Here is a 58020-nt window from a genome sequence, read left to right as displayed (position 1 = left end):
TGACATCAGCTTGAGTAACAATGACAAAATCTTAAAGGATTAGTCCACTTCCAAATAAATAATTCCTGATCATTTACACGCCCCATGTCAACTAAGATGTTCATGTTTTTCTTTCTTGAGTCGCAAAGACATTAAGGTTTTTAAGAAAACATTCCAGGATTTTTCTCCATATAGTGGACTTCAGTGGGGATCAGTGGGTTGAAGGTGCAAATTGCAGTTTTAATGCAGCTTCAAAGGGCTTTACATGATCTCAGCTGAGGAATAAGGGTCTTGTCTAGCAAAACGATTGGTTATTTTCTTTTTAAAAAATTACATTTATATACTTTTTAACCTTAAATGCTCCTCTTGTGCTAGCTCTGCAATGCATATGCACATGGACTCCAGTTCAAAATGGGTAGGTTGAAAATCTCCCATCTAATTTTCTCCTCCAAAATCACCCAACATCAATGTTTTACAATTTTTTTGTAAAGGGTGTTTGACCTTCTTTGGAGAAAATGAAATGGGAGGGTATCAACTATTTTGAACCAGAGTGCACAGAGTGTGCATGCGCATTGGAGAGCTGTATCAAAACAACCATTTGAGGTTAAAAAGTGTGTGTATATATATATATATATATATATATATATATATATATATATATATATATATATATATATATATATATATATATAATTTTTTTTGAAAATAACTGATCGTTTCACTAGATGAGACCCTTATTCATTGGCTGGGATCATGTAGAGCCCTTTAAAAGCTGCATTGAAACTGCATTTTTAACCTTCAATCCATTGCGCACCATTGAAGTCCACTATTTGGAGAAAAATCCTGGAATGTTTTCTTCAAAAATCGTAATTTCTTTGCGACTGATGAAAGAAAGACATGAACATCTTGGATGACATGGGGGTGAGTAAATTGTTATTCCGGAAGTGGACTGATCCTTTAACTTTTCATTTAAGCAGTCAAAAAGTTGTTTTTAAACCAGACAGTGGTGGAAAAATCACAAAGGCCAGTCGTGATTCTCCTAGTGCTGACCCTGAGAAAACAGCTGTCAAGTCTTATATGCTCACGATTTTCTCCTAGGCAAGATCTTCCCTGTTTTGAAGCCCTATTTCGTTCTCTCATTACAGCCCTTGTCTCTTCGCAGAGCATGGCTGTCCGCAGGAGGGTAGGTATCTTTAATTTAGTCATTTGTGCTGCCTGCTTTCTCAGGGCAAGAGGAAATGATCTAATTCATCACAAATGTTTAGAAAGGCCAGACCACTGCACTAGAGGCCCCCTCGCTCCCTAGAGCACCTAACTCACTCTCATAAACAAGCTCAAGGGATCTGCGGGACACAAGCTGGAACACTTACATGAAACCTTATGTTTTTACCCACTATTTTTGAAAAAAGACCTTCAACTTGATGCTATCGAAAACACTAAATTGGGCTTTGTTGTGCTTGCTAAGGCAAGTTTCAGTATAAATACATGCTTATGAAACTTGGGTGCTTAACTAGTCAGTTGTTTGTGCTACGGATGTGAGCCATACCTCAAATGATACCACACTGAAAGAGAGACATACAGTTTAAGTCAAAAAATTTACATACACCTTGCTGAATCTGCAAAATGTTAACAATTTGACAAAATAAGAGGGATCATACAAAATGCATGTTATTTTTTTTTTAGTACTGACCTGAATAAGATATTTCACATACATGCCATTTACATATAGTCCACAAGAGACTATAGTTCTTGAGTCTCTTGTTTGTCATGAACAGTTAAATCACCAATTCTATTTTTCTGCATTTTTGTGTATATAAACCCTTTCCAACAATGACTGTATGATATTGAGATCCATCTTTTCACACTGAGGACAACTGAACTTGATGTCACTGAAGGAAACACAAGGCATTAAGAGCTGGGGGTGAAAACTTTTTGAATTTTAAGATCAGGGTAAATGTAACTTACTTTGTCTTCTGGGAAACATGTAAGTATCTTCCGTAGCTTTTGAAGGGCAGTACTAAATCATAAAAATATATATAGGCAAAATAAGAAAAATGTACACATCTTCATTCTGTTCAAAAGTTTTCACCCCCAGCTCTTAACTTTCTGAAGATCAGGGTAAATGAATTTAACTTATTTTGTCTTTTTGGGAAACATATATCTTCTGTAGCTTCTGAATGCCAGTACTAAATGAAAAAAAATAAATAAATAATTCTATTTAGGCAAAATACGAAAAATGTACACATCTTCATTCTGTTCAAAAGTTTTCACCCCCGGCTCTTAATGCCTTGTTTTTCCTTCTGGAGCATCAGCGAGCATTTGAACCTTTTGTAATAGCTGCATGAGAGTCCCTCAGTTTTCCATATTGTGAAAAGATGGATCTCAAAATCATACAGTCATTGTTGGAAAGGGTTCAAATACACAAAAATGCTGAAAAAACAAAGAATTTGGTGGACCTGAAGGACATTTCTTGAAGAACAGCAGGCAGTTTAACTGTTCAGGGACTCATGAAGAGCTATCACTAAACAAAAAAAAAAACAAAAAAAACAGGTTATACTGAACAGCTATTATACATTACTGTTCATTTTGGTAACTAGTATACGGTGTGTCTTATTTAAGCCACAACATGGCTGCCAAGTCTTGTTGTTTTGAAATTGAATGTTGTGTTAGAGTAATTATAAATTACTTGTAATAGCATTTAAGTGCCTGTTAAACAATATTTAAACAAAGCACGCCCGCTTCGCTACTCTCCTTCCCCCCCAGAAAAAGTGTGTAACGTAGGATTAGCGAATCCTCCCTCTGGCTTTGTATGACATGAAAATAATTTCTCAGTAGATCTAATGACTAATGAAGGTTTATCTGTTCATGGAGCGAAGCACAAGACTGTTGAACTGTGACGGCAAAAAAAAAAAGCTTCACTTTCCCCGTCAGGAGCTGGATTGAAACAAAATGGCAACCCAGGCAAATCCAAGACTCTATAAAAATAAGGAGGTAAATTGAATTTTCCATTTTGTTTCCTTGAAGTTACACTAATAACATCAGACCCCCTCATGAACACCTTCATTAATTTCCATCTAGCATGCCTGACAAAAGAGGCATTGATGAATGCCCTTTCTATACACCCTCTCTCTCTCACTTTCCCTGGCAGGAGTGGAGCAGAACATTAGGCAATGAAAGCAAGTCATGTTTGAGCTCTGTCTCTCTCTCCGCTGGAGGGATGCTGCGACATGGTTGTTGGGGTTCATTGGCTGTCATCATTCCCCCTGCCTGCCTCTCTCAGCAACACAAAGCCTGCAAGTTTCTTCATCCCTTTGACTCATGCTTTTCTAATGCAGCAGTTTAAGCCCAGCGCTTACAGCTGTGAGCTAACATGACATTTACCACCGATTCCCGCTCAGCGGCTCGCTCAGGCCAGAGGCTCACAGATCATGTGGTGTCATAACAGGCTGAGTGCGGCGTCGTTGTCCCTGTGTTTTGTTTGTTTTGCTCGTGTTTCGTCTGTGACGCTGCAGCATTAAAGGAGAAGTTCACTTCCAAAGCAAAAATGTACAGATAATTTACCAACCCCTTTGTCATCCAAAACGTTCATGTCTTTCTTTCTTCAGTCGTAAGGAAATTATGTTTCTTGAGGAAAACATTTTAGGAAATCTCTTCATATAGTGGACTTCAATGGTGCCCCCAAGTTTGAACTTCCAAAATGCAGTTTAAATGCAGCTTTAAAGGACTCTAAATGATCCCAGCAGAAGAAGGCGGCCATATCTAGCGAAATCTTTGCATATTCAAGATGGGAGATTCAAAACAAGATGGGAGTTTTTCCGACATACCCTAACTGACTTAGACAAGACAAGCGTTTGAGGTAAAAAAGTATACAATTTGTCAATTTGTTTCTAAAATGACCAATCGTTTCACTAGATAAGACATTTCTTCCTCGACTAGGATTGTTTAGGGCCATTTGAAGCCGCATTTAAACTACATTTTGGACGTTCAAACTCGGGGGCACCATAGAAGTTCACTATATGGAGATAATTCCTGAAATGTTTTCCTCAGGAAACATCATTTTCTTATAGACTGAAAAAAGAAAGACATGAACATCTTGGATGACAACGGGTGAGTAAATAATCTGTAAATTTTTGTTCTGGAAGTGAACTTCTCTTTTAATAACCAGAGATTCTGTCAACTCTACATCTTGGACAGTATATATACTGAAATGAAGATGCCAATTTTACACAAGTTGGTATAATTTATTAGGGTCTTCATGAAATGTCTGCAATGTACTTTGGTTAAAATTCCTCAATGGACATGTAAAACAACCTTTTATCTTGTCAAAAAGAGTTGTTTAAAGCAACCTGTTTTAGTGCATGGCTCTTTAAATGCTAATGAGCTGCTGCTCACCCCGCCTCCCTCTTCCATTTTTGGTGACGCGATACCATCAAAAACTAAACTAATCCACTTGGGAGAAAATGAAGACTCATGTTTACTTTTATATCCAACTACAAAACACCTGCATTGCTTACAAAACATTGTTGTCGCTACAGCTGCTCAAGCTTGGAGAAAATGGCAGACAGCGTACAACTGGTTGAAAGCGGAAATATGCTAATACGGGACAGTCCGTCAGCGGTCGTGGGTGGGGCTTGCGGTTTGATTATTAAGACTTTAGGTTTGTTGGAGAATTTAAAAAAAGCAGTGAATGGATTTTTATCATTGTACGGTGGTTGCGTCCATACACTCCTAAGACAGATTTATATGCAAACACCATATAAAACTGACTTTTGCATCTGATGTCCCTTTTAAATGTTTGATTATGTTTAAATGTCACATTATGGTGGTTCAGGGCTCGTTTCTGTAGGCCTTCATGTTTCTGTTATTTTTTCAACAGTTTTTAGTCAGGTTATAGGCCTACCTTGTCACGTGATTGAACAATACAAGCAACCCATCAGAGCGAAATATCATTAGAAAGCATGTGGGGACACATCGTTAAAATTCCAGTAGCTTGGTAATAGCTTTGTCAACAACCTGCATTCACTTGTGTTCAGTCAGGAGAGTAAGAGGGCTCTGTGTGCAATGAATGCTCCTGAAATTGAAATTCAAATGGTAGCCCACAGCTAACCAGCATCAGCTGCTCTGAGATTCCTCTCTAGCCTCAAATTACTGAAGATGCCTAATGAAAGAAGGAAAAAACCTGATTTATGAAACACAAATTAGGCTTGTAACAGTGTAGATTCTCATATCTTTCAAATCAGTGTATTATAAGTATATTTTATTACATATTTGATTCAAAGAAACATCTATAGTAGATTGTTTTAATACGGTTCCCACAACTACACATATGACCAACAACCATCAACTGAAAGAAGTGTTATACATTTCTGAATATCTTTAATGGGTATTTTATACTAAGATTACATGCAGATGTTGCGAATAAAGGAGAAGTTCACTTCCAGAACAAAAAATGACAGATAATTTACTCAACCCTTTGTCATCCAAGATGTTCATGTCTTTCTTTCTTCAGTCGTAAAGAAATTGTTTTTTGAAGAAAACATTTCAGGATTTCTCTCCATATAGTGAACTTCTATGGTGTGAACTTCTGAAATGCAGTTTAAATGCAGCTTCAAAGGGCTCTAAACCAAAAATCCCAGCCGAGGAAGAAGGGTCTTATTTAGCGAAACGATTGGTTATTTTCTAAAAATAATTGACAGTTTATATACTTTTAACCTCAAAAGTTTGTCTTGTCTAGCTCTGCGTCAACTCTGTGTACTGTTCAAGACAGTTAGGGCATCATCCTACATCGCTACAGAAGTACCGACCTAGTGTTTACAAAGTGAACATGCAAAGAAGATCAAACGCTCTTTACAACAAAAAAAGATAAAACAGTGATAGGGCGATTTTGAAGCTGGAGGAGAAAATGAGATGGGAGTTTTTCGACATACCTTAAACTGTCTTGAACTGGAATACACAGAGTTCACGCAGAGCTAGACAAGACAAGCATTTGAAGCTAAAAAGTATATTGTTTCACTAGATAAGACCCTTTTTCTTTGGCTGGGATCGTTTAGAGACCTTCGAAGCTGCATTTAAACTGCATTTCGGAAGTTCAAACTCGGGGGCACCATTGAAGTCCACTATATGGAGAGAAATAATGAAATGTTTTCCTCAAAAAACATCAAGCAAGACATGAACATCTTGGATGACAAGGGGGTGAGTAAATTATCTGTAAATTTTATTTCTGGAAGTGAACTTCTCCGTTTAGGAAAGCTTTTACTTAGGCCGTGTGTTAAAGGAACACTCCACTTTTTTTGGAAATAGGCTCATTCTCCAACTCCCCCCAAGTTAGACCAATAGCATCGCATTCAAAAATAACCAATGAGTTTCGGTATTTGTCCTATTTAAAACTTGACTCTTCTACAGTTATATCGTGTACTAAGACCAGCGGAAAATGTAAAGCTGCGATTTTCTAGGCCGATAAGATTAGGAACTACACTTCCATTCCGGTGTAATAGTCAAGGAAGTTTGCTGCCGTAATATGGCCGAAGCAGGCGCAGTAATATCACGCAGCGCCTGAAATTAGTTCCCAGCTAGGTATCTTCCAATGAGGAACGCTCCCTGTGCATGCAGCTGGTCACGTTGTGCTGCGCCTGCTTCGGCCGTGTTACGGCAGCAAACTTCCTTGACTATTACGCCGGAATGGGAGTGTAGTTCCTAATCTTATCGGCCTAGAAAATGGCAGCTTTACATTTTCCGCCGGTCTTAGTATACGATATAACTACAGAAGAGTCAAGTTTTAAACAGGACAAATATCGAAACTCGTTGGTCATTTTTGAACGCGATGCTATTGGTCTAATAGGATTCAATGATCTATGCTAAGCTATGCTAAAAGTGATATCGCCAGAACAGGAGAACGGCTGAATGGATTTCAAAATGGTAAAACTCTACTTATTAACTCAGGGGGAGTTGGAGAATGAGCCTATTTCCAAAAAAGTGGAGTGTTCCTTTAAGGACAGTGTGTGTAACCCATTATATCTGGGGCAACTTTATTTGTTCAGGTTGTTCAGTGTTAAGAAGCACAATTTGTTTTCTGACACTGATAATAAGAAACATTTTCTGAATTCTGAAGGATCATGTGACATTGGAGTAATGGCTGCTGAAAATTCAGCTTTGTTATCACTGGAATAAATTACATTTGGAAAATTGGTTATTGTAAATAAATACAGCCTTGGTGAGCATAGCATGTGACAGTTCCATAGTAGATCTACTTTTTCTTTCTTATATCTATCTGTATGCCTGGTATTAGCCTGTTGTTCATCAAAAAAAGGTTTGCTATCTGTTTTTTTCAGTGACCTTCAGTGGAACAGAAACATTTAACAAAACTTCGAAATAAGTAATTTGTGCATATAAATTGAAGAGTTGCACATACACACTTGCCTTCTCAAGGACACAATGCACAAGTAGGTTTGTGGTTACAGCACCGAGGATGGAAGGTCAGTCACGCAGGACTATAATTGACCTAGAAAGCTTTCATTTCAGTTCCCAGTTCTGTATCAAACTCTTGGCCCCCAGAGAAGGAACAGAAATCATATCTGGATCCTTATTGGTTTGCAGTGAAGGTAAGTCATGGTGATATTCAAACAAGTTCCTCAAATTCAGATTTATTTTACTATAAACAACTGCATGTGTGGTGCAAAAGTCTATATTACTGTATACAGTCTGTATGGTAATTCATTCTAGGTTTTGGATGTCAGATGACAACAGTCATTCCAGACCAGCCTGGACAATAACTACATCATGACAAACAGAGACTGTCCCCTAGTGGTGATTTCCGCTTCCTACAAATAAGAATATACATAGAATTTTTTCTATTTTCACATTACTTAACAGCAATGTGAAATTACTGTGCTTAATATTTTAAAATGTGTTCACTTCTGAAACTAGAATAAAATGCCAAACCAGTTTAACAGTTTGACAGTCCGTTTAATTTTTTACACATAGAGCCTAAAGAGGGCAGCACACACACACTGATGATCCTAATGTAAAGACACATGCTGTAAATGTTTTGGCTGTTCACAAATACTAACTTACTTTAAACATACAGTACAGCAGACACTCTAACAGAGTAAATTATACAATGATAAATGCAGTCACATGACCTGAATATGTTTAATACAGCAAGCTGGATACAGCACAGCATTTGTTCTAATGTTTAGTGTGTTATAATGAATATGGCATATTTTAACAAATATGATATAGTAGGCTAGACAATTATTTGAAGCATACACTTATGTATGTTTAACAAATAAATAAATAAAAAGAAAACATACTATTTCACTGTTTTTTTTTTCCAAGTGATTTTTTAATGTATAGAATACACTTTAAAAAAGTTAACAGAAAATATATCTATAACAGCACTGCCTTTTAGCCCGAATAAGACTTCAGATAAACAGCATCACCCACATATGCTACTGACAATGAAAGTGGTAATTTTTTTATTTGCCATTCACCAAAATGGAAAACTTTATTACAGGTAAATTGTAATTGTTGTTTTCAACCTGAGTTTATAAACTACACTGAGAAAAAAAAAAGATTCAGATTGTATTTGTGATCTATGCAACAAAATTGTATTTCTCTTCTGAACTTGATTTCTTTGCTCTCAATTAAAGGCGTCATGAACTGAGAAATCAAAATTCTCTTTTTCTTTGACATATAAGAGGTCATTGTACTATAAAAACATCCTGTAACTTTCAGAACTCAAAACTTAAAACTATAGAAGCCTGTTTCCGCCATGATAATAAAAAAGGTAATTGTGACTTTTTATCTCACAATTCTGACTTCTTTTCTCAGAATTGCATGATATAAACGTGCAATTCTGACTCTTTTTTTTCTCTGAATCGTGAGATATAAATTTGCAATTCTGCAAATATATCAGTGTTTTTTTCCTCCTCAGAATTGGACTTTATAGCTCCAAATTCTGAGAAAAAAAGTTAGAACTGCGAGATAAAAACTAGCAATTCTGACTTTTTTTCTGCAAATGCGAGTTAGTATCTCGCAGTTTTGACTTTATAACTCAAAATTGCAAGTTAATATCTCATAACTCTGAGAAAAAAGTCAGAATTGCGAGAAAAAAGTCAGAACTGCGAGATTCTGAATTTTTTTGCAAATACAAGTTAGCATCTCGCAATTTTGACTTTATAACTCATAATTGCGAGTTTATATCCCACAATTCTGAGAAAAAAGTCAGCACTGTGAGATAAAACTTTTTTTCCCAAATGCAAGTATCTCGCAATTTTGACTTTATAACTCATAATTGCGAGTTTATATCTCATAATTCTGAGAAAAAAGTCAGAAATGCAAGAAAAAAGTCAGCACTGTGAAATAAAACCTTACAATTCTGACTTTTATTTCCCAAAAGAGTTTATATCTCACAATTCTGAGAAAAAAGTCAGAACTGCGAGATTCTGAATTTTTTTGCAAATACAAGTTAGCATCTCGCAATTTTGACTTTATAACTCATAATTGCGAGTTTATATCCCACAATTCTGAGAAAAAAGTCAGCACTGTGAGATAAAACTTTTTTTCCCAAATGCAAGTATCTCGCAATTTTGACTTTATAACTCACAATTGCGAGTTTGTATCTCACAATTCTGACTTTATAACTCACAATTGCAAATTTATATCTCACAATTCTGAGAAAAAAAGTCAAAGGTTTTCATGCATGTAGCGTAAATAACAAGAGAGGAAAACGCAGGTCTATGAAGAAACCCAACAAAATAGATGGCTCTGAAGACAACAAGATGCTGTGAAATGCCAAATTGTGAAAAAACAGTCTTTGCATTGTCTTTCTTCTGATCCCAACATTAGGAAACAGTGGATGAACTTTATTTTTTCACTTCAATTTACCGCAGGTTCATTTACAAACAAAGCACAATTCTACGCAGAATTTTCAGAAAGATTGAAAAGACGATGCTGTGCGACTATATTGGATCCGACAGTAATGTCGCACCACACAAGGCTGAATAACTTTTTTATTACGTGGGCAATATTGCTTTGTCTGTTTATGCATTTATGCATGTATTTATGCATCCGTCTACTGTATGAAGGATGTAGGCTATCAAACATGGCTATTAGCCAGTCATTTCCAGGTTTACAATCCACCATGCCAATTCAAACAGAGCGTTCTGATGAGGGGGGTCAAAACAGGACAGAAAATAACCTATTTCTAAATGATGATGTTTTTTTGTTGATAAAATTTTTGATAATAAACATTATAAGTGAACCTCAGATTATAAGTGGACCATATAAAATAAAGTTGTCTTTATTTAGTGCTTTATGCAATACAGATTGTATCAAAGCAGTCACTACTTACTAAACACTACTAAACAGTAAAGTAACAGAATCAATGAGGCAAACTTAAAAAGTAATACTACAAATAGTGGTTTTTTTTTTCAGCTCCAGTCAGTTCAGTTCAGTCTAGTCCGGTCCAGTCCAGTTTAGTTCAGTTCAATAACTGTGTAAAGTTCATTCATTATGAAACAAGTTCAGTTCAGCTCTAAGCTGCTCTACTGAAGACAGCAGTGTCTTTATTCAGTTCCAGTCAGTTCAGTGATGATTCAACTCAAAATTACTACTTGGGTTGCTTAAAAATAACTTATGTTCAAATTGCATGAACTTGATTTACATAGAACCGATGTACATTTCCAGTGTTGTGTTTGACCACAATTTCATGACTGAGAAAGTAGTTTAGCCACACACTAACTTACTGTGACAAAGACATTTATCATTTAGCAATCATTATGTTGACTTGAAAAACTGGAGTTAGTCCTTGACTCATAGAGCTTTCCGCATCCAACAAAGTTTGCACAGACATAATTGGACTATTTCCTAGAGCTTACAAACTATGGCCTACCAATCCAAACACCTAAACATCTGCCTAGCAACCACTCAGAGCACTGTAGCAATGCCAACACTTTGCTTATGTCTTCATATGGCCCAGGTATTCACAATACACAATGCTTATATAACCTTAAAACTTCAACTCTCTTTGCAAACTTCTGAAGTATTAAAAGTACACACAGTCTAAATAACCTTCACACTTCAAACTAACTTTCATGCAAGGCTTTGTCAAACCAGCATTCAAAGTTAGCCTTGACAGACTTTCTTTTTCTTGTTTATCCTGAAGATTGTTCTGCTAGGAGCAGATAAAATGGCACACTGTTCACACATTAGGCATGTTGGCTCCTACAACAGCACACACTGACATCTCATCCATTTAGCATGGAGGGCTCATCGAGTGCTACAGCAGACGTTGTGTTCTCCTGAGGGACCTGGCTTTTTTGAAAGGCAGGGTATTTGAAAATACATGAGGGACAGGTGGGTAGCAGTCAGCAAACTGTGTGGACAGATTGAGGAGAGTCTGAAAACTAATTACACTGAAAAGGAAGTCATTCAGAGACTCCTGTGTATCATAAAACCAGGTGAGTTCAGGACAAGACTCATCGTATAATGACAGTAGTCAGGGAAGAAAAGTGTCATAGAGTCACATCGGAATAAGGAAAGCAGCTGTGATATGCATCAGACACCTTAATAATTACTTTAAATAGGTCAACAGGACTGAAATAGGGCTGTCAATAGAGTTGTAAAAAGACTGGATATTTTTTTATATTAAGTTCAAAAAGGGATGTGTTGCTCTAGTTTATGTGTTTAGTTTTAACCTGAGAGCCATTTTCAACATGACCAGTATAACAACTTTTTTTTTTTCTTCTATATATATTAGGACTGTCAATTTAACACGTTAATTACTTAGCTGGAAAAATAATGTGATAAAAATATGTTGACTCAGACATCTTACATTTCAGACAGTTGACAAACATTATGAAGGGCAACAACTGACTGCGTGATGCAGTCCATAAATGCAGTTTAGCAAATTTAAGATATTGAGGCAAAAAATGCCCCATATGAGTTACATCTGTCACAAACAGAACAAGTGCAAATGCAATTTTTATTGTCTGTTTTCACTCAATTTTGCCAACGAAAATATTACCTATAAAGCCACAGCGGAACTGTTGTGTGCATCGCAACACAGCGGTGATTTGTTTCTGAATGAGTCCGATTCATAAAGAAAGCCATTTACATCATTCCTGAATGAATATGAATATGACAGTAAATGAATCAATCCTGTCAGGAAACCTTATAAAATCAAGTCGACTTGATTTTTATAGTGCTTTATGCAATAGAGGTTGTTTCAAAGCAGTATCAAAGTAGCAGAATCAATACAGTAAACATTGTGTAATTTATTCAGTTCTAGTCAGTTCAGTTTATTTCAGTTCTGTAACTGTGTAAAGTTCATTCATCATGAAGTTCATGAATTGTGTGAACCAATGATTCAGTGGCTGATTCATAAAGAAAAGCTATTTACATAATTCCTGAATAAATCAGGCGTTTGAACAAATCAATAACTGTGTAAAGTTCATTCATTATGAAACAAGTTCATGAATCCTGCGAACCTATGATTCAATTGCTGAATCATAAAGAAAGCCATTTACATTATTCCTGAACGAATCAGCCATTTTAACGAATCGAAAATATATGACAATAAGTGAATCAATCCTATCAGGAAACCGTATAAAATCAAGTCAACTTTATTTTTATAGTGCTTTATGCAATACAGATTGTTTTAAAGCAGTATTATTCACACTATTAAACAGTAAAGTGTCATGATTTGAGCCTCAGTCCCCCTGGGATCACAAACTCTTGCACCGTACATCATGGACTTCATCCCCCACAAGCCACTGCACCCATCACTGCTCACACCTGCAGCTCATTCTCACACACACACACACACACACACACACACACACACACACACACCTACCTGCAGTTAATCACACAGACACCATATAAGCCACTGTCACACTTAGCTCTGGGCGAAATCTTGTATTGCCCCGGCTGCATTTCTAAACGTTTCTTCCCGTGTTTGATTCCTGGACTCCCTCCCGTGTTTGATTCTCGCTGCCAGCCCCGACCTTTCTGCCTGTGTTTGACGACGATTTCTGCCTGCCCCTGTGTGTTTGTCTGTACGAATAAAATGCTGCAAATGGATCCGCTCGTCTCCGACCATCCTTGTGACATAAAGTAACAGAATCAATGATGCAAACTTAAAAAGTAAGACTAATAGTGTCATTTAATCAGCTCCAGTCAGTTCAGCTCAGCTCAATAACTGTGTAAAATTAAATCATTATGAAATAAGTTCTTTCATAATTACAGTAGCTTAACATTATATAAAACATAACAAAAGCAATAAATCACAGGGGTAATTAAACTGTGACATATAATTTTCATTCTTGGGTGAACTATTCTTTTATTTGTTTTTGTTTTTTTCTACAGTGTTGTTAATTTGATCATAAAAGGGTCGGTATCCCGCAGAGTTTAGCTCCAACCCCAATTAGACACACCTGAACAAGCTAATCAAGCTTTTACTAGGAATACTAGAAACTTCCCAGTAGGTGTGTTGAGGAAAGTTGGAGTATATAAATATATGATTACAGTAAATTACTAAATGTTAATTTGAACTGGTTGAACTGTATTCATGAGTAAATTGTTAAGCTTAATTTTAGTTTGTTCAGCGTGTTACAAGTTATTTATCCATTAAATCTAGTTAAGCTCAGTCATGAAACTTTTACCATCTTCCATTAATTTTTTGTTCTGACTTGTGTCGTAACTTGCATTATCTAATATTAATGTGGCTTGTTTGATAAACTTATCTTTCTTTCCTTCTTAAGATAAGGCAGAGGTGAAATAAAAGGCAAGCACGAGATGAGAGAGAAAGAACGAAAGACAGACAAAACTTACCTAGGTCTTCAAATATCAAGAGCAGCACACTACCCACTGTGCCACAACTCTGTTAACAAACTCTAGTGACTCTGCCTTCCTTTACCACCTTTCAATCATACAGAGCCCCATTTGTAGATTAGCTCTGTGTGAAGTAACATAAACATTGAATAGATTATACAGCTAATGGAGCTGTTGTGAATTCCCTTAGAATCATTTCTATCCTTCCCAACATTATAGTGACCGTCCTGCTGAAATGCAAGGGATGTTAGCATGAAACTATGCAAAGATTAGTAGAAACATCCAAAATGTCTATTGTATGCACAATTTATTAGGCCCTAGCCTTGACCTAAAGTGACAGAAGCACTAAAGTCTGTTAACTGATAATACTGTTGCTATAGGTAGCAATAAAAATAATACAACACAGAGCAGCTATTAAGCTGATTACCAGTGCTCTTTACATTGAAATCATCACTGTGAAGGACGCCATACCTGTGCATTTTTTTTTTTATTAAATAATTTTATTCTAATACTCCTCTATAGTGCTAATGCATTTATGATCATCTTGCCAATGGTTGGATTGTAAAATCAGAAACACTATCATGCATATCTTGGAAAATGAAGGTACACTCAAATTTTGATTAATAAATCAGAAAATTGCACCTGACAGATTTCAGTTCAAGATTGTGGAAAAGTGTGTCATCAGGGGTTAATTAATATAACTTGACAGTATTTATGCTGCTGGGTCTGAATAACTGGGATTTAGCAACTGTTGCATGATCGCAACTGTCAGGTAGAGTCATCTGTTGTATAATCACTCATGTTTTAGCTTGATCTAACCCACACATGAGTCAAGAAAACAAAAGATAAAAACTACAATCCAATATTTCCTGGCATGTGGCATGGGAAACACCAAAAATCTTGGCATGTTTGTAGGCCTATACTAGGCCAAATTGTCAGAATAGGACAAGAAACCTTTACATTTTGAGCTTTGAAGTTGAGTATTTTTTTTGAAAAGGTCAGGGTTTTCCTTTACCTATCTGCTTCATTTCATAGTTCAAACAGATAACAGTAGCCTGAAGTATTTACTTGATCATGAAATCAACATACAAACCGGCCAGGAAAAATCAATGCTCGGGCAGAAACTCAACTGTCACTGTAGACTAGCAGAGTGCACTGAAATAAAAGCTGACCTTAAACAGCTGCACATGACATGGTCCGTGCTGGTAAATAGAATTGTTTTTGAGGTGAAGTTTGTATTGGCCATGCAATAAAAGTATTTCTGTGCACGTGGAGACAGAGTGGAAAACAGACAAACAACGTATGGGCTTCCGGTGCGTGGCTAAACAGTCAAAAACACAAAAAATTTGTTAAAATGCCTTTGTTGGTAAATATTCATGCAAAGACTTGAACATAAACAGTTGAAAGAAAATCGTGTAGGAGTGTTAGATACAGCATTCTAATTTACCTGAAGCTGTCAGTGTCCTTGCTGCTGCTGTCTGTAAATTGTGAAATTTCACTAATATTTGAAATTACTCATATCGTTTGTGTTTAATAACCATTATTTCGTCAGTGCCAATAGCCTTTGTAGGCAACTCGCCGACAAACAGTGCTGTTATGCCACGGGCGTCCCGTGTTCGAATCCCGGCTTGAGGACATTTTCAGATACCGCCCATACTGTCTTATTGCAGGCAAAAAAAAAGCCAAAATAAGTCTTTTAATAAACATGATTTCAACATTTCAAAGTAATAGTGATTTTGATTTGACATTGAACTCTACAGGCTGCAAAAAAATTACAGTTTGCTGATGTATTATTATGAAGAACAATAAGAGTGTTGATGTTGAAAGTGGCTTTTGCCTGATTTTGTCGGAGTATTTTAATAGACTGCAGTAAACAGCTGTCCTTTCATCTCTACATTACCAGTCCAGCTTCAAGGTTAGTTAGAGTTTTGCTTTAATCTCATTATGTTTTCTTTTATGGCACCGTGAGGGTCATAGTGCATTTGTGGATGCATGCTGACAGATGCAAATGCCTAGTACATTTATGTTTATTCATATGCAAACTGGTATTGATATTCAAGTAAGGAAGAGTAGAAGCAATGTATAATAAGAGCCAATGCAAGTTTAAAGTGTAAGGTTACACAAGTTATAGCAGAACTTAAAAGTGAAAAAGAAGAGAAAGATATACAGTCAAGCCCGAAATTATTCATACCCCTGGCAAATTCTGACTTAAAGTTACTTTTATTCAACCAGCAATTTTTTTTTGGGACCGGAAATGACACAGGCTTCTCCCAAAATATAATAAGACGCTGTACACGAGGCATCATTGTGGAAAAAAATATTTCTCAGCTTTTATTTACATTTGAACAAAAAGTGGCATGTCCAAAATTATTCATACCCTTTGCAAACTGTCACAGTCTATGGGAAAATCCAAAGTTCTATACCATTCCGAATAGTCCAAGCTGTTCTAAAGCATCCTAATTACCCTGATTCATTGGGAACAGCTGTTTTAATCAACTCAACAGGTGAAAAACAGAAGCTCTCTGCTGTTGGTTTGTGGACAGTCATGGCTAAGACAAAGGAGCTCACTGAGGACCTGCGGCTGCGCATTGTAGCTGCTCACAAGTCAGGAAAGGGCTATAAGACCATATCTAAATGTTTTGTAGTTACAGTGGCTACAGTGCAAAGTGTTATTAAAAAATACAAGACGTTCTGCACTGTGCCAAAAGTGACAAGGATCACCACCAAGGCCATCCTAATAAATCTGGGCTCTGCTGGTGGCAACATTTCAAGGCAGACAGTCCAACGAACACACATCACTGGGTTCCACAGACGCAGACAGAGGAGGACACCACTTCTCCAGATAAGGCACACAAAAGCCCGCTTGGCCTTTGCAAATGCTCATCTGGACAAAGAAGAAGACTTCTGGTCTTCTGTTTTATGGTCAGATGAAACAAAAATGAATTGTTTGGCCACAATAATGTAGCCTTAATTTGGTGTAAAAAAGGAGAAGCCTTCAACCCTAAGAACACCATCCCCACTGTCAAACATGGTGGTGGGCACCTAATGTCTTGGTGGTGTTTTTCAGCCGATGGACCAGGGAACCTAATGACAGTAAACTGGCCCCATGAAAAAAGAGCAATAAATCAAAATTCTCAACAAAAACATCAGGCAGTCTGCAGAGAAACTTGGCCTTGGGCAGCAGTGGACATTTCAGCAGAACAATGACCCAAAACTCAGAGCAAAAGTGGTGAAGAAATGGTTAGCAGACAAAAACATTAATGTTTTGCGGTGGCCCAGCCAGAGTCCTGACTTAAATCCAGTTAAGCATCTGTGGAGGGAGCTAAAAATCAGGGTGATGGCAAGGAGACCCTCCAACCTGAAAGAGTTGGAGCTCATCACTAAAGATGAATGGGCAAAAATACCAGTGGAGACATGCAACAAGCTGGTCAGCAATTATAGGAAGCGTTTGATAGCCAATAAAGGCTTTTCTATTGATTATTGAGAAGGGTATGAATAATTTTGGACATGCCACTTTTTGTTCAAACCTAAATAAAAGATGAGTAATATTTTTTCCACAATGATGCCTCTTGTACCTCATCTTATTATCTTTTGGGAGAAGCCTGTGTCATTTCCGGTCAAAAAAAACAACAACAACAACTTGCTGGTTGAATAAAAGTAACTTTAAGTCAGAATTTGCTAGGGGTATGAATAATTTCGGGCTTGACTGTATATATATATATATATATTTTACAGTCAATTTATAGTTAGATTTTTTTATAATTATTATAAGAAGTGCTTTTATGGTTTATGGTTGAGGACTAGTTAAATGCTTGCAGTAAAATAGCCTTCCTGTACAGTATAGAGAATAATGCTAGCAATGGCAAGGTGATAGGTTTGATTTTCTAGAATTGAATGAATTGAGAAAAAAAATGCATAGCTGTGCACAGCATATGCTTTTAAATAAGTTCGATTTATAAATGTCTGATGAATTCTAAATAAAAAAGTAGGCAAAAGATAAGTATTTGATGACAGAATATTGTTTCTTTCCTATTCTGTTGATCTTGGAGACTTACAGATCATTTTTGTATTCATTCTTTTTCATAGTAATTTATATTTGGAGGTGCAAGAAATGCTAATCATTTAAACTTTTTTATGTGATTGGTTTATGACGTTTTCAGATTGGCAGCTTATTATCCATTCATCAAAACCGTTCTTCCTTTAATTTCACGACACTCCGTTCAAAGTGACTGTTGAACGCAATGCAGAGTTTGTCTTGATATCTTGATATTGGTAAACCAACTACAAAGTAAAACTGTTGTGGCCTTAGGTTGGATACTACAGAGATTTTGCTTTTTAGAAATATATTTTACATTATTTCTTGCCCTGTACATTCCACAAAGAACAATTACAGACCACACTCTGCATGTAACTTCATGTATATTAATAAACGTTAAGTAATAATGTCTTATGCTTGTACCAGCTTGCACCAACTTAAGTTTAACCCAGTGGAATGTGTTTTTCTACAGAAATTCAAAAGATGTTTCTTATGTATTATTTTATTCATTGTGATCTCAGCACTGGTTTCTAGTCAGTTGCGGATGTGGATAGACATAGACTTTATGTTTGGACTTGTATTTAAAAATACTACAATTGAATCAATGTTTTATTCAAATGAAAGCCTTTCCTCAGCCTTTGGGGTAATCCCGTATTTTCGAACTGGCACGGCATGGCCTATTATATGGATTTGACCCTTGTAGCTAATTTTTTAATTGGTTAAAATAATGTTAAAAAGTCATCCTGTTACAACACTACTTAGTCTCTGGTTCACTGTCCCATGTTGTATAATCTTTGTGTATCCAGTGAAACTGCTTCGGAAAATTGTTACAACCCTCCCTGTCTGATCAGCCATGAGATTTTGAGTCCTTTTTTTTAATATGTAGGCTAGGTGGAAAGCTATTAGATGTTATATAACAAATTAAAGGTGGAGTAGGTGATTGTCATTAAAGTTAAGTGGTCTAAATGCATAACGTGTGTCTGTAAGCTCTGGAAGGATGACTCGCTCTACCGGCATCTGTCTCTATTTATTGTATTCATAGGTGTTCTTCTTCCATTTCTTCCGCTCTTGAGTCTATGGCAGCCCATAGAACCGTTTGCGGGAAAGTTGTGAAATTTGGCACACTGATAGAGGATAGTCTCAACATTAACCATAGCAAGTTTGGAGTCTATGACTCAAACTCTCTAGCACCACCTCTTGTCCAAAATTTCACTTTCTTTATGCTAATAACTTTTGAACCGTAAGGCACAAAATCAAAATGATTTTTTTCTAAATCCTTGGCTCATACCAAAATTCAAACATCTTAAGGTTTCGTAAGGTTTTATTTGTTTGAAAAACCTACTTTTTCAAACTCGTCCTAGACGGTTTGCCTGTTTTTTTACTAAATTTGGCTCAGATTATCTTCAGACTATGATGACAAAAAGTTATGGAATTCCAAGTTAATTAGTCAAACCGCTTGCGAATAATGCGTGACCAAATTATACGAAAAGCACGCAAAAATGGATATGAGGCTATATCTCCGCAAAGGTTTGACGTATTAAGACCAAACTTGGTGTGCGTTATAACAAGCATGGCCTGGGCTACCTGCACAGTGGTCAGGCCCTGGTCTCTTTAGATTCGGAGGAGCATGCCGAGTCGGACCATATCCAATTTTCCAATGTCAGCCATTTTGGGTGTCAGCCATTTTGAATAAAATGCTATTTTTGAATAAAATGCTATATTTTCCGAACGCATTGACATATTGTTACGAAACTCGGTATGTGTCTTCGGCACAATGCCCTGACAGTCCTCAAAAGGTTTGAAATTTTGAGAAATGCTAATAACTTCTGATGAAAATGGCTTATTGTAATGAAAGTGATCTCAAATGCCGAGAACATTGATACCAAATATGCTAAACTTACTGTCCGCCAGAAAAACTTCCTGTTCCTTCCTGATTGTTGTAGAAAACATACTTTTTCAAACTCCTCCTAGACCGTTGGTCCAATTTTCACCAAATTTGACTCATCTTCAGACCATGCTGACAAAAAGTTACAGATTTTGTGTCGATATACAAAACTGTTTTCATTTAACGCATCAACGAATTTTCTGGAAAGATGCCAAGTGCATCTGAAGCTGTATCTCTGCAAAGCTTTGAGATATTTGCACCAATTTTTTGGATGTGGCATTGCCACCTCACACTGATCATTTGAGTGTGCGGTTAAAAACTAGATTAGAGTGCCATCTGCTGTTAAAAACAAAGGCCAAAATCGATTCCAGAGATAACTGTGACGCACTCAGTAACGATCCATGATTTGTCATCACAGCCCTAACTTAAACTCCAACTAAGCTAATCATCACCGGCAAGAAGCCCAAACTCCTGCAGGTGACAGAAAAGGTCACCTAAATGGTTAAGCCTGGGGGTTTTAAACATTCCCTTATTTAACACAATAGAGGATTTGCATTTACGTCACTTCCTCAGATGAAAGACTGTATTGTTCAGCTCATTTTTGCTGTCTAAACCACGGAAAATGTGTGGAAGCAGCTAAATCATATATAGAAGGACTTAGTTAGCAGAAAAGGGCGGAATATTTTGACAAAGTTAGGTGGTAAAGATACGTATATTAGCCCAAAACATGACAATAATTGTTAATTTTCAGTATAATCAGCGAAATATTCGAGTTTTATTCAGTTTAGTAGAATTGTTTACACTCAGTGCCACCAATATAGCTAACACTATTAGTTCAGGGGCCTCATTTATAAAACTTTCTTACGCACTGATTTGATCTTAGAGTGTTCGTACGATCAAATCCACGTCAAAGTACAGATTTATAAAAACCGTCTTTGACGTGGAAAAGTACTTATCTCCACGTCAGATTCCAGCTTGGTGTACGACCGTTTCCTTGTGGTAATGCCTGGTATTGCAGATAGTTCAACCTCACTATAATTTGATTTCTTGCGCTCCTTTTAACTTGCCATTGTCACAGAGTTTTTGCTTTAGGAATGAGCTCATTTTATATGTTAATTAATTAAGCAGGGGCGTTTCGACGGCGGAACATTCAGCTGCACACAATTCCACGATCATTTGTGATTTATAACCGAATGACTGGCGTATGCATGGATTTCGTGGTACGTTCGTTTTCTCTGAATCGCTCTTACGATCAAATCAGAAAAGTTCTTAGATAAAATCAAGGATGGTTTCTACGCAAGTCTTTATAAATGAGGCCCCAGGTCTTGAGTCTCGGTTCAGCTTCTCAACCAATAGTTTTCTTTTTAAACTAATGTATCCTGCATTTTTTTAGAGCTAGGATTTGTGACGTTGGGTTGGCACTATATTAAACATCTCTTCTTTCTCTTTCTTAAATAAAAAAGTCTGTGTTTTACCCTGTCGTTAGCCTCTTAAAAGTGTCATACAATGCTATATTCAGGAAGAGTAAGGTTTTAAAGGTATTTTTTTTATGACCTTTATCACTCTTTATTTGTATAAGATGGAGTATTCATCTAAAAATGTCAAAATCTTTTCAATAAAGTATTTCTTGGACAAAGTACTTTTACTCTTCCTATTTCAGCAACACAAACTTAATCGTGACCCTGGACCACAAAACCAGTCGTGAGTAGTGGGAGTATATATTTGTAGCAATAGCCAAGTTCCATGAAGATATTTTGTAAATTTTCTATTGTAAATATATCAAAACTTAATTTTTGATTGGTAATATGCATTGCTAAGAACTTAATTTGGATAACTTTAAAGGCGATTTTCTCAATATTTAGATTTTGACCAACAAAGCACACATCAGTGGAAAGCTTATTTATTCAGCTTTCAGATGATGTATAAAGCTTAATTTAAATTTGTGGTCCATGGTCACATATGGTATTTCAAGTCTTCAGATTTGGAATAACAGCAAATGTTTAAAAAAAGACTATAAAAAGCTGTTTTCAGTTATTGCTCGAATGCACGTGAAAGTTACAGCAGCCATAAAACTTTATGAATACACAGCAAAATCCACAGTGTTAATTTAACACTCTGAGTGTGGACACATATAGACACTGAAGCAGTGTTAAAAGTTAACACTGAAGCAGTGTTGAAGTTAACAAGATAATTAGATGATCAACGAAGTGATGATTGATCATTATTGAAGACACCTGATGTTAATAAGCGGAATCACCAAAGGAGAAAACCAAAATTTTTAAGAAACCATTATAGAGGTCAGTGGTCGCATTAGTTGGGCTCTTGACCCTTAAATCTTCAATATTATTATTATAGTCTTGTTTGGCTGCTGTATTTGAGTTAAAACAGACATAAGCTCATGTCATCAGGTGATGATTATGTTTTAACTTTCATTGTTTGGTGTGAATCACCTAGTGTCTAATCTCTTTAGTTTTTTTTTTTTTCCTGTTGTAATAGCCGTGACCAGCGCTTCCTATACATTTTGGAAAGATTTTTTTTACAACCTGTTTAAATAAAAAAAGTGTTTCACAAAGGCACACATAGCCATCAAGAACCAGCCCATGAATCTCAACAATGGTGACAAAGGCATATTCAGATAAACAGATCAACTCTGAACTCTCATCATTTATTCATGCCGCAAAGCATGATGGGAGTCATGGATGAGTTCTGATTGGCTACAACACGCTTTTTGATGGTCACTGTTGTTGTGATTCTCACGCTGATTCTTCATGTCTGTGTGTCTAAATTAAAATAAACTCTTTTTTCATCATCTGTCTGATTAAGCCAAAACTGATTGCTCTTTTGTTCACAGTTTCTTGTAGTCTGTAAGGAAATCATATGTCAAATACTCAAGTCACTATATGATGATTATGTCAAGCACAGTCAATGCCACCTGATGACTTTCGCTCTTGGCTTGTCTGGCTGCTATAACTCAGTAATTGCAGCCAAACAAGACCTAATGTTGAAGATTTAAGGGTCAAGAGCCCAACTAATGCAAACATTGACCACTATAGTGGTTGCTTAAAACTTTTGGTTTTCTCCTTTGGTGATTCTGCTTATTAACATCAGGTGTCTTCAATAATGATCAATCATCACTTCGTTAATCACCTAATTATCTTGTTAACTTCAACACTGCTTCAGTGTTAACTTTTAACACTGCTTCAGTGTCTATATGTGTCACACATTTTGCTGTGTACCTTTAGAGTGCTATAGATGAACCCCCCTCATACTTGTTATTGGTATGTCCATATGATGCTACATTTCACTTTTTTCACTGTTTGTGAGGTGAATAAAGAATTTGGAAAGAGGCTTTTTGAGGATACAGTATAGAATGGTTTGATTGCAGCAGATTGTTTGTTTTATCTATAGTTTCAAGGTCAAATGAATTGCCTAGCCATCACAGTGTTAATTATTAAAGTTGATGAACCTGGCCTTCAGCCGGACCTTATCAATGAAGTTAAATGATTTCAGAAAGACACGTCACACATATTGAGATTCAAACACTGCTTTTGATAAGATCGTCAAAAATTAGTACTTAAAACCGATTATCGATCCATTCAGTTGCCAATAGAATCTGAAAGAGGTTGTTTAATTCATTTTAAATCTAATTACACTGCATGCAGGTGTAATAAATTAAACGTCCAACAGTAACAAAACAATGTTAGCAATTACTCATTCGTAAAATCATGACTACGCTTGTTATTTGTATGATGTGTGTATTTATTAAATATTAAATATTTTATTAAAATTAACTTACCAGCTCATGTCAGTGTGTCTGGACTGATTGAACTCACTGATGCTTTTAGGTTTTGGGCAGAGCACCAGTTACCAGCGATCAATGACCATTTATCCAGAAGTGACCTGTCAAATAAAGGTTAAAATAGTGTAAACCTCTTGTCTAGCAAATAAACACTTTGCCAATTCATACATGCTTTTGGACCTCTCCCCATCACCCAGTGAGGGAAATACTTAGAAAACCTCTGCTGAAAAACATGACTAATCATTTGCAACACTAGCTCATCTGACACAACAAACAGGATTTGAATACAAAAAATATTTTATATTATAAATTATTTAAAATACTATATGTGTGATATATTTGTTTGTTTAATATATAATGATGGATGTCACTGTTTTTATTTTATTTATTGTGTCAATGGAAAATATTTCCCGCAAATCCTTGAATAGAGAATAGAACTGGTGCCACCTCAACTTTTAGTCATCACCTTTTAGAGGTGTCGCAATCAAAACATACAAATGTGTTTGTATGGGTGTGCATTCATTGTTGAAGAGTTTTGTTTTGAGTGTAAAAAGACCTAGTGCTGAAATATGAGTTTCCACAGATATGTAAGAAATACGTAGAAATGAATTTGCCTTATATAAATAATGCTTAAAACTTTTCAATGAGTTTTAGAGAGTTCACCCCCTAAAAAAAATCATATATATCAAAGACCTTGAAGCTGTTTCCCAACTTTGCAATACTATCAAAGTACAGTCTACCGGCCGTCAAGTGGAGGTGTCCATGGACTCCGTTCAAGGACACACACACACACACGCACGCATATACCTATCCAGTTTTTTTTAAGGCATCTGGCACGTGTTCAGAAAATATTGTGGGGGGCAGTCATTAGTTGTGGAGTTACGTCAAGGGCTGTGGCTTGTGGTGAATCATATAAAACCAGTGCTTAGAGCACATGATGCACACTTGCATCTTCAAGGATTACAGCCACGCTCTAGTTCTACCAGTTTTTATCTCCCCAGCAGTCATGATCCTAAGCATTGCTCTCATTTGGGCCATAGTTGTTGGGCTCTGTTGTTGTCTTTGGCTCATCACAGGAATACGCAACAGGTAAATACTTAGATTTGTGCCTAAAAGCTTCACTAAACATGGGAACTTCACAGGGATGGTGGGATTGTAATGTTACAATCACTAATGGTAAATAACGTATGTTACATCTTTACAATAAAGATGTAAGATGATTTTTTTGTTGTTGTTTTAGTTAGTTTTCCAAACTATGTTTTGCTTTTTGCTTTGTATAGTAATTTCTTTTATGTTCTCTAAGAACTGAACTACATGACAGAACTTGTTTCATGTTCTTAACCCTTGCTTTTACGAGCTGTTTTATAACTGTTTGGCACTGTGATTGTTTCAGACGCCTTGGGGAGCCACCAGTAGAAAATGGCTGGATCCCTTACCTCGGTTGTGCTCTTCAATTCGGGGCCAATCCTTTAGAATTTCTTCTAAGCAGGCAGAAGAAATATGGTCACATTTTTACATGCAAGATTGCTGGGCAGTATGTTCATTTCCTTTGCGATCCATTCTCCTACCATGCCGTTATCCGCCAAGGAAGGCATTTGGACTGGAAGAAATTTCACTTTGATGCCTCTGCAAAGGTAAATGAAATAACTTTGATTATTGCTAACGACAATCTAACAACCCTTAAACTGGCATGTGATGACGAGCATGTATTCTTGCAGGCATTTGGTCATGAGAGCTTGGATCCCAGTCAGGGTTACACCACCGAGAACATCCATCATACCTTCCTGAAGACCCTGCAAGGCGAAGCCTTGTCTCCTCTCCTTAAGACCATGATGGAAAACCTACAGAGCACCATGCTGCAGCCAGGCGTGCTGAAAGCCAAACCCTCTGAGTGGCAGAGTGATGGTATTTTTGCCTACTGCTACAAGATCATGTTTGAAGCAGGCTACCTGACCCTCTTTGGACAGGAATTGGATGGAGACCAGAGCATTGCACGTCAACAGGCCCAAAAAGCTCTGGTGCTCAATGCACTGGAGAACTTTAAAGAGTTTGATAAGATCTTTCCTGCTCTGATCGCTGGTCTCCCCATTCATGTGTTCAAGAGCGCCTACAGCGCTCGCGAAAACCTCGCCAAGACAATGCTCCACGAAAACCTCAGCAAGCGGGCCAATGTGTCTGACCTCATATGCTTGCGCATGCTCTTAAACGATACATTATCTAACTTCAACGAGCTGAGCAAAGCCAGGACCCATGTGGCCATGCTGTGGGCTTCACAAGCCAACACTTTGCCTGCAACCTTCTGGACCCTGTTCTACATGATCAGGTACAACTAAGCAAGGGTCAACTGCACAGTAGTCACTCCCTAAGGTTATCAACCAGCACAGATAAATACGTTAATTGTAGTGTTGGAGATAAGAATTACTTCAGACAGTTCTTGGAAAGGCCTATACTGTACCTGCACTTGGAAGCATTAAACCATGAAACTAATCTACGCTATTGTAGAATGTTTTTAATTTTCATGAAATTATAATGAATAAATTATAATTTCTGGTGAATTTTAAAATTAATTACAAAGAAACAGCAAGTAATATACTGAAATTGTATTTTCTATTAAAACTTACTCCAGTAATCTGTATTTATCATCTAAAAAAAAAAAAAAAAATTCCCCACTGAACTTAAGTTGATGACACTCCTTGTCTTGTTTACAGGTCGCCTGCGGCCATGAAAGCTGCTAGCGAGGAAGTGAGGCGAACATTTGAAAGTTCTTATCAGAAAGTCGATCCCATGAATTCTCGACTTGTGCTAACAAGGGAACAGTTGAACAACATGCCAATTCTAGGTGGGAACACTTGGAAAATATTTAAACGTTCATGTACTCAATATTATTAACATACCAAAATGTCATGTTGACTAAAGCTTCCTTGTAATTTCAGACAGTATCATTAAAGAGGCAATGAGGCTGTCCAGTGCGTCCCTAAACGTCAGAATAGCCAAGAGCGATTTCCTTCTTCACCTGGACAACAACGAGTCTTACCACATTCGAAAAGATGATGTAATAGCCCTGTATCCCCCAATGATTCACTTCGATCCTGAAATCTATGAAGATCCTCTGGTAAGTATTTTGTTGGTGTTAAATCGATAAATTGCAGTTTTCACCTGAAATAAATGATTTAAGAATTAATCTCATTAATATTTTGCATCTTGTCACAAACAGACATATAAGTATGATAGATACCTTGACGAGAATGGACAAGAGAAGACCAGCTTTTTCCGAAACGGACGCAAACTTCGTTACTACTACATGCCCTTCGGCTCTGGGGTCACCAAGTGTCCTGGACGCTTCTTTGCTGTGCATGAGATCAAGCAGTTTCTCTCTCTGCTGCTGGCGTACTTTGAAATGGAACTTTTAGACCCTGAAGTGAAAGAACCACCGCTGGACCAGTCTCGGGCCGGACTGGGTGTTTTGCAGCCCACCTATGATGTTGACTTTCGATACAGACTCAAATCTCACTAGGAATCTCACACTTATTTATGGACTGTTGACTTTAACTGTAAATAATGTACATTTTGCATCATGCCAAATGTGAATAGGTTTCAGTTGTGTTTTCTTACTATTCAAGTTGATTTGAGAGAGATTTTACTAAGTTCGAAAGAAACTTTTAAAAAATTCAGTAACATTTACTGTACTTATGCTATGTTTATTCATAGTTTTCTTCTCAATTTCTAAAACAATGGTATTCTTGTACGTTGCTTAGAAAATGTAATCACTCACCTTGTTTCACTGGTGGTTCACCATTTTTGTAATATGATATGTGTTTTGTAATTGTAAGTGAATTTTACTTCGAATGTACAGTGTAAATTTTAAAACAAAAGGTGCTGTAAGCAATTTTATATGGAATTAAATGGAGAAAACCGATCCAATCTCTTTAAAAATGTCAAAAATAACAGTCCTGATGAAGTATTACGTTAAAGTCTGTAACAGCCTTTTTAAACAAAAAGGGAAAAAGTCTGATTTGAGGTCAAACCCTTGGTTTAGCCAATCAGAATCGCGTAGTCCATATCTGGGAAGCCGGAAACTGAAAGCGTGAAAGCTGAATTTGGATCGTGTTGGCTGCAAAATATTCGCGATTTCTGTTAATAACGGTGTACACAAGCAAACATCTTAAAGATAATAGGAACACACCGAAAAATAAAGATGTGAACAAAATTCAGAAGAAAACAAGAGGCAACATCGCTACACCTTTTCATCGCTGGAATAAGCGTTCAGCGTGTTTGAAAACGCCAAGCTCGTTTGCTTCTGCTTGACAGGTAAGACGATGGTCAGAGCCGGATTAAATAAATGGACTACACTAGGCAGGCTGCATTTTTTGGGCCCCCCTCCGTCGATGTTATTTATGAATTGAAATCTGAAATTTACCAAAGTTACTAATAAAAGTTAATTCACATTTTACATAGCCTAGTCTTTGGTTAAAAATTGGTTGTTGTATGCCAAAATAAGTCATGTGTTGTATAAAACAGTCAATCAGACTATTTTTTGATATTCATTATTTATAGGCTACATTACACGGCTCTATTAAATGCTATTAAATTATCCTCATTTTATCCATTGGGAGTGTCATTGTTAAGGCAGTAGTACCAGTAAATAACCAATAGGTGTCAGTAGACTATGTAAATAGAGGAAATAAATTTATTAAGCAAAACGATATTGGGCTCACATGGAGCCCCTTACGTCACCTGTAGAAGAAAAATAATTAATCCGTGGGGACGGTTTTGCAATTCGTTCCCTCAGTTTAAACTGTACTCACGAGTTCTTAAACTGTTCCCTCGGTTAAATAAATAAATATAAATCGTGCCCATGGATTATCAAACCACGAATTTCCAATCCGTGAGCTCAGATTTTGTAAACCGTACCCTCGGATTTTGAATCCTTACCGACAAATTTATAATCTGTGTGTACGCTTTAGCAATCCGTTCCCACGGGTTTTAAACTGTACTCACGGATTTGTGATGCATTGTATTGCATTTATTAAACTTTATTTCTCATAGTAGGCTACCATGGAAGACTGACAAAACAGAGTTTTAGCTTTATTTTATTTATATTAATCACCAATAGATTAGCTGCTAAAACACCACACCTTTGTTCTATCCTATTGGTTATTATTGTAAAATAAACGCTAAAAAGAAGACGTGCGGATCATGGTACCAAAATAATAAGTGAAGAGCGCTGTTCAAACGGCTTTGCTTTATTTAATTTTTTCAAAATATAAAATTGCCTGAATTAAAAAAAAAAAAAAAAAAAAAAACGTTTTGGAGAGAAGGTAAAAAGCAATACAAAACAAATAATGTACAGGTTATGTTGTCATTCCTTTGCTCTCAAACTAAATGCAATGTAATAATAGGCCTTATTTAATAATAACAATAAATGTGCAGCATGCATCTAATGCTGCGCGTTCCAGGCAGGTTTTTGAGCTCGTAAAACACGACAAAATCACGACTCACGACTTTGTAGCGTTCCAGGCAAGTCACGCCAAACTGCCTGGGCAAATTTATGAATTATTATTATTTTTATATTATTATTAATTTGATTGCAACGTTATTGTCCTATGCTCTATTTTTCCACCGTGTACCACTTGCATAATCACCGCACGCATTAGGGCTGATATTGTATGTTACGTCAGAACTCGTAACTGGGAGTCCATCGATCTAGTGCGAGTTCACGAGTGGGAAGTCACGGGTTTGACTGCCGTTCCAGTGCACTTTCACGGGTAGAAGGTTGTAAAAACACGGGTTACGGGTTGCCTGGAACGCGGCATAACTCTGGGTAAAAAGCTTATCACAAATCGCTCTGTATGGCTCTGACTGGCTGGCGCCGCTCTATACAGTCATGGGCTGGCGTTAATATGACAACGTAACAGTCTATGGTTAAGATAAACATCGTCACTATTTTTAGTTCATTAATAAAAATTTAAATAGATTGTAGATAGGACATTTGTACATAAAAAAAAAAAAAAAATGTCCCTCTGTCTGGGCCCCCTCCCGCCAATCGGGCCCTAGGCACGTGCCTAGTTTGCCTTTGCGTTAATCCGGCTCTGACGATGGTTACTAAAAAAACGTACTAAACCAGCACAAGCTGGTTTATTTGGTCTCCTAACCCCCTCAGGTTGGCCTTTTGGCTGGGTTTAGTCTGTTTTATGAGACCAGCTTAAACCAGATATAAGACCAGCAAGCCAGCTTCTTTTTCAGGCTTATTTGAAAGACATAGAGATGTATATAATAATAATAATAATAAAAAACCTATAACAACAGCATTGTTGCAACAACAGCAACTGTAATGAAAATTAACCATGGTTTTAATACAAATAACAATAAATAAATAAATATTTGGAAACCACAAATTAACCATGGTTTTTCTACACTAACCATAGTTTAACCATGGTGTTTGTAATAAGACTGTGATTTTACAAATAGTAATAAGCATGCCAAAAAACATGGTTACTACACTTAATTTTCGTAATTGTAGGCCTATTAGCTGAATAATATTAACATAATTGTAATTATATACACAGTCACAATAAATATTCAAAAGCCAGCACTTTTCAGCAAGTTAATGTTTGTTACCCCCATTTACCTTTCCTTAACATCTGTTCATCACTATCTAAGGATGTCAAATGGTCAAAAGTAATCCTGACAGAGACCTAAAAGTTGATAAACACATAGATTGCGTCAAGGACACACGGCACGCTTAGCAACCACGTCTTCTGATAAGCGTGAGCACAAGGCATGCAAACATAAAAGTGACTCTTAGTAAACCCGAGCAGCTGTCTTCACTATACAACGTGAAAACGTGTTCTTCGTATGCACTGCTGTACACTTTGACCTTGACCTGTTTATGCAATATATCTGCCAACACGAACTACAAAAGATCACTTGAGAATTTTAGATTGAACTCAGCAAATAATGACTTAAATACTTAAATAACTTAAATATCTCATCATAATGAGAAACATTCTTATTATAATCAGTTAATATTTCGTAATATTCTGGAAAAAATGATATAGTTATATTGAGATACTTTCTTATAACAATAACAGTTAAGAAAGTATCGCATTGTTATGAGATACCGTAAGTCATTATTACAAGAAAGTGTTTTATTATTATGAAAAAGTATCTCACTTTTATGAGATATTAAGTCATAATTATGCGAAAAGATAGAAGTTTTTATTGTTATTATAAGAAAGTATCTTATGAGGTATGTCATTATTATGAGATATGGTATTAGAAAAGAATTATAGTGAGATAAGTCATACAAGAAAGTTTCTCATTATTATCACAGCCATTATTATGACAACTGTTTGACTTCATAATTATGACTTCCAGAATCATATTTTTACATATATTTTTTAACTGTGGTGGAAACCGGCTTTCATATAGATCAGTGCGTCAAAATCTTATGATAACATTATGTGTCATATTTCAGATTGGGGGCACGATTGGTCTCATATGTGATGCGCAGTAGTTAAATATGTGTTCAGTTACATTTCTAAAAAATATTAGATTTATATGCAATTTAGTCAGTAATAGATGAGATAGATGAGGTTGTTTTTTTGCCCATAGAACCCGATGACAGTCAGCAGGCAGATGCTGTTTGCCAGTGTAAATAATACATCTGAATTAGTTGTTTGCTTGTGAGCTGGTTAGTCTTATCTTTTACAGGGTTGGAGTTGTTTGTGCAGGACAATAAAAGGGAAATGTCTGTCACAATATTGTAGGTTATTATCAGTCATGGTATAACTTCGTCATGTGTGTTGCATGTCAGCTTTAGGCATTTTAGGCTAGTATAGCCATTTGGAAGAAGTATCATTAATTGATAGAAAAAGTATACAGCGGGTGTAATTGTAAAGTGAAGTAGTTCATTGTTTTATATTATCTTAACTGCTTCATAAAGATTATCTCAAGGCCACTGTCATTTAGGATATGGCATTCAGATATGAAAATGGACTATCTAGAAGCAAAGTTTCTGCTGTAGCCGAAGGCTGGTGATTTTTTGTGTTTAATGGATTTACTCGCCTTACTTTTTCAATACCTGAAGAGACAGATAAATCATTTAAAATGCAAATGAGACTTTCTGAAACGTTCTGTGTGAAGTAGAATGCGATTGCAAAAAGAGGATTTAAATGTTTGAGGAGAAATATCAGTCTCTTCTGGCACAGACTATATTGTTCTTTTGTTTTCATTTGCCACAGCCATGTACTGCACTGTTGAAAAGAAACAAGTAATTTAAAGTGAATGCTGGAACACATTAAATGTAAAATTCTGTCATTAATTTCTCACCCTAATGTAGAGCTGAAACGATTCCTCGAGTAACTCGATTACAAAAAATGATCGAGGCAAATTCCTCTGCCTCGAAGCCTCTTTTAATAAATTTTAAAGCTCACGTCTCGTTTTTTCACAATGATTTTGTTTGTGTGACAATGCGCTTACAAAGTGAAAGAAAACGCAGGAAGGAATTTTATAATTTACCGCACGACGGATCTCCGTCTACACCACACAGCCGAAAACGCCATATGACCATTCATGCATGTACAACCATAGATAAGTATAGATAGATCCCTGTTGTTAAGATGGAGGACATGCTTGGAGCGGTCAAAAGGGAATCTACTTATACAGATCTATGGCTACAGCAACGAGCATGATGTTATTGTTTACACGGTCGTCAAGGATACGCGGAGAGAATGTGGGCAGCCACGCCATCGTTTTCAAAAGTCTCCGTTCTCTTACGAGAGGTCTCTTGTACTGCGTAAGTATCTTACGCTATAGGGAAAATCCTTTTCTGCGAGATATTGAAGCCAAAAATTATCCTTAATTTTGAAATAATGTAAAGCGCGTTGCAGCAGCATACAGACATAGGCGAAACAGCTTGCGCGCCTATTGGCTGCTCTGCGGCAACTGCAGCAGCCTATAGAGCGAGGCCTGACGCGACGCCAGATTCAATGGGGGCATTTCGCACCCTTTGCGTCGCTTCGCGCCCTTTTCGTAGCTTCCCGCCTAAAAGGGCGTGGTCTAGGCCTATAAAGACCGCTCGTAGGCAGCTATTATCTGGTTTTGCAGTTGCCGCAGAGCAGCCAATAGGCGCGCAAGCTGTTTCGCCTATGTCTATATGCTGCTGCAACGCGCTTTACATTATTTCAAAATTAAGGATAATTTTTGGCTTCAATATCTCGCAGAAAAGGATTTTCCCCATAGCGTAAGATACTTACGCAGTACTCGTTCCCTCTCTAGAGAGAACAGAGGTTACGTTAGTAACCGAGTACGTTTTGGTCCGTTTACACCGAAACGCAACACTGGAGTTTTCAAACTAAAACGGGGTCTACACTCTGATCTATATAGATCAGTGGGGTCTACAGCACTTTTAAAAGTCTCAGTTTTCGAGGGTTGAAATCGACGGAGTAGTGTAAACCGTAGCAAAAGTTACAAGTTTTAAAACGTATAGTTTTATTGGCTTAAAGCACTCTGTGTGAAACCATGCATGGACTTATGTTTTGACTCCTAAATGCCACAAAGCATTCCAAGAAGAAGACAGTAAAGGCTTATGTTATGCTGTAGATTTTGAAACTTTTAACTGTTAGTTAAGTTGCAAAAATATCTTCATTAAAGGCAGTGTTTTTGTATAACTATTAATAGTTTATTTTAATGTATGCCTTAGTTTTGAAAATTTAAAAAAAGTAATTTGAAAGTTATTTTTATTTGTTTTTGTCTCTCAGAAAATGCTTTATTTTAAACCCAGAATTTATATCACTTAATTCATCTCAGTCAACTTTGTTATTGTTCACAGTACAAGCACAGACAGTAAAAAAACTGGTAATAACTAAATGCTTATTTTAGATGGAATATTGTTGCATACTATGCATTAAAAAAATAAAAATGTAGATTTTAAGAAACCTGTCTTATTTTCTCTTGTATATTTAATAACGCTCTTTAATTAAGCAAACATATGTTTCATCCGATTAATCGATGGAATTTTCGGCAGAATACTCGATTACTAAAATATTTGATAGCTACAGCCTAGGGTTGTGACGATGAGGAAATTTCCCCACCGGTTAATCGGCACGTGACAACACCGGTAATACCGGTATCACCGTGGGGGTGGGGATTTGCTCTTTTTTCTGCTTTTAAATAGCTTATAAATGCGTGCGTATTATACTTTCACTTTCAGTTTTGCGGGAATTGGCAATTCGGCGTCAATTGTTTTAATGGACGACAACGAAACTAAAAAAAAAACAAAACTTTGAACCCAAAATATTGCCAAACAGGTGCTTTTGGACACTAAATCGTCCGCCATTCTCTTTCTGTAAATTCGACTCCTCGCACAGATAATTAACACGGCCAATTCACCATCAGCAATCACACTCCGTATCCAAGCACTACAAGAGAATCCCTTTAAATAGCCAAGCAGTCTTACCTTCATCATCTCTTGTTTTCAGCATCCCTCTCCCTGGGCAGGGGGAGTGCCCCGTGCTCGGCCAAACATGCTTAACTTTTACGCTGTTTATTATATGTAAGCGCAAACTCCTCACGTGATAAATGAAATATGACGCATTGTAGCTATGTTCAGTTTTTAATTATATTGCATGCTCTCGTCTTAAGTAAATTATTTAGAATAATATTTTCCATTCAATTCAAATAAATATTTAATAAAAAAACGAATACTTAAAAAAAAAAAAAAAAAAAAGTGGAGACGGTGTCACGGTGGAAAAGTGATGTCACCGGTGTTGCGTCTTAAAACCGGTAACACCGTCAACACCGTCTATCGTGGCAAGCCTACTACAGCCCTACCCTAATGTCGTTCCAAACCCATAAGACCTTCGTTCATCTTCAGGCCACAAATTAAGATATTTTTTCATGAAATCCAAGAGATTTCTGACCCTGACATCTGAACTCAACGCAACTGACAACTGAATTTTTGTTTTCTTTGTGCACAAAGTATTCTCATAGCTTCATAAAATTAAGGTTGAACCATTGACGTCACATGGACTATTTTAATGACGTCCTTACTACCTTTCTGGGCCTATCAGTTGATTCAGATTAGGGATGCACCGAAATGAAAATTCTTGGCCGAAGCCTAACAAAATTACACACTGGGCCGAAGGCCGATAACTGAACAAGGCTTTTCATGTTTTTCCCCCATGTATTTTGCCAATTTTTTTCACCATTGCAAAAAAATTAAATAGCCTATATTTGCTTTTTACGGGTTTGTCTTGCTTTTCAAAGAAAAAAATCAATTACAAAACAACAATTTAAAAATATTTATTAGACACGGAACATTTTTAACATTCTAGTAGACATTATATCCTACCAACAAAGCACAATTTAACTTAAAATGAATAAGTTCTTTGGCCATTTTTAAGATCCCCTTCTTGAATCAGGCTTGTGTTTTTAATGTACAAATAAATGCAGCTTTGCTGAGCAAAGCAGAATGTTATAATACATGTATTAATAGAGCTGTTGTAATGATTGTTATCATTATTTTTGTGTTACTTTTTTATTTTATTTTACTAACACAGCAGATTTATGAATGATTCTCATCATGCAGATTTCCCTCGCACTTTGGACTTTGAACCCTGGCTAACCAGATCGTGCAGCGCTGTCAGAATAAATACAATTTGTGCGTGTATTAGACAATATAACGTTCTGTAGTTTATTTACTAATGGTTTAAGGCCATTTCGCGATTTCAGTCATCATACAGTAACCAGCAACAACCACCCTTAAACAGCGATACTAAACAGTCTTGTGCTGTCAGTGCTTGTTCTTTCTCGGACAGTTTTAAATGCTTCCACACTGCCCACATGTTTGCTGCATTAGTGTGGCCTCTATTTGATCGCCTCACGTCATTGTTCGGGATAATTTATTCAGCCTTTTCGCTTATTCGCTATTTTGGGACGAATAATTTTGGTTGCTGAACATCCGGTGCATCCCTATCTCAGATTATATAAAAAACATCTTCATTTGTGTTTTGAAGGTGAACGAAGGTCTTACGGGTTTGGAACAACTTGAGGGTGAAGAATTAATGACAAATTTGTCATTTCTGGGTTACTATCCCTTTAACCATGTCAAAAAACAAACAAACAGTTTAGCTATACTACCGTTCAGATGTTTGGTTTGATAAGACTTTTTTTTTTTTTTAAACATTTCAATATTGTGCAATACTATTACAAAGAAAAACAACTGTTTTCTATTTAAATATATTGTAAAATGTAATTTATTCCTGTGATGGCAAAGCTGAATTTTCAGCAGCCATTACTCCAGTCTTCAATGTCACATGATCCTTCAGAAATCATTCTAATATGCTGATTTGCTCAAGAAACATTTGTTATTGATATCATTGTTGAAAACTGTTCTACTTGGGATGCGTACCTTTTTTCAGAATTCTTGAATACAGCATTTATTTCATACTGTATGACTTTGCAGGAATTCCTGAAATACAGTGTTTGATTATGAACTAATTGTTTCACATTTACTTTGTTCTTTTATTTTAAAATGAAGCTTGTATCAATACCCTAGGTTTCCATATGCACGCTGTTTTGTTTTCATTTTCCATCTGTTATCTGTAATGATTGACAGGCAATGTTAAAAACCATGCTCATGTTCAGATTTAGTAAGAAAATACACAGCAAGCTGTCATTTAGCAGATGCTTTTATCTAAAGTGATGTTTAGTACACTAATTACAGTGACAGGCCCCCTGGAGCAACCTGAGGTTAGGCACGCACGCACGCACGCACGCACGCACGCACACACACACACACACACACACACACACACACACACACACACACACACATATATTAAATTACATACAAACATTTACATTGAAGTTGTTTTATAAAATAAATAAATAAATATAAAAATTAGGGCTGTCAAAATTAATGTGTTAATAACTCGTTAACGCAAATTAATTTTAACGGCACTAATTTTATTAACGCGCGATTAACGCAGCGCGCATTTTCTGTTTGACCCACCACCTAGCAGTTAAAGAAATGGATAAACAATGTTGCCAACCTAGCGAAAAGTGTCTAGCAACAATACACAAACACATAATTGGACAAACCTAATATAGTTTCTGAGGCTCTCCGGTTTTGCTGAACGAGCGCGAGGTCTCCCAATGTGCGCGCAGCCGCGCACCTCCCTCTCTTTATATCTGCGTCTGCTCTGTTCAGCGAGCGGCAGAGGAGCAGCGCTTTCAGTTAAACCAGATTCTGTTTTGTTGAGAACTTGACTGCATCAAATTACAGTACACTATGTGGGCACCAAGAGGCAAACAAATGTAATAATAAATGTACATTTTGCATGTTCAGAAGAAGTGAGCTGCCCTGTCCGGCAAATAATATAAACAGGCTTGTGTAAGTGAATTGCTCAGTGCAAAGAAAGAGAAGTAATGGGAACCTGGTATTTCTATGTTCTTTTTTTTCATGTGTGGAATAGACATGAACAAGTTATTTGAAAAACATCTATGACCTTTGAAACATGTCTAGTCTTCATGCTCTATGTCGAGTATGGTTTCACTAATAATAAACACATATTTGCTTAAAGCATCCATATTTGTCCATGCCAATGTTGATTAGAGTATTAAAAACTTAAAAAAAGTGTTAATTTAAGGTACATTCAGAACAGATAAAAATGTGTGATTAATCACGAGTTAACTCATGACAACCATGCGATTAATCGCGATTAAAAATTTTAATCGATTGACAGCCCTAATAAAAATATATATCCAATTGTATCCCAACATAGTGTTCTGATCAGGGGGGGCAGAACAGGACAGAAAACAGCCTATTACTTCTCAATTATAATGTTTTTTTTTTTGCTGTAAAAATTTTGGTAGCATTATACGTGGACCTCAAAGAACAGTACAAAAAAAAAGCATTTCATGACCCTTTTAAATTAACTATGGCTAAAAAATTAACACTAAACTGCATATGGAGAAGTTGAGGCAGAATGTTAATAGCAGAATAGTAGAAGTTGGTGCACATGGTCTGATGAAGCAAGCCATTAATGACTTAACATGCAGCTGCAAGCTCTCCGTTTTCACTTTTCAGTGAAGTGACAACAGTATTAATTAGTGAAGACACCAGGATTACCAAATGGGCAAGCTTAAACAGGTTGCTATCATAAAACAGTCACCTTCTGCAAAGCCAGTCAAATAAAGGTCAGAACAGTTTCTTTATACATAAGACTTTGTTGTTTGTCAAAGTAAAACTAATAATTATTTTCAAGAAGACCTTGGTTGAATTGGTATCTTTAATGTCCAATCTACAAGACTTTGCAAAATCTTAGGCCACTAGTATTTTCACTAGCTAAAAATGGTTTAAAGTTAGTTATTTCTATCTTTTGCTGTAGTGTGTCAGTAGAAAATATCAGTTTACATTTCCAAACATTCATTTTGCTATGACTTGTTGTAATCCAGTGTGATTTTTGTTTGCACAATGAGTCTGACAACAGCCAGTGCTTCACACAGAGGTCTAATTTCCTCATCATCTAGTCTGTCTGGAATGACATGAAGAAACACAACAAACAGAGACAGACTAAATCCAGAAGAACTATGGCAACGTCTCCAAGATGCTTTAAGATACCTATCTGCAAAGCTATAGTATTGTTAAACGTTTTAAGCACTTATGCAAAAATGCTGTAAAATGAGGATGCTGTCAAAATAATGTCATAAATATTTTCTTTAGCAATTAACTTCTATTAACTAAATTAAATCAACATTTGGCGAGACCACCCTTTGCGTTTAAAGCAGCTTTTGCCCTAGGTGCACTTACACATAGTTTTTCTTGGAGCATCTTGGAGACGTTGGCACAGTTCTTCTGGATTTAATCTGTCTCCGTTTCTTCATGTCATTTCAGACAGATCCAGTCTCTGTTTGGAGCACTGCAGACCAAAATCTCACTGGATTATTACAATTAATGGCAAAATTAATGTTTGGAAATGTAAACTGATATTTCCTACTCGCACACTACAGCAAAAAATAGAAATAACTGACTTAAATACTAGTGGCCTAAGACTTTTGCACAGTACTGTAAGTTGGACATTAAAGATACCAGTTCAACCAAGGCCCATCTCAGATTTACTTTTACAAACAGCAAATGTTGTGTTTAAAGAAACAGACTTCAAGCCACTTTTCTAACCTTTATTTGACTGGCTTTGCAAAAGGTGACTGTTTTTTGATAGCAACCTGTTTAAACTTGCCCATGTTGTAATCCTGGTGTCTTTTGGTGGCGTCAAAATGAATGTTTGGAAATGTAAACTGATATTTCCTTCTGACACACTACAGCAAAATATAGAAATAACTGACTTAAAACCATTTTTCTTAGTGAAAATACTAGTGGAAAAAGACTTTCGCACACAGTACTGCAGTTGTTTCTGCTGCTGGAGTCTCACAGCACTTCCAGAAACTCTGCTGGCTCGTTCTCAGAACACATTGGTATTCATGATTTAAGCTAATGATAGTTATTTTCATATAATTAATACTAACCCTAAAGCACTACAGTAAAGTTTAGTAGTATCATGTATTTGGCATGTCTGTTACATTCATGGCTGAAGCAAATGATAACTCCCCAGTAATGACTAAAGTCATTAAAAACTATTGAGGTTTTTGTAAGGTTCTGGATAGTAATACTTCCGATGGCTTTAGTAACACTTAAGTCATTACCAGTGGGTTACCATGATCTTCACTTTAGAATACGGATCCAAATAATTAGTAAGGATGTAGTAACACTTGAGTCATTACTATCCAAAACCTTACACAAACCTTACAGCTCAAAAGCTTACAATGATTTCAGTCATTACTAGGGAGTTATCATGATCTTCACTTTAGAATACGGATCCAAATAATTAGTAATCCCTTCTGAAGTATTTGGTAATTCATGACTTATTACTAGTGGGTTACTATGGTTTTTAATTTAGAATTAATTATACATTTTGCATCATTCACATTAATTATGAACCTGTATATAGTAATTATTAGTAGTTCTTCGGGAGATATGAAAAAAAAAAAAAAGTAGTTACTGATTAGCTAATAGTGAACTACCACTTGCAGCTGAGCGCTATTACTTACTGATTCGTTAATCAGAACTCCTTGTTAGTTAATAGTAGTTACTATAATGTTAGTAGTGCATTAGTCATTTGTTTCTGTGTAGTTATTCATTATTGACGGAACCGTATTATAAAGTGTTACCCACCAAACTGTTGTTGGATTGTTGGAAGAAGTTTCTGTTGGAGGGTGTTTTGGTACCATTCTTTATTCATGGCTGTGTTTTTGGGCAAAATTGTGAGTGAGCCCACTCCCTTGGATGAGAAGCAACCCCACACATGAATGGTCTCAGGATGCTTTACTGTTGGCATGACACAGGACTGATGGTAGCGCTCACCTTTTCTTCTCCGGACAAGCCTTTTTCCAGATGCCCCAAACAATCGTAAAGATTCATCGGAGAATATGACTTTGCCCCAGTCCTCAGCAGTCCATTCGCCATACTTTTTGCAGCAGATCAATCTGTCCCTGATGTTTTTTTTGGAGAGAAGTGGCTTCTTTGCTGCCCTTCTTGACACCAGGCCATCTTCCAAAAGTCTTGGCCTCACTGTGCGTGCAGATGCGCTCACACCTGCCTGCTGCCATTCCTGAGCAAGCTCTGCACTGGTGGCACTTCGATCCCGCAGATGAATCCTCTTTAGGAGACGATCCTAGCGCTTGCTGGATTTTCTTGGACGCCCTGAAGCCTTGAACCTCTTTCCTTGAAGTTCTTGATGATCCTATAAATTGTTGATTTAGGTGCAGTCTTAGTAAGTAGGCAATATCCTTGCCTGTGAAGCCATTTTTATGCAACGCAATGATGGCTGCATGCGTTTCTTTGCAGGTCACCATGGTTAACAATGGAAGAACAATGATTTCAAGCATCACCCTCCTTTTAACATGTCAAGTCTGCCATTCTAACCCAATCAGCCTGACTTAATGATCTCCAGCCTTGTGCTGTTCAACATTCTCACCTGAGTTAACAAGACGATTACTGAAATGATCTCAGCAGGTCCTTTAATGACAGCAATGAAATGCAGTGGAAAGTTTTTTTCGGGATTAAGTTAATTTTCATGGCAAAGAAGGACTATGCAATTCATCTGATCACTCTTCATAATATTCTGGAGTATATGCAAATTGCTATTATAAAAACTTAAGCAGCAACTTTTCCAATTTCCAATATTTATGTAATTCTCAAAACTTTTGGCCACGACTGTACATCTGTTTTGAAGTAGGGGACAAAAAAGAAATGTATTAATGTGTAAGGTTAGTAAAAACATAATATTTTAATTTCAGTCATTTTTAATTTCAGTAAATGTGACCCTGGTCTTAAGTAGCACAGGTATATTTGTAGCAATAGCCAAAAATACATTGTATAGGTCAAAATTATCGATTTTTCTTTTATGCCAAAAATTATTAGGATTTTAAGCAAAGATCATGTTTCATTAAGATATTTTGTAAATATATCAAAACTTAATGTTTGAATAGTAATATGCATTGCTAAGAACTTTAAAGGTGATTTTCTGAATATTTAGATTTTTTTGCACCCTCAGATTCCAGATTTTCAAATAGTTGTAGTATCTTGGCCAAATATTGTCCTATCCTAACAAACCATACATCACTTGAAAACTTGAGTTATTAGATGATGTATAAACCTCAATTAAAAAAACAGTTAGCCTTATGACTGGTTTTATGATCCAGGGTCACAAATATATTTAAAGCTACACTACTGTTTGAATAGTTTGGGCTCAGTAAGATATAAGATAAGATTTATTCAATAAAGATGCATTTAATTGGTCAAAAGTGACTGTAAAGATGAGTAATTTCTAATGAATGCTGTTCTTTTGATCTTTCAGTTCATCAAAGAAATCCTCAAACCACAGTTTCCACAAGAATAATAAGCAGCAAACCAGCATATTATGATTTCTGAAAGATCACGTGACACTGGGGACTGCAGTAATGGCTGCTGAAAATTCAGGTATTTCATACAAAAATAAATTACATTTTAAAATGTAGTAAAATAGAAAAGTTATTTTAAATTGTAATAATATTTCACAGTATTATTGTTAATACTGTATTTTACATGTGAGGACATGAAAAGCATAAAAAAAACATTTTACTGACCTTGAACGTTTGAACAATAGTGTATTTATTTTTGTTCAGCATCTGATTAGATGTTTACTGTAACAATAGTAAGTATGCAGACACAAATTAATGTTTGCTGAGTCTGAGCCTGCTTTCAAGCACAAAAGATTAGGATTAGGATGTCCAAAACTCTGATCAGGGCAGTTAAGTAGTACTTACGGTTTTAAATGAAAGGTAAAACACATAGCTGATTGCTCTTTTCTTTATTTTTGTGGTGCTTGGGGACTTTACCAACTGTTTTTGGATAGTAAGCAAGTAGGAAAGGGTGAAGGGTGTGGTTTCATTCAGGGGGAGGATTTCTGTTTTTTTTTTCTTTCAGTCTTTGTTTTGGATGAAGTGATAAGGATCAGTACAGGGTAACATTAGTCACCTATTGCACCATCTGTTAACTTCACAGTCACCTTGGTAAATCACATTGTTACTCATAGAGACCATTTTCCTGTCATTTAAACAGGTTTACCTGAAATATGAATCAGCATTTAATGAGGAAATATCATATATGGATAATAGCGTTTGTCTGTTATATCGCCCAGTACACACACCATAGGCCTGCTGATATTCAGCCTTTGGCCACTAGATGGCAATATTTTGCCATCACTAAAAATGAACTCCATGACAAGGAGCTCAAGTTTTCAAAAAGGCAGTCAGAATCAAGACAGTCTATTAATCTGTCTTTAGCTTCTAGTGACACTCCAGTACAAAGTCCATTGAGGCTGGATATTGTCCAAATAGGGTTTTAGGTCAAAAGAACCAAACCAAACTTTGACCTTGCTTTACTTCATACTAACTAATAAAAATACTATTAGCTGTACATAATTGTTTTATGATTTGTACTTGAACAAGTCTAAATAATGAACCCACTACTTTAGATCTGAGTGACCGAGAATGAAAGATGAATGGATGGTTGATATTGGCAGGAGAGATCCTAGCTCTTCTCATTATTCTCCTATAGTTTGTGTTGGGTTGAGTATGCAGTATGCAGCAGTAATGTTATATAGCTTCGAAAACATTGACATAAATTGGAGAAAATTTAGATGCTCCACTGTTATGCATAATGTAGACTTTATAAAGACAGTTTGTACCAGAAAACGGTGACTAAAATGACACTAAGGAAGCATTTAGAGAGAGATCAATATGTAAAACCCTTAGGTGAATCAGTCTATGGCAGCTGTATGGCAGGGCAGGAATGTGCTCTTGACATTGGGAGGTTTATTTGTGCTGTGTTCGTGGTTGGAAAATGGATTGTTATTATTACACTCTGTATCAACAACACACTGTGACCCAGTTATGAGATATGAGAGAGGAAGAGAATTAGTGTTCATTATACATAAACTTAAGCTTGACCTTTTTCTGCCAGAGGAATTATGAGGTGATAAATGTCTCGAATAATGTTCAATACAAATATTTGGCCCTGAATTCCTGGCAATGAAACACTGGTGACGCCGGCTGATTAATTACTGCACAAAAATGCAGGTTTGCCTTTATTTATTTTCAAACACAATAAAAACTAAATAAGAATTATTCACATTGTTGCCTGGATCAATTCTGTCAAAACAAATGAACAGAAAAACATCCCTGGAACTCTAACATAATTACTCAAAAAACACCTACAGTTATTTTTTTTCCTTCATAAATAGGCGCAAACAAGTACCATAAAAAGATCTCATATAGACACAGTGTAGAGGAATAGTAAATGATCAGCCATATGCCAGGGTTATACAGCAACTCTCCAATCTGCCACTGTTTCTTCTAATTAACACCATATAAGCATCTGACAGTTTCATACACATAGTTTGGATGACATTAATCAATATGCCAGAAGTGATACAAAAGAAGTATTTTGCGTAATACAAAATAAACTTTTCTTTAGTACTTTCCTTAATGAATCGTTTCATGCTACCTCGCCGGTCGATGCCATCAACCTTTACGTTATTAAACTTGGGAAAAGAATACTTCTTTAGTCTCTTTTTGTCGGTCTAATCAACGGCGACGCCCGCTGCCAAGAAATTACCCCTCTTGGCTAATTATCCCTTTTCGAGTTTTAAACGAACTGGTGCGGTCCAATTCAAAATCACATTGTTACTAGAAAAAAAGTTGAATTCTTATACTCTAGGAGTAACACAGATTCTATTTACAGCTTGAAACGAGGGCTGCTTGAAACAAGCCGTCCGGCCGTTCATAACGTTCCTATGAGCGACTGTTTTATACTTACAACAGAACTCTGTTTCTAAGGCAGTTGACTAGAAAAGAGGAAGAGTGATACGACGAGAAAGAGGAGTGGGGCGAGACGCAGGAGTCATATCATCTGCATTCTTTTTTTGTGGCTTTTTGTTTCTTTTCTGTTTTCGGATTGCGATTTTCCTCTTTGTACAAAAAAGAAGTTCTGTTTTGGTTTTGGTTCCGCCGTTTGTCAGCGAGAGCTTGGAGTCTCCGACACGCAGCGGTAAGTGCTTAGAAACCGATGGATTGACACAACCTTCCTGCGAGGCAAATTGACCTACGCGACGTCTTAAAAACCACGAGCGATCTCCGATAAAACACACGTCTACAGGGGGTTTCCGTACACGGCCTCTTATTAGGTACGCGACGGAACAGTAGGAGGGCGTTAAAAGTCAATATCATTAGAGAGGTGATTGCATTTAAACAAATTTTAGCATACAATTTACATGTTCATGCTTGCGATGATTTCAACTCTATTTTAAAGATCCAAAATGTCTGAATGTCAGAAGCTAGAAGGAGATACAAATTCCAAAGCCACCACGGTAGGGTGCACTAAAGTGTGAGCCATGAGAAAGAAAACATTCAAACGTTGCTTTGCTGATGCGTGGATTGTGTCTAGTCTAAAAGAAGGCCTGAACAATCAGGCCCTGGATAGCTGTACTGGGATGAGGAACTGCCTTGGTCCTGTGAGCGTGAAGGAGGGGGAGGTTGGACATGTCGATCAGGTCAGGTACAGGGCTTTGTCCCTCTGCAGAGCTCTGTTGAGGAAAATATGGTCAAAATGGCTGCCACAGAAATTTGCCTTAGTGATATTTTCCTGAATGCTGAGGATTGATCTCGCTAGCATCTGCTCACCCGTTGCCGCAGTAGTCAGGGGTCCAGTCCTGGATCGGTCCGTTCCTGCAGCCGGTGCGGTAGTCCATTGAAGGGGACAGGCCGGGTCCGGCGGAGGATGTGACATTTACCATGCTCTGATACTCTGCCTGAAGGGGGAAACCCTGAGAGGGAGAGCAGATTACATATTAGATCTTACATGCTGCAGGTCCTACAAAGTCAAGGCTTATAGTGCAGAGGTATGACAGCAAATGGGATCTGTTATATAATAATAAAAATAATAAGAATTTACAGTCAAAGTAAAATTTGTTCACCTTCAACATTTCTCAATTTTTTTCTCAAATATAGTTTAGAAAATGGTAATAAAATGCTGTTTTTGGGTGAGTAATAGGGGTCGACCGATATGTGTTTTTCACGGCAAATGCCGATTATTACAGATCAAGTAGACCGTTAACCGATATTTTGAACCGATATGTGTCTGGTGTAAAAATAAATTAAAATTAAGAATAACACAGGCTCTGACAAAATGTTCTTTAAGTGAAATTTGAAATCATTTTTATCAGCAAATCGGTTTTGAAAATGATAGATACCGATAACCATAAAAAAATGATTAATGTCACGCCAATAGTCGTTCGACCCCTAGTTAGCAATGTTGGCTATGCATATGCTAGGGACCCGGAAGAGAGTAATATTGTAAAATATTATTACATTTCTGTCATGACAACTCTCGGAAAAGTTTAACATGGTAATGGATATGGCAGTGTTAATGTATTTGGTCTTGGCGGAATAGATCTGCTACGCTGTTGCTGCTGAATTGCTGCAGCTGTTGGTTATTGCTGTAGTTGTAGATTATTGCTGCTGCAAGCAATTACAGAACTTGCTACTGCCAAAGCATATGGCAATATGGTGCTGTAAGTATTTAAGACATACTGCTGCTGCACAAATAGCTTAATATATTCTGTAGCAGATCTGTACAGGTGGAGCTGGGGAAGGTGGAGGGTTTCAGAGGAAAATGCAAAATGCTACCAGCCATTTAAATAGCTGCAAGCTCATTGGTTTCGTATGCAACATGAACCAATCAGCTTTTGCCAAATCATATAACTCTGTGACATCATCAGTAATGTTAACAACCCCTCAGCTTGCGACATCTAGAGTTTCATGGCAGAACTAGGCTTTTTAAAATTATTCTATTTGAATATATTTTGAAATCTCATTTATTCTAGTGATGGTAAAGCTGAATTTTCAGTAGCCATTACTCCAGTCTTCAGTGTCACATCATTCTTCAGAAATAATTCTAATTTGCTGATTTTCTGCTCAGTAAATATTTCTTATTACTAATGTTAAAAACAGTTTTGTTTAAAAAAATATTTTTAGTTAAAAAAATAAAAGTCTTTTCTGTCACTTCTGATCAATATAATGTATATTTATACTAAAAAGTATTAATTTCTTAAAAAAAAAAACAGTAGTGTAAACTTAAAAGGAAGAGAAGATTTTTTTTAGTGAATAATGACTGAAATTGTATGGACTAATTTTATTTATTTGTCATTTTGGAGCTTGACATATTGAAGTTGTGTTGCAAGACCTCTGTATAAATTTTCATAAATATTTACGTTTGAGTTCCACTCAGCAAATGGGTTTGGAACTACATAATTTTCTTTTCCGGGTGAACTGTCCCACTAAATAAATATTTTAACACTGAGTTGTATTAAAAGTCTGGCATCAGAATGCTGAACTAGCCTTCCTGTTTTTTTTTTTTTTTCTGAGAAAAACCAGAGCAAAGCAGCTCGTCTAGTCTAATTCCAGCAAACATCCTACAGGATCTGAAGTGGACATGATGACAGTGTAACGCAAGCAGGCTCAAATGAGCATTAATGAGGAACTGCATTCGGTGGTCGGGGAGACCGGTGGGGGTAGCCGAAAAATAAACGAAGCAAGATATTCTAATTTGAAGACTTCTTCTCTGTTCTTAGCCTAAGAAAGACTGCATGTGAAAAGGAAGTTAATCTCAGTGGTACACAAGAGAATCTCCCTGAAAGAGCAAGACAGCAGGTGGCTGCGTTTTTTTCCCCCTCCAGAGATTCTACCTATTCATGAATTGTTCCTCAAATTCTTCTCCTTCATTCGATCACAAAGGCTCCATCTGCCCCTTTGTGTCCCTCCCCCCCCCAACAACGCCCCACCTCCCCCCAGCCCGCCTCGGCTCACCGAAAAAGTTGAACCGCGCGGTTTTGTTTGCTCTCCACAAATATGCAAAAATGAACGAGGATTATTACTCCCCTTTGGATTTAAAAACTCTCCCATAAAGGCAGGATCTGCAGAACAGGCTTAAGAACTCCCCAAACGGAGGAGAGAAAAGCCAAGTTTAAGCATTCGTACTCTCCTCCAAAAGATTGACACAGCCATACAAGGAGCCCTGTGGTAATCTAAAATTGGACTTCAGACAAATTCACACTATAATCTGCATGAAAATTAGACACTTTTTTCGCCTTACGACGACGATCATACACAGCAATAGTTAATTTTCCTGCCGAGGAGTGATAAAAAAGAAGCACATGAAATTCAATCAAGTAGTTGCTCTTTTAAATACAACGTTTCCCAGAATTCCCAGCGGGCACAGGAAGAGAAACTCACAACAATAGGCCTTTCATATTCAGATGTGAACGGCAAACTTTTGGTTTGAATCGGAAATATGTTTTTCGGTTTCCTCTCTGATGGAATCTATACGTCGCAGAGTGTTTCCTCAATAAACCCCACCGAAAAACGCGGCTTGTCGCATCCCTTGGCGAAAGATCAAACTGCTGTCATTGGATAGCGTGTCACCTGTTCTCCTGACCACCTGATTCATCTCTCTTTATGAAGCTAATCCCTGTTTACCCCAAGACAATGCGATTCTCCGCCCTCTCCTTCTCTCCAGCACCAGTCAGTCCTGCCTCCCAGCTGATGCTCATCTCTTAAAAAGCTTCCAGGCACAAGGGTGCTATTCATTAGGACCTCATTACAACCTCATCTCAATCCCACTGAAGTTCCAGCGCAACTCAAAGCTATTAAGACATGAAACGGATCAACACGGAACGTTTCTCGCCGTCACCGCGAGTGCTTAAGGAGACTTGGGCTTCAAACCTCTCCCTAACCACCTCTGTTTGAGATCTCTATTAGAGGAACGAGGGCTTAATTAGCACTGATGCTAATAATGAGGCTGAGTGTTAATGTAGGGCTGCAGTACCTCCTCGCACGTTAAGGCAGGAGAGAGGCAATAAACACAGTGAATGTTATTTCAAAAGAGGTAGTTTTCTCTTTAATTAGATTTTTTTGGGGGGGTTTGTGAATGGGTAAAGCCTTCATTTGCTTTCTCTGCTTTGCTGTTGTCTACGTCCTCAAAAAGCAGCCTTCTCCTCCTATATGCTTTAGCGGAGAACTAATTTCATTTCCTTCGGCCCAGTCTGAAAAACTGTTTTCATCAGATAGCTGAGCCGTTTTGTCTTCCACACTGATGTATTCATCAATCTCAATGTGAGTTTTTTGTGCAACCTTAAGTCACATCCAAATCCTAATGCATCTGTTTATTACAGAGAGAAAATTGAAAATCTGTCTGTGTGATACGCTGGGATTTTTTTGCACGGCGTGGACATAAAACAAGCTGGCAGATATTAATGGTTCCTCTCTTGACCTCATTCGCCGGCGCGAGAGATAGGCTGAAGGGGCCGGAAATGATGAAAAATGAAACGGTGCTGCATCTGCTGCATAAACAGCACTTCCTCCACTCTCACATTCATACACACACATATACGCTTCACTATCTGCTCCACGATAATGTGTAATGGAAATTGGAGAAGAATCAGACAAGGCGGGTTCTCCGAGAGGTTTATGGAAAATAGATTGGCGGGGGAGCAGATTCTTTAATTGGCCCGGCTTGGTGTCTGTCTTGCCTCTTTTTGCTGCTTTAACAACAGTGAAAAGGCTGCTAATGTCTTTCTTGATTAAAGTCAACATGAAATAGAGTTCACAATCTATTTTACTTCCAGAATGTGATAGATTTCACATTAAAAGAAGAAGAAAAATATAGGCAGAGGCTTGATGCTATCCATTGGGAATTGATTGGATGGTGAAAAAAAAGTCCTTTCTGTATGAGCAGTCTTTGGTTGGGGTGAATCGTTCACATGAAGTCTAAGAGAATATATTAAATAATTAAATGGAGGTCAGCTTAGATTAATTACATTAAATTAAGATGATTTCATGCTCATTTTAAGTTTGCGTAGAAGTATGAATTTAAATATTTATGGTTTTGGATGTGAGGACTAGTGGTCAACTGACTTCTGAAAATTATTAAATGCTTATGTTTACCAAGTCTGCACTTATTTGATCAAAAATACAGTAAAAACAGTAATATTGTGAAATGTTACTACTGTGCAATTTAAAATAACTCTTTTCCTTTTATAATGTGATTTATTAAGCTGAATATTCAGCAGCCATTCCTTCAGTCTTTAGTGTCACATGATGCTTCAGAAATCATTCTAATATGCTGATTTGGTGCTGACTTTTTTCTTTGATAACTACAAAGTTTAAAAGAACAGCATTTAGGTAAAATAGAAACCTTTTGTAACATTATTAATGTCTTTATTGTCAGTTTTAAACAATTTATTGCATCTTTGCTGAATAAAAGTATGAAACATAACTTTATTTATTTTTTATTTTTATTATTTATTTTTATTTTATTTCACGGTAACAATATACAGTAGTCAACATTTGAAATGGATCAAAACCTTTCATCAAATTGTCCTAAATCCAAAACAATACCCATTCTTGTCTTAAAACAACTTTTTTTGAGCTTGTTTGATCCACTTCAAATGTTGACTACTGTATATCACAATACAGTTATGTTTGCTTTAAATAAGGTCTTTATGCTATTAAAATTTTTGATACCATAGCAATTTCTTAATTCTTATTTCCAATGTCGAAAATCACAAAGAACTAATACTAGCCTAGATAAAAAAAAAAAAAAAAAAAAGCATAAAAAAACTCAAGCTCAATGAAGAAATTAAACAGTTAGCGATTAAAAAAGAATAAACTAAATACAGGACAGAAAAACCTACAGTAGAACAAATAAATAAGAAATGCTATAAGTGATTATATGTATAAAAACACTGCATATTTTTCATCTTCTTGTTAAAATTACAAAAGTGATTTAGTCAAGAGCAGTGAGAGATTTTCTCTATTTTGTTGTTTGGTTAACATGAATGACAGACAGCAGGAATATTAGACTGCTGTCACTTTAAGAGCTGCCCGGATCCAATATAATGTTACACATGTGTTTTCTTTCTCAGCTGTTTGCTTTCACTTAACACCTAAATTACAGTGTTTATGAGGATACTTGCAAAGACTGTCATTTTGACACATACAAGTGCGTATTTAACCATTGAAGGCCTGTAAAGCAGCAAAAATAACTCAATTAATACCCCGACGCTCTATGAGCACTGTCTTCAAGTGTAAGCTTCATCTGACAGTGCTCAGTGTCTCTAAGACAGTGTGTGCATATAGTGAAATAAGTTCTCTTTCACTGCTGATTGCGTTTTAACATCTTAAAATCGCTTGTTTTAAACCCGCAATGGTTAAAAACAAATGCAAACAAAGTTTTTGTGACCACGTAGCACATTGTCACATGAGCATGTAAACACAGTTGACAAATTTCTACCAGTTAATTGTGTCTACTGGTATATCACCAACCCATACTACTGTATTTAAAAAGCAAAAAGTGCATTATTCATTGTAAAAAAATATCATTAGATGTCTCACCTGGGCCATGGATGGGGAGTGCAGGGGCAGCGGGTGGCTGCTGAGCTGCTGTTGTTGCTGGTGGAGACTGAGGTGCTGGTGTAAGGGGGGGCTGATTTGCAGCGGAGGGGGGGATGAGCCCGTCATGCTGCCCATGCTCACCGCTCCTGGCATGGGTGCGCTGGGCCGGGATGCACCACCTCGGGCTAGGCCTGGCTGCATCGGGGGCAGATGGGGACTGAGTCCTGGCTGCTGGTGGTATGGAGGAGCCATGTAGAGACCTGGGTGAGACTGGCCTGCCCCAGAGAAAACTGGTGGCTTGGGACCGAGCATCTGAGAAGCCTGTGACGCCTTCACATCGTTTGGGTCATTGTAGCTCTAGAGAAAGTAACAAAAGTGTTTTACTTGTCGGTTGCTTAAATATCAAAAAGGCTTCTTGGATTAATCATTCGGTAACACTTTACAATAAGGTGTCAATTGTTAACATGCATTAACTAACATTAACAAACGTTTATCAAATGTTTATTAATGTTAGTTATTAAAAAAACATTTGTAAATTTTTGGTCATGTTAGTTCAGTGCAATAACTACTGTTAACAAACATAACTTGTGATTTTAATAATGCATTAGTAAATGCTGTAATTAACATTAACTAAGATTAATAAATGCTAGTGTTGGTTATTCTTAGTTCATGTTAACTAATATTTACTAATGAACCTTTTTTTTAGTGTGTTTTTAAATTCTCTGATGAATGTTGCATGATCTATTTTTTTATTATAAATATGTGTATATACTATTTACTAAATATGTGTTAACCAGTCATAAGGTTAAATTTTACAAAACTGAGATGTATACTGAGATACATCTATTTGAAAATCTGCAATCTGAGGGTGCAAAAAAATCAAAATACTGAGAAAATCACCTTTAAAGTTGTCCAAATTAAGTTCTTAACAATGCAAATTACTAATCAAAAATTACATTTTGATATATTTATAGTAGGAATTTTACAAAAAAAATCTTCATGGAACATGATCTTTACTTAATTTCCTAATGATTTTTGGCATAAAAGAAAAATCAATAATTTTGACCCATACAATGTATTTTTGGCTATTGCTACAAATATACCCCAGCGACTTAAGACTGGTTTTGTGGTCCAGGGTCACATATATACTATATTCTAATATAGTATACAGTATATACTATATATTATATTTAAAAAGTATATAAAATGTATAGATTTAATACATTTTAAAAATGTTTATTATAATGTATGTATATTTAATATGTAAAACTTAAATTTTATATAGTAATTTTTATTAATGTTAATATAAAATAATATAGTGCTGGGGAGTAGCTAGTTACATTTAATTACAGAAAATTTTTTACTGTAATCTGTAACTGTAAGAAAAAAATGTGTGATTAAATTACAATTACAGCTGAATACTTCTTATATCGATATTTACTATTTCTTGTACGATTTTAAATCTGTATTAAACCTCATAATGATCTCAAAGTAAAAGTAGGTGCTAAAGTCTGATATTGTGGTGACTATGCTTTAAAATTAAGTTACTATGATCGTAATTCTAGTGATGACTGATTTTGAAAGTCTGACAGTAATCACTGTTGAGTACTACTTGAGTAAGGTTAACCCAATGTTTAAAAATGATTAACAGTTGAAAACATTCGTTAGATATGTAGAAAAGTAATCAAAAAGTAATCAAATGTAATCAGTTACATCACTTTAATAAAGTAACTGAAATCGTTACACTACTTATTATATTTTAAATAGGGTAACTTGTAATCTGTAACATTATATTACATTTCCAAAGTAACTTTCCAAAAACGGATAAAATACAAATATGTATTTTAGTATTGCATTTCTCAGTATATTCCGCTTAATCTTGCTTGCAATATTTCCATTCATGTTGCTTCACAATATATATATTAAATAGTTGTTCACGCTCTCTTTGTAATTTTCCTTTTAGATGGGCGAAGGGAGTTTTTGTTTATTACTCAAGCTGTCTCAAAAACATCTCTAAACTGGCAAACAGGAACATCTCGAAATGTCCCTTCTCAAACGTCACCATTTTAAAGCATATGCGGATATTAGTAGCCCAGAGTCATTTACCTGAGACACGAGGCTCGCTCTGTACGCTGCCAGCTGTTTGAGGTACTCCTTCTTTGCGGTTTCTGTTTTTTTCTTGTACACCTGCCATGATAAAACAAACAAACAAAGAAAAAAATATATTAAGAGGCCAAAGCTGTTCTTCATGTTCCTGTGCACAATTATTCTTAGAAATGGGATCTAATGGCAGTCCATTTATGAGCCATAATGCGTAATTGTTGTTGGAGCACTGAAATGGTGCTTGAGTGCAGCCCACTTTATCCATCGCTTGTTCTTCTGCCTTTATGGACTGTCCATATTTCCCCTTTCAGTTGGGGCGTATGTGTAATTATTTGCCCATCAATACATCTGTGCTGTTATTACCTCAACCAATAGACCTCTACTAAAAAGACAAGAGCAGAAGAGAGATAGAGAAAGAAAAAAAAACCACAGCAGAGAGACATGATGTTCTTTTATCAGGCAAACATCCTCTCCTGAGTAAAAGTACTTTTAAGTGTTTTCATCAGCTTCACCGGCTGAGTGTTTTACATAGTGAAAAAAGCACAAAATAAACGACTACACAAAAAAATAAAACAGCTTTTTATGACTGTAGATGCTGTCTGGTGGCTTTGGTGAGAGAAATGGGTACTTTCAGTTGTGTTTATTCTGAAATCAGAAGCAGCTCGCGTGTCGTGTCATTCTTCAAAACCTAAATTCACACCCTAAAAAACAGTCTAGGTGTGAGCATAAGTGCTAATCCTTTTCATCGTCATTACTTTCAATCTTAAAAGGAACCTTAATGAGGATATTAAACATTTACAAGGGTAATACATAAACTTTAATATAACACTTTGATCTACACATTTGTCGTACTGCACAGCAACTAAAAAGTAATTGTTATTTGACTGCATGATCTATTGTGTACCTTAAAAGTACTCAAACTGAAATCCTTGTGTCGTTCCAACTCTGTCTTTCTTTTGTGGAACACAAAAGCTGATAGTCTGTTTTTCGGTTCATAGAGTTGTTTTGGACCCCTTTGACTTTCATTATACAGACAACAGCTGAAATGTTCTTCAAAATATCTTGCTTTGTAGTTTGTAATTTTGGAATACAGTTGAGGTCAAAAGTTTACACCCCCCTTTTAGAATGTGTAAAATGTTAATTATTTTACCAAAATAAGAGAGTTCATAAAAAATGCATGTTATTGTTTATTAAGTACTGACCTGAATAAGATATTTCACATAAAAGACATACAGTCCACAAGAGAAAATAATAGTTGAATTTATAAAAAATGACCCTTTTCAAAAGTTTTTTGTTTAGTGATAGTTGTTCACGAGTCCCTTGTTTGTCCTGAACAGTTAAACTGCCTGCTGTTCTTCAGGAAAAATCCTTCAGGTTCCTCAAATTCTTTGGTTTTCCAGCATTTTTGTGTATTTGAACCATTTCCAACAATGAGTGTTTGATTTTGAAATCTATCTTTTCACAACTGAGGGACTCGTATGCAACTATTACAGAATGTTCAAATGCTCACTGATGCTCCAGAAGAAAAAAAAAATGCATTAAGAGCTGGGGGGTGAAAACTTTTTGAATTTGAAGATCAAGGCAATTTTGACTTATTTTGTCTTCTGGGAAACAGTATTTTCTGTAGCTTCTGAAGGGAAGTACTAAATGGAAAAAAATATGATATTTAGGCAAAATAAAAAAGAAAAAAATTACATCTCCATTCTGTTAAAAAGTTTTCACTCCCTGGCTCTTAATGCATTCTTCTGGAGCATCAGTGAGTGTTTGAACCTTCTGTAATAGTTGAATGAAAGTCACTCAGTTGTCCTCAGTGTGAAAAGATGTATCTCAAAACCATACATTCACAGTTGGAAAGGGTTCAAATACACAAAAATGCTGGAAAACCAAAGAATTTGTGGGACCTGAAGATTTTTTCTGAGGAACAGCAGGCAGTTTAACTGTTCAGGACAAACAAGGGACTCAAGAACAAGTATAAATAAATAAACACAGCTGTGGATCATTCAGGCAAGATAGTATTAGAAATCAAGGGGATGTAAACTTTTGCAGTTTTTATTTGAATAAATTCAACTATTATTTTGTCTTGTGGACTTTATATAAACATCTTTAATGTGAAATATCTTATTCAGGTCAGTACTAAATAAACAATAACACGCATTTTGTATGATCCCTCTTATTTTAATCAAATAATTAACATTTTGCAGATTTATTCGTTTCTGGAAATGTTTCAAGTATTGAAAATCAACTTTTAAACCTGTTAAAATGCAAGAAAATAAAATGCGGTTGCTTACTACATTATAGACTGTATTCATGTCAAATGTGTACTGAAACTTGATAAAGTGATTAGCAGACCGCGCAAAACCTTTGTTTGTTATGTTCCAATAAAAAAAATTCTCGCACATATTGCACTGTTTTCACACCTGACTTTAAGACTTCCCCTACATGCACAACCTCGCTGATGTTCGACCACAGCACTACCGCGGAGGAACTGTTATTCTCTGATTGCACAAGGGGAAATCAACAAATGTTCTGACCAACATGTGCGTCATCGCATCTGCTGTCATAACACATCGTTATGTGGATATACTATTGTATATATTCTAGATAATACCTTAGATAATAAACAAAACATGTGGGGTGTGTGTATAGAAACACACAGTAATCTAATTACCTCAGTCTTTATGAGTCAGCCACAAGATCGCAACAAGATAAAGGAATTGTCACATTTGCACGAGCAAAAGAGTAAAAAAAAATCACCTGTTTCTGTTCCTCGCCCAGGCCGTCCCACATGGAGGCCACTATTTTTGAAACCTCCCCAAATGTGGCATTCGGATTTTGGCCTTTGATAGCTGCCTGTGTGTCTCTGAAGAACAGGGCGTAGGCTGACACTGGCTTCTGAGGCTCGTTGGGGTCTTTCTTCTTCTTCTTCTTGGGGGTTTTGGGCTTCTTGGCCATGTCTGTTGCTGCTCTCTTCTCTGCTCCATTTATCTGAAAAGAGAGGGGCTCATTATTGTAAACAATAGATATCCAATTAGATTAAGCCATAATAACAGCTTTATGAATGAATCACCTTCCTAAAGCTAGTTAGTGAGCCTTGTCTCCAAAGCCCGGAGCTACTTTTTAAATTTTAATGACTTGTTGTGCATTATTCCTATATACCGGGTTCCCACGCATGTTTAGCAATCATTTTCCATGACGGTTGCAGTTGTTTGTGATCACCGGATAAGTATTTCTATAAAGACTGCTGTTGCAAAGAACAGACAATTTCTAGACAATGAAATATTAATTTTAATATACAGCATCTGTAGGGTGTTGTGATTATGACATAATCACAGTTACTGATGTGTTCACTTTAAAGTGAATCTTGCATGTAGAAATACCATAAAATGCACATTTTACTAGTACTTTTAGTATAGTAAATAGTAATTTTTCCGTTAAAAATAAGATATTTTGGTAACACTTCACAATAAGGTTTCAATTCATTCACTTATTGATTCTGAATCAATAAGGTTTCATTTGTTAAAATTAGTTAATGTCTTAACTAACAATCAATGAACAAGCATTTATTACAGTATTTATTGATTAAACGTTAGTTAATAAAAATAGTTGTTCATTATTAGTTCATGTTAGTTCACAGTGCATTAACTAATGTTAACAAACACAACATTTGATTTTAATAATGCAATAGTAAATGTTTAAATTAATATTAACTAATATTAATAAATGCTGCGCAAGTGTTGTTCATTCTTAGTTTGTTAACCAACTAATAATAAAGTATTACTGATATTTTATTATAGATATATTTTTAACTATTATATGTCATTTTAATAGTCTAAATATATCTAAATTAGTGCTGTCAAATCGATTTATTGTGATTTATTCTGCATACAATTAATTGCGATTAATCAATTTGAGTGCATAAATATAAATATATATTACATATATTTCTTTATTACACGGCTCTTTGGAATGCTTGATTCTGATTGGTCAGTTGAGACATTTGCAGGTTCGTTCTTTTCAAATAATCACCGCTCCAAAGTAATAACGCATAGCCGGTACTACTTGTATGTTTAAAATCCCTCCGTGCCAACAAAGATTACCGTTTGGCGCCATCTTGTGACAAACACTGGACAACCACAATTAACAATGGAAAATTTCGACATTAATCTATTTAAATTGTCTTACTAACGTACATAGTTTGAATGTTAGTCACGTGGTACTATATCGTTTCGCGGAAGGATAAAAATGTTAATTTAAAACAAATATGCCAATAAAAGGTTTCAAATTCATATTCATGTCCAGTTTTTTTTCCTTATGTGGCAAGTAGCCGTGTAATAAGCGGGATAATGATCACACTTCGCGTCGGGTCCTGATCACACTGTCGGGGCTTATTTCTGCGATAACTACCGGCTGCCTGTACATTATCCCGTACTTAAGATATACACGTGTATGTGTATTTATTTATACATAAAAATACACAGTACACACATATATTATGTAAACTTTTATTCTGAATGAAATTAATTGTGATTAATCGATTTAGGTATATAAATATAAATATATATATTACATATATTTCTTAAATGTATATGTGTATGTGTATTTATTTATACATATAAATATACACAGTACACACATTATGTAAACTTTTATTCTGCTTGCAGTTAATTGCGATTAATCGATTTGAGAGCATAAATATTAATATATATATTACATATTTTTCTTACATAAGTGTGTGTGTGTGTGTGTGTGTGTATTTATTTATTTATTCATATAAACATACACAGTACACATGCATAAATATAAATATATATCATATATTTCTTAAATATATATGTGTATGTGTATTTATTTACACATATAAATATACACAGTTCACACATATGTTATGTAAACTTTAATAGTCTAAATATATCTAAATTAGTGCTGTCAAATCGATTTATTGTGATTTATTCTGCATGCAATTGTGATTAATCGATTTGAGAGCATAAATATAAATATATATTACATATTTTTCTTACACACACACACACACACACACACGCATATATATATATATATATATATATATATATATATATATATATATATATATATATGTATGTGTGTGTGTGTGTGTGTGTGTGTGTGTGTGTGTGTGTCTATTTTTTCATATAAACATACACAGTACACACACACATATATATTATGTAAACTTTAATTCTGGATGCAATTAATCATGACTAATCGATTTCAGAGCATAAATATAAATATATATTACATATTTTGTCATAAATATATACGTGTGTGTATTTAGTTATACTTATAATTATACACAGTACACACATATATTATGTA

General features: G+C 36.2%; 2 protein-coding genes across 4 annotated transcripts in view; one reads left to right on the top strand and one right to left on the bottom strand.

Annotated features, from left to right (window-relative positions):
• The first annotated feature begins 24492 nt into the window (after positions 1-24492).
• On the top strand, positions 24493-27448 carry cyp7a1 (cytochrome P450, family 7, subfamily A, polypeptide 1). The gene is made up of 6 exons (XM_073849095.1): positions 24493-24621; positions 24926-25166; positions 25251-25855; positions 26241-26371; positions 26466-26644; positions 26747-27448. Exons 1-6 carry the CDS (start codon positions 24539-24541, stop codon positions 27044-27046), a joined length of 1539 nt encoding a protein of 512 aa, XP_073705196.1. The 5' UTR covers positions 24493-24538; the 3' UTR covers positions 27047-27448.
• A 15741-nt stretch (positions 27449-43189) lies between these two features.
• tox (thymocyte selection-associated high mobility group box) overlaps positions 43190-58020 on the bottom strand; it is a 75780-nt gene continuing 60949 nt past the window's right edge. For all 3 annotated transcript variants that reach the window (XM_073849140.1, XM_073849142.1, XM_073849141.1), the window contains 5 exons: positions 55441-55671; positions 52690-52770; positions 50584-50940; positions 44815-44957; positions 43190-44717 (listed from right to left, as the gene is read on the bottom strand). In XM_073849140.1, the coding sequence (XP_073705241.1) occupies positions 44681-44717; positions 44815-44957; positions 50584-50940; positions 52690-52770; positions 55441-55671 (849 nt within the window). In that variant the 3' untranslated portion in view covers positions 43190-44680. The remainder of the gene's footprint in view (positions 44718-44814; positions 44958-50583; positions 50941-52689; positions 52771-55440; positions 55672-58020) is intronic.

Source organism: Garra rufa, chromosome 10, assembly GCF_049309525.1.
Source record: "Garra rufa chromosome 10, GarRuf1.0, whole genome shotgun sequence".
Classification (NCBI taxonomy): Eukaryota; Metazoa; Chordata; class Actinopteri; order Cypriniformes; family Cyprinidae; genus Garra; species Garra rufa.
Note: the sequence above shows the minus strand (reverse complement) of the source record. Positions and strands in the feature narration are given on the sequence as shown.

What these genes read in the sequence shown, in the direction of transcription:
- cyp7a1 (XM_073849095.1), top strand. Translation starts at nt 24,539, where the DNA reads ATGATCCTAAGCATTGCTCTCATTTGGGCCATAGTTGTTGGGCTCTGT. An exon ending in GAACAACATGCCAATTCTAG is followed by an intron (nt 26,372 to 26,465) that starts GTGGGAACACTT and finishes TTGTAATTTCAG; the next exon opens with ACAGTATCATTAAAGAGGCA. An exon ending in AAATCTATGAAGATCCTCTG is followed by an intron (nt 26,645 to 26,746) that starts GTAAGTATTTTG and finishes TGTCACAAACAG; the next exon opens with ACATATAAGTATGATAGATA.